This window comes from Pseudoliparis swirei, chromosome 9 (genome assembly GCF_029220125.1).
Source record: "Pseudoliparis swirei isolate HS2019 ecotype Mariana Trench chromosome 9, NWPU_hadal_v1, whole genome shotgun sequence".
Classification (NCBI taxonomy): domain Eukaryota; kingdom Metazoa; phylum Chordata; class Actinopteri; order Perciformes; family Liparidae; genus Pseudoliparis; species Pseudoliparis swirei.
The window spans coordinates 4,730,194-4,791,141 of NC_079396.1; the positions used below are offsets into that span (position 1 = coordinate 4,730,194).

Genomic DNA, 60,948 nt, shown 5'->3' on the forward strand with positions numbered 1-60,948 from the left:
GTACCTTCTCTCCCGGTGTGAATTGTCTCAGCCTGGCACCTCTGTTGTACAGCCGCTGCTGACGCTCCTGGGCCTGGAGCAAATTCTCACGTGACAGCTGACCCAGGGTGTGGAGTTTTGCTCGCAGGTCCAGGACGTGTTGGATCTCGTTTTTACTGGTGCTCGGCCCTCCTCCCAGTTTTCTTTAATGAGGTCGAGCACCCCATGAGTCCTGCCGAACAACAGTTCAAAGGGAGAAAATCCCGTGGAGGCCTGGGGAACCTCCCGTACTGCAAACAACAGAGCGTCAAGCCATTTATCCCAATTACGTTCATCGTCATTAATAAATTTACGGATCATGGACTTCAAAGTTTTATTCAGACGCTCCACCAGACCGTCGGTCTGTGGGTGGTACACAGTGGTCCGAATAGACTTGATGCCCAGTAACCCGTAAAGTTCTCTCAGTGTTCTTGACATGAACTGGGTGCCCTGGTCCGTCAGAATCTCTTTCGGGATTCCGACTCGGGAGATGACCTGAAACAGCGCCGCGCGACACTCTTTGCAGAAATGTTGCGCAGGGCACCGCCTCCGGTATCGTGTTGCGTAATCCACGAAGACTAACACAAAGCGATATCCGCGTGCACTCCGGTGAAATGGCCCGATGAGGTCCATAGCGATTCGCTCAAATGGAACCTCCATTAATGGCAGAGGGCGCAAAGGTGCCCTCGGAATGGCCGGAGGGTTTACCAATTGACAGTCCGGGCAGGACGCACACCAACGGCGCACATCCGCCCGGATGCCCGGCCAATAGAATCGGGTCATTATCCGTCCAGAGTTTTATCATATCCCATGTGACCAGCCATCGGGTTATAGTGAGCCGCCTGGAAAACCATTTCCGGCGGCTCTTGCACCAGCAACTGGGTGCTTTCCTGCCCTGTGTGAGTGTCACGGCTCACTCTGTACAGTCTGTCCCTGATCAATGTGAAGTGCGGATAGGTCTGCGCTGCGTCAGGCGCACCAGCTGACCATCAATTCGTATCACTTGGTCAAAGGCTGAGCGTGAGTATCATCCCGAGACTGTTCGGTGGAAAATCTTCCATGGAGTGAAACTCGGGAGCCGGAGGAGTCGCCTAGGAGGCTCCCCGGTTCCCCTCCCGCCTGCAGTGTCGGACAACCTCGCGTCACCGCTGAGCACGGCGCACACCCGCATGACCCTGTCTGCCGTGAACGCACCCGCAGCCTTCCCCATTAATTTGTCAAAGCCCGCCAATCGATTCCCAAGATTAAGTGCGTAAGGCGGAGCTAACCGCAACCTTCACGTTATGCTTTTTCCCCCCGTATCTAATCTCCGCTGACACTATGGGATACTCGTGAATGTCCCCATGCACACACCTTATCTTCACCCACAATGCCTCCACCAATGCCCCTGGTCGAACCAGGCTCTGGTGGATCATAGACTGTGTACAGCCGGAATCCACCATTGCCTGATGTATACCCCCCTGGATTCTTACCGGTATGCGGTATGTCGCTCCCGGACCTGGGGAGGGTGTTGGAGAGCCGGCAACCCGGATCACCTGGCCCACCTCCATCAGCGGACACTCCCGCCGGATGTGTCCGGGCTGTCTGCACCTCCAACACACCTGCCCTGGTGTTTGAGGGACTACCTGTGGGTTGGGAAGGGTGCCGGTGTTCGCTGGGGCCTGTATGGGTCGCGTCGGTCTGTCCGGAGCCAGTGAGCTGTCGCTGTCCACCTGCCCGCCGGGTGCACCGCCAGGTGATCCTCCGCCGTGCAATGGCGGCCTCCAGCGGCGTGGGGCCGTGACAGCGGACCCACTCTGCTGTTCCGTCGGCAGCCCTCCACGAACTGCTCCATAACGACCTTCTCCACCACCGCCTGCGCCTCCGGAGTTCCCGGGCTGTAGCCATCTGGTGGCGGCGTCCTTCAGCTGGTGGCGAGGCAAACGGCGGTCCTTGGGTCCCAGCGTTGCCTCCCGGAACCTCCGCTGGTGGTCCTGGAGTCAGCCCCAGCCGATCGATGACAGCTTTACGCACGGCTGCGTAATCGCTGGCGCTGTCGGGGCCAGCGACAGCGCCGCTGTCTGCGCCTCCCGGTGAGAAGAGGCAGTACGGACCGCCCACTCCCCGCGGCCAGCCACACGCCTCCGCCGTCACCTCAAATGTCTCCAGAAATGATTGGACGTCGTCTGCCGTTGTCATCTTTGCGACCTCCACCCCCGCCAAGGGTGGAGGGTTTGGTGGAGCCGCAGCTGTCCGGGCGGCGAGCCGCTCCAGGGCTCCCGTCTGCCTCTCTGCCTGGGTCAGGAGTGCCCCCAATAATTGCCGGTTCCCCTCTGCCTGGTCCCGCTGTATAGCTGCCATCCCCTCCAGCATCTGACCCAGCGCCATCAACAGCTGGGTCGGCAGATCGGAGTGTTGCTGGCTGCTCTCCATGTGCTTTCAAAAAAAAAAATCTTTTTTTTTTTTTTCCAAGAAAGGGCTTCACGTTTGGCTCCAGTGTGACAAGTTGCTAGCCGTCACCAGTAGGTTCTCCCTATACGCATCATGAAAGGAGTCGTCGGGGGGGATATTTGGCAATATCTTTTATTTGGCAAGACCACAGACCGCGTCTCTGCTCAGCACTCTCTCTCGTCTTCCGTCCATCCAGCTCCTTTAAAGACCAAGCCTCACAGATACACAAAACACAGATTGTCATCAGCTGGACTAATTACCCATCAGACCAGCTGATGACAATCAGACACCGTTCCCTGAACCACACCCCCGCTCCACCCACTCTGCAGCCGAGCCTACACACCCCCCACGGCCACATTCCGTTACCTCCATCTCCACTCCACACGGGCAGCAGGCGGAACGTCAGCGCCCCGCAGGCGGCGGAGAAGAAACACGGGCAGTAGTGCTCCAGGGCAAAGTGAGAACTCATCACTTCCACGCTGAACAACACTCCTGCAGGAGAGGGAGAGAAGTCACTTTAGACCACAGGTTGTCAAACCCAAGGCCCACGGGCCGAATCCGGCCCGCCACGTCGTTTTATGTGGCCCCTGACGGCTTGAAAGGCATGTCATCACCTTTTCTTTCAGAAATTTAAGAAAACATTCCCCTGCTTTTATTTTGAAGGTTTCAAATGAAATGGATTAATGTTGTAATATAAGAGACATTTTCTAATGTACAATATTTCTACACTCAAATAAATAATAATCAAATGCAAAGAGAGGAGTTTATAAAGTGTTTCCGGCCCTTTAAGAGGGCAGCCATGATGCTGACGTGGCCCACGGTGAAAATGGGTTTGACACCCTTGCTTTAGTTGTTATTCAGCTGATCTGGAGCCATTGATGTAGCCAACTGAATGCATGGGAAAAAGGCATCAAAAATAATCTGCATTTTAATCTTACATTTTAGTTTAAGATTTCAAACTAAAATTCATAGTGTCGGCGGTACTGTGCTGCAGGTATACTGAGCATCACACTAATGTGCAGGATGTGCAGGGTATGCAAGGTCTTTTAATTAAGGATAACGATGCAGAATCACTTCAGCTCTCTCCAAGGGAACATAACAAGTATCAATTTCCAGGCTACTGCATTACAGTACAATATGATACGCTAAAATCATGCTGTACTAGTGTGTTCTTTCAAAGGGAGCAGCATACCAAAATGCAAAGGCCGAAGACTGGCTCAGAAATACATTTAAAATACATAGCTTCTCTCTGAATTACTGCAGCTAGTCGGTACTTTAACCATAAAAGTGTGAGAAGAATAGATTTATAGCCGATACATAACGACTGCTCACCACTGAAGGGCGCTCCGAAGCAGCTGGCGACTCCGACTGCAGAGGCGACAACGTGCATTTCTCCAGCAGCTTTTTCCTAAAGCGAGAAAGAGAGAAAAAGAGAAAGAGAGAAAGATTCCCTAAATTCCCTATATTCAACTTGCATTCTTGAAAATGCTTTTTTTTTGCCAGCGGTAAGTAAATAGAAACAAAATAGTTGCTTAAATCCAACAAACACGAAACAACATTAGCATTTTGAAGACAAAAAAAGACAGTAGTGGTGGGCAACTGTGGCTCAGTGGTTATAGCAGGTCCGTCTTTCAATCAGGGGGTTGGCGGTTCAATCCCCGCCCTAGTCCATGTGTCCTAGAGCAAGACACTTGACCCTGAATTGCTCCCCTTTAGCCCTGTCTACAGATTAGCATCAGCTGAATGACATGTTATGAAATGTATTCATAGTAAATGATCTGCACATTGCACATGTGAAATGTTATACCATGATCATTTGTGTTTGGTTCAGTACCCCTCAGGTCATGCTCTTCCTCAGCTGATGGAGTGTTCAGTGAGGGAAATGACCTTGAGCCAAGAGGATTTGGTCCAGGTTAACTTTCACACTCGTCGCTCTCCTTTTATCTCTGTTTTGGTTTCTACCAGGTAAAGTTGAAAAAAAAAAAATTCTGAATGACTCTCTTAAATTGCGTTCACACCAAAAGCGTTGCAAATTTTTTCCGCGCGAGTAGATCCCATAAGCAAAGTCAACGTAGAGACACGAGTGGTTGCGATAGACGCATCAAGTTGAAATATTTGAACTTTTGGCGGAAAATTCGCCCGACGACGAGTTGCGAAAGCCAATCAGCGTCGAGCTGCTCCGCCGCTGGTTAATCTAACTGCTGCTGCTCTAATGGAGCTGAAAGAGACAGTCAATCAGATGTAGTCTGGGAAAGTCACCGAGCTGTGTGAGCCTACGGGTGATGTTATGAATAAATATATATATATGATATTGATGTTATGAAGCCTAACACGAGCGCGTTGGATGTTCCGACGTTTGTGGGACGTCCTCAACAAGTATAAAGCAGAACTAGTGGTTATTACTTTCGTGGCAGATGGAAGAAATTATAACTGTTTCCACGGAGTAAAGCCACGGAAATAAGCCCCGCCCCCTCTAAGGCGCAAGCGAAGCGAAAAGCCACAAATAGTCAACCGAGTAAACTCACCCGAGTAAAGCTCGGCTTTAGGTATACCTTCTTATCGGCTTGCATGAGAGTGCACATGTTGCTCAGGTAGGCTCCGACCATGGTGGAGAGATGCACAAACGGACCCTGATGTGAAGAGACAAAATACTGTGTTAATAACTCATCATAGACAACTTTTTAAAATGATGCTTTCCATGAGAAAACAAGGTATACTGAGACGCCTCTCACCACTTTGCCCAGGAAAATAGTGCTGCCGGCTGCCAGTGTGCAGATAAGGCCCAGGAACTTGGAAAACATGTTAGTGAGAGACAAGTAATGAGGCATCTCAATGCCGGCCAGCATGGTTCTCACCTCTGGGATCCCCGAGCCTGCAGAGACACGGAGTCACGGAGCAGCATTCCTTTGAAAGACTCAGACGTAATGAAGCAATCAAAAAAATGTTTCATTAAATATTCAAAGTGAATGTACAGGATTTATTTTAGAAAAGAAAATGTTACACACCACACATGGTATTTTTCTGGTCTTTGAGATGCAAGGATTGCTCAAAGGAATTGAGGCTTTTATTTATTTATAGCTACAAAATTTAATTAAATGTATTTGTATTCCCTTTTTTGGTTTCAGTCATTTGTTTATTAATATTATGTTCCTCCCCAGCAGCTCCATACCGTACCTATTTAATGATATCAATAAAAATGGACACATCTGTCCTGTGTCCATAGCACGTCTGCGCGCCTCATACATTTTCAAAGCGATAGTATTTCTGTTATGAAAACACACACATATTTATAATTATTGTCCTGCTTTAACATGTTTATTTTTGTGTTCCCTTATGGCCAATCTTGGCCAGATATATGGTTAACTTTTACTTTATTTTTAGGTTTTATTATTATGATGCATTCTTACTTTTGAGGGTTGTATTTCTGTAGAAATACCTAAATAAAATATAAAGTATTAAAAAAAAGAAAACACACTTTATTGTCTATTTTACTGTAAAATTGTAATGGTAATTTACTAAATCAACATATTGATGGAATAAGACTTGAAACTATGGTACATGCTGTTACAGACCTGTGGAGTAGGGACAGATGTTGTGGGAGAACGACGATCCGACGGCACAGAGGCATGCTGGGTAAAGAGTCCAGCAGAAGAACTGCAGCAGACTGTTGCCCCGCAGCTTGGTGTACAGCCACTGGTGCGCTATAGGTGTGGAGCGAGAGCACAACATTCGTTTCCAGTCACTTTGTTCACTCAGGCGGTCTCGCGGTCCAATCGGTGTCGCCGATACCTCGCAGCAGCTTCGCCACGCTGAGGTCCATCAGGAAGCTGAGGACGGCCATGGACACGCCCAGCGCGGCGTAGCCGTACCACTCCATCCCACAGCCAGCTTCCAGACAGCCCCGCAGCTTCAGCAGCCAGCCTGAGGATGCACACATGTGGGTTAGCCTTCTGACACTTTGTTTTTAGTCTTGTGAGTCTAGAAAATAAAAAAATGTAATGTTGTACATAATCCTCCTTGGGGGAGGGGGGGGGGGACATTCGACAAGTAGCCTGGATGAATTGAAAATACAATGGTGGTAAGAATGATATGAATACAATTATTATATAGTTCAATATGGAGGATGATGATTTATGATGATTTATGTTCGATTATTGTCTGTGTTTTTTTTGTCCTTGTCTGCTGTTTTGTAATCTTTATTTATTTGTTGTTGTTTTTTGTTTTCTGTGTAACTTGTAAAAACTTAAAATAAAATTATTGAAAAATAGCGATGTCATCCCGCACACTGCAGATGAATAGGGTGCACATTTCAATAAAAATTGAACATGACGTCTTGATAGACACGTAGAAGGCTTCTTCCTTTTTTTCCCTGTGAAAGGATTTCTTGGGAGTTTTTCCTGATCCGATGTGAGGTCAAAGGTCAGGGATGTCCAGGGGCGGTTTTTCCTACAGGCGGTATAGGCGGCCGCCTAGGGCGCCATTCAGAGGGGGGCGCAAAAAAATGTGCCTTTTTGCTGGGCAGTTTTTTTTTGCGCCCCCATCTATATCTCCAACCAATATTTTGACGGCAATGCCAGCCGTTAACAGAACAGAAAACAAAAAAAACATTAAAGCTGCAAACAGCGTCGAACGGGTCCTCGCTCATCTGCGCCGGCGAGACGCCGGCCGGGGATACCGGCGAGACGCGATGCCGGCGAGACGCGATGCCGGCGAGACGCGATGCCGGCGAGACGCCCCCGACAGGCGCAGATGAGCGAGGACCGAGGACGCAGGCACGCCGGTCGGACTTGACTCGGGCCACGAGTGAAGCTCGCCTTGGGCGCCAAATGTGCTAGGGCCGCCCCTGGGGATGTCTATGTGTACAGATTGTCTGAGGCAAATTTGAAATTTGTGAGAATGGGCTATACAAAATAAACTGAATTGAATTGAATTGAATACCTTTTCTTCAAGAAATGTCCGAAAAATATCCTGTGCTTTTATTTTGAAGGTTTCAAATGAAATGGATATATATTATAAAATTAGAGACATTTTTCTGATGTACAATATTTTTACACTTGAATAAACAATAATCAAACGCAAAGAGAGTTAATTAACCATATGTTAGAGTAGTTACCTTCGCATTGAAAATTATTTATTTGTATGCGTGTTATTCGCATAACAAAAAAAGTTTTAAACCGAATCGCATGAAATTTGGTGGGATGATTGGTTATTATCCGGGGACCATTTGATTAGATTTTGGGATTGATCGGGTCAAAGCTCAAGGTCATGAAAAGGTCAACATCCTCTTGAATTGCATGAAATTTGGTGGGATGATTGGTTATTATCCGGAGACCATTTGATTAGATTTTGGGATCGATCGGGTCAAAGGTCAAGGTCATGAAAAGGTCCAAATCTTCTTTTTACCATAGCGCGGTCAATTTTTATCCAATTGGCATGCGACTAATGCCAACATGTTCATAATTCAATGCCCAATCTTGTGATATGCGAAGGTATGCGCTCTACCGAGTGCCCGTTCTAGTTTATACTGTGTTACAGTTTCAACCCTTTGAGGGCGGCCATGATGCTGATGAAGATGAGTATGACACCCCCGGTTTAAAGCATCTCCATTGTGGTCGGATGCAAATAGCAATAATAGACACAAAACAACACACAGCTTGAAATGGCTGTATATAGAAATCTGGTGACGCATTATGAAAGGGAGTCTTCACCACACATCACATCCTTCACTTCTCGGATTAGGACCCCGAACTGAAATCTGCTACTCCCCGATGTATCGATCGAGTCGGTATTGATCACGTCCTAATAATTTCCCGCTTCCCGTCTGACCTTTGACCGCTGCACGGGACCGTCGGCATGGTTTCCATGGATCAGCAAGGAGCAGAGTCTCATTATAGGATGTGTCCGATTGATTTCCTCGCTGCCGGTCGTCGTCCTCTCCGACGGTTCCGCTCCCGGCAGCCTCCTGATCCTCCTCATCCTCCTCTTCCTCCTCTGGCCTCTTCATTTTGTCTTGAAGTGTCGGCGTCATTGTGTGATCGCGGTCTAAAATCGAACGCCGAGGCTCAATGATGGAAAGGGGGGTGGATATATGAATATACTTATTGCTGCCACTGCAAAACAAAGCAAAATAAAGCTGGAGACAGGGAGACGAACCTCCTATTGCACTGGAAGGTCTGGTGGTCTGACCTCTGTCAAGGTATCGGCCTTGAGGTAATGGAGCGGTCATGGTTGACAGGATAGCTAATATTAACTCTTTAGAGCAAATATGTCAAACACAAGGCCTGCGGTCCGAATTCGGCCCGCCACGTCATTTTATGTGGGCCACTGACGGCTTGAAAGACATATGATCGCCTTTTCTTAAAGAAATTGAAGAAAAATATCCTGTGCTTTTATTTTGAAGGTATCAAATTAAATGGATTTATGTTATAATATTAGACATATTTCTTGTGTACAATATTTCTACACTCGAATAAACAATAATCAAATGCAAAGAGAGTTATTTAACAATATGTTAGAGTAGTTTATATGTTTATATGTTTGAGGGCAGCCATGATGCTGATGTGACCCTCGGTGAAGATGAGTTTGACACCCCTGTATCTAGAGGAACAAGTGCCCTTTAGCCATGATTGTATATTTTTTATATCATTTCTTTTAGAAAACAAGCACACTTTGCAATCATCAGTCAAGTTACGTTTGTATGCAAGTTGGAATTTAAATCCTTTTAACTTGAGTTACAATAAAGCATAAATGTGTGTTTTTCGACTAGGTAAAAAACGGTTTCTTGAATTAATCATGTAAAATAATTCTTAGTTTTATCTCGGTGGATCAATTTTAAAATACAAGGGACAAAAAAAAAGTTCAACTCTGACAACTTCAAAAAGTATGTTTACATAACTAGATTATTGTAGTTCAATCCACTTCATTAACTTTAATTTCTTAGTTCAATCAAAGGAATTCTTCAAGTTGAGTTAACTTTTTATTCAAGGCAGCAGGTGAGCTTTCGATTGCAAGTTTAACTGAAATGTTTTACAGTGTAGAGGAGCCATTGAGAGAGACATGTTTATTCAACTTGTTAAATCAATCAGACTCCAGAAATTAATTCCATTCAATTCAGTTTATTTTGTTTAGCCCAATATCACAAATTAAAAATGTGCCTCAGAGGGCTTTACAATCTGTACACATACGACATCCCTGACCTTTGACCTCACATCAGGAAAAACTCACAATTATTAATTATTTTAAACATTTCACGGGATAAAAAAGTGAATATGTCAAGGAATATGAAAGGATGTAAGAATAGTTGGTAGATGGCATGAACCACGATCATGCTCACATCTGCTCCAGTGTAACCTCTTCAATGTGAACAAGAACAACTACTGCTGGTGGTTAAGAGTATAAACCAGTATAAACCAGTTCACCGGACATGATACTGTCCAAATTACTTTGCAGTAACATCATGTTCTATGAGCAGAGATGATGATAGGAAAGTAATAGATGAGAGGCCGAGTGCTTTGAAGGTTTATATGTGCAGACGTCTTTTCTCATGTCATGAATCCTGAACATGTCAGTCACACTTTAAGTCACGGTTCCTTTAATCCCAGCGGATTGCTCAAGGTCATGGAAACCATTATTCTAATCTTGGATCACACACAAACGCACATACAGACGCACTCTGACACACACACACACATACCGTCACAAACACTTACACACACACACACACTCACACACACCTACACATACAGATGCACTCTGACACACACACACACACATACCGTCACATACACTTACACACACACTCACACACACCTACACATGCACACACACACATACCGTCACATACACTTACACACACACACACACACACACTCACACACACCTACACTTGCACACACACTCACACATACCTACACACGCACACCCTCTGACACACACCTACACACACCCTCACACACATCTACACACGCAGACACACACTCACGCACACACTCTTACACACATCTACAGATGCACACAAACACACTGTCACACACACCGACACATACACACACTCACTCACACACAGTCTCACGCGCACACCCTCTGACACACACCTACACACACACCCTCACACACACTCACACACACCTACACACGCAGACACATACTCTCTCACACACACGCACACAAACACTATCTCACACACACCTATACGCACACACTCTCACACACACACATTCTCACACACATACTCTAACACACATATACACACACTCTCTCACACACCTACAAATCCACACGCACAGCTACACACACACTTTCGCCCACACACACACATAGTCTAACACACATATACACACACTGTCACACACCTACACACACACTCTCTCATACACACACACCTACAAACACACTCTCACACACACACCTAAACACACCCTCTCTCACACACACTCACACACACAGACTGTAAATAAGCCTTTAGTTACAGTTTATTTAGTGAGGCTTTTCTGGTGTGTTGTTAGTCACACTCTCACATAATACATAATAAATAGATCCGCTGCAGTGAGATGACCTTCCAGTTCAGCCACTGCGTCTCTGTGACTGGGACCAGTCCCTCATTACGTAACAGGCAGCAGCTGTGGCAGACACAACCCAAACACGCGTGTGTGTGTGTGTGTGTGTGTGTGTGTGTGTGTGTGTGTGTGTGTGTGTGTGTGTGTGTGTGTGTGTGTGTGTGTGTGTGTGTGTGTGTGTGTGTGGCCAGATAGGAATGCAAACACAAGCCCCAGACTCAAAGTCACTGGTGACACCATGTTGATTATTCTCGTTTGTCATTTCATAATTCCTGTGCTCCTGCCTGGCTCGCTGAAGTTATGACGAGCGATATTTGTATCTCATTTATATATTTGTGGTTCTATTTCTCGCTGAGATAATAATAAATTATTTTTATTTTTATTATTATTATTAACCCTGTTGTGTGAGGAGAGGACCCATCAGCAGCATCTCATCCAGGGGTGTTTGTAAGATTTAACGAAAGGGGGACTAAGCCCCATGGGGAGTGGAAAAGTTAGGGCACGTTTGCACGCCCAATTTCTTTTGGGGCCCCGGATATCCATCATTTCATATCCATTGTTTCATATCCATTGTTTCATATCCATTGTTTCATATCCATTGTTTCATATCCATGGTTTCATATCCATCATTTCATATCCATCATTTCATATCCATTGTTTCATATCCATTGTTTCATATCCATCGTTTCATATCCATTGTTTCATATCCAGTTTCTTATCCATTGTTTCCGACAGTTCATAAGAAAGTGATGTTGCTCTGTAGTTTTGCTTCATTCAGTCTATGATAACACAAGAGACAGAATTTCAGGGTCATATTGATATGTTATGCTCTTTTGGACTCAATCACTGAGATACATCCTAAGAATGTATATTAATGCAAAGAACAGAGAGATGTAAAAAGTTATTTCTTGTATTTCAAATTCACTCTTTTTGACTAAACCTTGAATAAAAACAGATTAGCACTTCAGTGGCTCTTGAATGGCACTTACTTATAGTATTACTTATAGTATAACATATAGTATAACTTATAGTATAACTAAAAGTATAACTTATAGTATTACTTATGGTATTACTCATGGTATTACTTATAGTATTACTTATAGTATTATGTATGGTATATATTATGCTATTACTTATGATATTTTGGTACTTTCTTGATTCTTGTTGTTCTGAGTTTGTCCACATGGTTGATGAACTTATTGTAAGTCGCTTTTGATAAAAGCGTCTGCTAAGTGCCATGTAATGTAATGTAATGTAATGTAGTGAAATGTAATATAATGTCATGTAATATAATGTCATGTAATATAATGTCATGTATGTAATGTTATGTAATGAAATGTAATATAACGTAATGTAATATAATGTAATGTATAGCTTTGCTGTAATGGTAGCAGCTCCATCAGAGGGCGGTCTCACCTTGAATAAAAAGGCCAATATGAGCCAGCGATGTTCCTGCTGTCGCTATGGAGACGAGGCAGGGAAACGGTGAGTCTCCGGTCTGGATTTAGACCTCCAGCAGAGGACTCTGATTCTCAACGCCGATAAGACTCGACGCCACGTTTCACCGCCGCGTGGCGTCACGAGCGACGCGAGGGGTTAACCTTTTCGAGCGTGGCTTAAAAACCAAAAGACCCCCCCCCCCCCCCCCCATGACATGACAAAGTTGACAGATCTTCTTGACTGAATAGATAAACGCAGAAGTCAAATGGCGTGATGTCGATGGGTTTTAATGGATTGGCTTTTCAGCATGCACCGACGAGGTGGGGGTCAAAGTGTGTGTGTGTGTGTGGGGGGGGGGGGGGGGGGGCAGTGAGTGTTTTCTAATCGTGATGGCCCGTGGTTCACGATATTAATACCCACAAAGCAATGTCACCACTAAGTCCCCCCCGCTGCCCGCCGGCGGCTTTGTTTTCACGCATTCTTTCCATCTTTGTTTTGCCGTCTCCTCTGAGGAGAGCTCGGTTCCTCTGGAGTTCACGTTGACACTCTCCCCCCCGGGCAGCGGCGGCACACTGCGTCATCTGTTGGCTCCATCGTGTGACAGATTAAATCAATAAACTGATGAGGATGAAAAAATAACATACATAGGCCTATACAAAATGCTTATATATATATATACCTTTATGAGATGTTATTGAATGAGGATCAACTTTCAGGAGAAAAGTGTATTGGAACTGAAAACGTGTGTGTGTGTCTGTGTGTCTGTGCGTCTGTGTGTGTGTGTGTGTGTGTGTGTGTGTGGGGGGGGGGGGGGACGACGACAGGAAAGCTATTTCAGAGGCGGTGCGTCTGAAATAACTATCCCCCCCCCCCCCCCCACACACCACTCTCTTTCTCTACCTCTCTTTCTCTCTCTTTCTCTCTCGCCCGCCCTTAACCTCAGAGCCTTCGACGCCCCGAACTTTTTTTTTTCTCCAACAACAGCAGCCCCTCTCTCCATCGCTCTGGTGATAAATTTAGAACACTTATCCCCCCATATGAGCTGTGACGTATGCCCCCCCCCCTCCACCCCCCCCCACGTGGTACATAAAGGGCCGTGGATGGGGTGACTGCCAGAGAGAGAGAGTGGGCCAACACAAAACCAAAATACCACAGACGAGCAAGGCATTTATACGCACGTCAAGGACGACAGAAGGGCTGCGTGGTGCATTGTTTCTGACACTGTCGCTCTCTGGAAGAAGAACCTCCTCCCTCTCTTCGCTCCCTTCACTCTCCTCCTCTCTCCTCACACAGCACTCTCAGACATCCATGAGTGGGACCAACTCCTCTGCCTATCGATCGGAGCGTAGTTTCCACCAGACCTCGTCCTCATCCTCCGGTAACCCTCACATGGAGAAGAGCCGGGGACTGTTCGCCGAGGACTTTGGCTCCTTCATGCGGCCCGTGAGCGACGCCTTGGGCTTCTCCAGTGAGTACACGGCAGGCGGCTCCAGGTCTGTGTGACCCGTGTTGTGGACACAGAAGAAAAAGGGGTATATTCAAATAATAGAACGGCAGGTTGAAGAGACACGTGTGTGTGTGTGTGTGTGTGTGTGTGTGTGTGTGTGTGTGTGTGTGCAGCTCGGAAGCAATTTGTTTAAAGGTTTAATTCTCCATAGAAGTGGTGACAAATCAATCTGTCATCGGTTAAAGTCGAGAGGAGTGTGTGTGTTTGTGTGTGTGTGTGTGTGTGTGTGTGTGAGGGGGGTAGCAAAAGGCAGGTCAAAGGGTTATCTGGTTTGGTTGGTGTGTGCAGACAAAATGTGTTTCTATAAGCAAGAGTCTGAGTGGTCTGGTTTGATGGAGTAACTTAAAAATGAGAATAAATAAACATATATTATATAATATATATATATAATATATATATAATATATATATATAATATATATATATATATTCCCCCATTTGGCCTGTTTTTATTGAAATTTAAGCCGTTTACGTCCAGTGAATAACCTGAAATGGTTCAAAGGTCAACGGCAAACTGCCAGAGGTTAAACTAAAAAGTTTAGGTTACCAAAAACTACAAAATAATGTTCATTTCAGAGTTCTACAAAAAGGCCTTTTTCAGGGAACAAGTGATGGGTTAACGACTTGCAGCTGTTCTGCAACAATGTCGGGAGAATCGTTTTGGGAGCCATTGTTGGTGGGTGCAGCGAAAGGGAGAACAGCGCACGCACACACACACACACACACACACACACACACACACACACACACATGCACGCCTGGGGGAATGCTGCTGGCTGCCCAGCGGTGTGACTTCACACACTGAGTATCTGGAGTGACGCCTGCACCAGGAATGACCGGATGGTTGCCCGGTGACCAGTGTACACACAAAATACACACACACACACACACACACACACATTTGGAATTCAATTCAATTCAATTCAGTTTATTTGTATAGCCCAATTTCACAAATTACAAATTTGTCTCGGAGTGCTTTACAATCTGTACACATAGACATCCCTGCCCCAAAACCTCACATCGGACCAGGAAAAACTCCCAAATAACCCTTCAGGGGGGAAAAAAAGGGAAGAAACCTGCAGGAGAGCAACAGAGGAGGATCCCTCTCCTAGGATGGACAGATGCAATAGATGTAATGTGTACAGAAGGACAGATTTAGAGTTAAAATACATTCAATGAATATGACAGAGTGTATGAATAGTTCATAGTAGGCATATTCCACGATGGAGACCTCCACGATCCATCAGGCAGATGGCGGTGGGGAGGAGGAGGGGCGGAGTCTCAACAGGACAGTGGCGTAGTCATGAGCAGGAATTCCACGACCCAGACGATCCATCAGGCAGATAGGATCTATGCCGTCTCATAGGGTCCGATGACCCCATGAGACGTGAAGTCAAAAGGACTTCCGGGGAGAAAGCAGAGTTAGTAACGTGTGATTGAGAGATGAAAATTCATCCTTAAGGAGAGAAAAAGAGGAGATAGGTACTCAGTGCATCCTAAAACGTCCCGCGGCAGCTATAAGCCTATAGCAGCATATCAAGGGGCTGGACCAGGGCAAACCTGATTCAGCCCTAACTATAAGCTCTGTCAAAGAGGAAGGTCTTAAGTCTACTCTTAAACGAGGTGACTGTGTCTGCCTCCCGGACTGAAATTGGAAGCTGGTTCCATAAAAGAGGAGCTTGATAACTAAAGGCTCTGGCTCCCATTCTACTTTTTAAGACTCTAGGAACTACAAGTAGTCCCGCATTTAGTGAGCGTAGCTCTCTAGTGGGGCAATATGGTACGACAAGCTCCTTAAGATATGATGGAGCATCACCAATCAAGGCTTTGTAGGTTAAGAGAAGAATTTTAAAAGTGATTCTTGATTTTACTGGGAGCCAGTGCAGAGCAGCTAGTGCAGGAGTGATGTGATCTCTTTTCTTAGTTTTAGTGAGAACACGAGCTGCAGCATTCTGGATCAACTGGAGGGACCTAAGAGATTTATTAGAGCAGCCTGCTAATAAGGAGTTGCAGTAATCCAGTCTCGAAGTAACGAACGCGTGAACCAATTTTTCTGCATCTTTTTGAGACAAGATGTGCCTGATTTTTGAAATATTACGTAGATGAAAGAATGCAGTCCTTGAGATTTGCTTTACGTGGGAGTTAAAGGACAAGTCCCGATCAAAGATAATGATGTCACCCAGGCAAACTAACCTGCATATATGAAGTTATAGAGCTGATATCTCACACCAACACACAGCAACTCATCTCCAGTCTGTGTGCGAGGTCATGATGATCATATGTGCCTCGACTCTATCCCGTTACTGCCTCATCATTACACTTTTTTTTATTAAATTACGTTCATGATCTACTTCCAAAGAATCTCAAAATCTATCCATAAACACCGGTGTCATGGAAAACATGACATCATGCATTTTACTTCTTTGGTCTCAAAACAAAGTAAACGCTAAGCAGCACACGGGAACACAACTTTATTTGAGTATTTCACTTAGGTCCACGACGTTGATATGACACTAAAGATATAATAATAAACTTATTTCAGAATTACAGAAAGGAGAGCCGAATCACACACTGTGACACATTTCAGGCCAAATAATGTTATATCGACAATAATCACATTTGGGCCTTAAGAGTATGAAGCTCTGGAATATCAAACACAGTGTATGAAATTGAGAATACACAAGAGCAATTTCACATCTCTTCTACTTTGTCGTGTATTTTTTTGAAAAAAGACTGATATTTTGTTTTTTTTAACATCATTTTTACATTTTTCAAAACACATTTTCACAAAAACATAATTAAATCCCTGATCCGCGATGTGTTTTATGTCCTCTTTAGAAAGCTAGAAATCTGAGCTGCCTTTGAGGAAGCATAGAAGTGATTATCGGTCAGTTGCTTGGGACTATTTTGTAGAAAGGGCCATTAAAGCAGAACAATAATAAACCCGAATAATGATTGATTTTAGTATGGATTGTATGCTGTAATGACAATGAATGCAAATCTTTTCAATTACACATAGTTGTGTACCAGCCCGTAACATGTCACAGTTATCAGACCAGAAAGATCAACGTGTACCCTCTTTGCATGCAGCATAAATAAGAATTGACAAAGAAAAGAAAGAAATATCTCCCTGTGTTTGCTCCTGAGGTCTGACCTCCTTTCTCTCTGCTCTCCTTGTGCGTTTAGGTGGATCTGGAAACATCAAAACTCTCGGGGATTCGTACCAGTTCACAGTTGACGTGCAAGACTTCTCCCCCGAAGATGTCATCGTCACCACATCCAACAACCAGATTGAAGTCCGTGCAGAAAAGGTGGGGCAACATAAAGTCTTTGAAACAATGTCAGTGGGCCCGTGACAGGACCCTGAGGCTCCAGGTCTCATTAAACTGGGTTATGTGGAGTATAGGCCACTCTTTGTGTGTGTGTGTGTGTATCCTCTGTCATCACGTCCTATTCTGTCGTTGGCAGTTGGCCCAGGATGGTTCGGTCATGAACAATTTCACGCACAAGTGCCAGCTACCCGACGATGTGGACCCCACCTCGGTGACATCATCGCTAGGCGCCGAGGGGACCCTAACGGTGACGGCGCGGCGACACCCGGCCAAGCACGAGCTCGCTCAGACCTTCCGCACCGAGATCAAGATCTAGAGGGGGGGGGGGGGGGGCTCTTGTTTTCCTGCTACTTCCTGTATTTCTTGCCTTCACTGAAACCATTCGACTCTAAACACCCAACACAGAGTCTCTCTGTGTAAGGACATGTTGCTGCTCACCTACACTCCGAGTTAGTCCACCACACACAGCAGCCATTGGGTCACACAAGTATATATCTCTCTCTTTCTCACTCGCTCTCTTTTTGTTTTGTTGGTCGGGCCATCCAATTATTTGCAGTACATATCCCAGCATGATTCAATGCAACTACTTTGTTGTTAAATATTTTAAAACACTGACATAATAAGGACATCTTATTCATACGATTCAGTATATTAATATATATCATACAATAGTATTCAGTATAATATGATATATAAATACCATGTAATATAAATATAGAATATAAATATAATGTGAATCACGTGTCTCATGTCGTCCTACTGACATTCACTCTGCCAAACACACACCTAACCCCCCACACACACACACACACACACACACACACACACACACACACACACCAACTAACCGATTGATTCACCACTTTACTTCTGTTCTAAAAATGTCATTGAGTCACCTCAATTGATGGTTGCCAAGTTAATAATAACTTATTGTATTATTATTTTTGTGAATTAAATGATCCTGCTTTGACAAAAAAGATAAATGGGTAATTATCTTGATTGACATATGGCATGACAAACAATATATATGTATATATTTGTAGAGGGGCTGGAGTTTGTTTTTAGCAACCAGTGGAGAGTTTACATACATATATATATACACACATATAAGTATATATATATATATGTATATATACATTCATACATACATATGCACACACATAAGTACATATATATGTATGTATATATACATATATATATTAGGGCTGTGAAACGATTAAAATTTTTAATCGGGTTAATCACAGGTTTTTGTGGATTAATCATCATTAATCACATATTACCGATATTCTCGGTATATTTTGTGAGAACATAGAGATTTATGACAAAAGACGGATATATACATTTATACATTCTTCTATACAATGGTGCTGCAACTCAGCAGTTATTTAGCAGTTTTCTTCCATATGGAACATTAATACATCTTCATCCTAAACAGAATGTTTAACCCTCCTGTTACCTTTCGGGTCAATTTGACCCCATTCAATGTTTAATGTCGATGTTCTTTGGGGTCCATTTGACCCCAGGCTGTTTTTCACTGTGTCAAACATATCAGAAATATCAACTTTTTTATTTATTTAAAGGGCTATTTAGGTAGTCAACAAACAAACATAAAGTACCTCACACTTAAACTTGGGAAACAATATTAATTCTAATAATTTTCTGGAGGTTTTAATTGCTGGGGTCAAATTGACCCCGAGGGTAAAATATGTTAGTAAATGTAAAGGTAACAGGAGGGTGAAACAGAGCATGTTTCTCTTGTTTGTCAACCATTAACTCCACCATGATACAATCTAAAGGTGGACAGATTGACAAGTGACTTTTTTTTTGCTCGGTCCCGATGCGCGCGCACGGAGCTCTGTGGCGCGCGAGACGGAGATCGATAAGTGTTAACGCGACGCGAAGAGACAGAAATGACATGCTGCTGTGGAGATACGATCAACAACAGACGTTTAGTTTAATAAAAGAACAAAGACGTGCTATAGAGAACATGTCAGGGGCGGGCCAATCTTTTTAATGTCATGCGATCTACCGACACTACGCCGCGATCGACTGGCAGGTCGCGATCGACGTGTTGAGACCCTGATCTACAGGAAGTAAAAGTCGTAACAAGGTTTCCGGAGGTGAACCTGCGGAAGGATCATTACCGATGAACAGACCGTCTGCATGAGAGCGGACAGAGTTCAGATTGAAGTGGTGTATTGGAAGCTCATTTTGCAAGTGACTTTTTTTTCGTCCCAACGACCAACAACTGACGGATTGGAAGCTCATTCTGCGCATGCGTTAAATGTGTTAAAAAAAAAAAACTAGTTAAACCTGTAATTGGATTAACTGAGTTAACGCGTTATTTTTCACAGCACTAATATATATATGTATGTATACCTATAAATGTATATGTATGTATATATACATATATGTATGTATATATATTCATATATATATACATTCATTCATACATATATATGCACACACATAAGTACAGTCATATATACATATGTTACAACCTGCTCATTTTAAGGGAAAATATTGTTGTCAGAATTGTTATTGTATTGTCGTGTGTTAATACCTTGCCCCCATCATCCTTATTTTCTTGTTATTATTATTTTAAATGCTTTATGTTCCCTTAAAACTCACCTGCTTTCACCTGAAGTAGCTGCAGGGCGATACATGTATTCGCCACTAGGTGGCAGTAGCGAGTTTTGCCATGACTGGCGCCGTAATTTTTGTCTTAAACAAACAAGTTAGACCAGCATATCACAGACGGTGACGCAGCTATTAATGTGAGTCTGTCTTGGTGTTTACAGGTGAGAAACGTACACAAGCGCCATATATATATTAATGTTATGTTCACTCGCTTTGGCGGTGATATATTTTGATAGTTATAAAGTGTGTAGTAATTAAAGAGAAGACAGTTAATTCGCTGTTTAGCTAGCAGATGCTGATAGCGCGCTAGCGTTTCCGGTTCTGCGCTGTGACGTCACAGCGCAGAAAAGTGACTAGTGACGTCACGGAGCGCCGAAACAGAGTGTATATAGAGTGATTTCCAGCAGGAATTTACTCTGTGCATCTCACACAGAGCCGCCCTGACTTCAGACAGGGTTGGCTCTGAGATTCAGAGTCGGGTGGGTGGCAGGGCTGGATAGGCCATCTGGCATACCGGGCAAATGTCCGCTGGGCCGCGTAGTTTTGGGCCGAGCCGGCTGGCCGGTCCAAAAAAAAAAAACACTTTTTTTATTTTTTTGGGCCGGCCGAAAGCTACCATCGAATGGCCCATAAATCGGGGACAGCGGCCCATTGGTCCATTTTCTATACAGACACAGGGCTGGCCCAATCAACAGAGAGAGAGGTTGGGGGGGGGGGGTTTACGCACGAGACCTCTGTCTGACTTTCGGTGCTGCTGAGCCTGGATACTTGAGAGATGGAGGGGGGAAAAAGCACACAAAAACGGAAGTGAGGCTGGGAAAAAATTATAGAGAAAAAGAAAGAGACTCGAGGCAGATGCTGCCAAATGTGTCAACATTAGGGACATGTTTGCTGCTGCTGCTCCCACAAGTTTAATGTTAACGTTACCACAGCAGCAACAGGTTGAAGACGAGGCTGGCAGAGAGGAGCAGGAGCAGCAGGGTACAGATACAGAGGAAGCAGGGCCGAGTCAGCCTCTAACTTTAGTTGATCCGGTAAGGAAAATATAGCTACAGACTATAGCTACAGCTGGCTGACGTTACTACACAGCTAGCGTAGGCGTGTGCACACTTGGCGTTTTTTTTAAATGAAAACTCCGGCCGGGCGCTTTTTCAGGTAGAAAAACGCTGGCAACATTTGTTACAAAAAGCAGCCGAGGCGTCTTTTGTTGTCATAACAATGTTACTACAACATTTTCGCGATAGTACAAAACGTTAAACAGGTGAATAAGCTAACTACCCAAGACAACAACACTGTCAACATGTTTGAATTCATGCACATATCAATAATCAGTTGATGTGTTTGTCGTAATGCACTTGATGACAATATAATTAGCTAGCTAGCCAACCTACTTGCTACGCTAGCTACCTTTTAGCTTTTCAGCCGGACAGGTCTTGCTTGTGATTGGTCAGCTGTCAAAAAAGTGCTTGACGTAGGGTAGGGCGTTTTTCTCTGAGAAGTTTAACTTTTTTCAACTGGAAAAGAGCTCTGAGCTGCAGAAAAAAACGCTACCGATGGTGGAGAAAAAAGGCTCAGCACGGTCTACTCCATAGGATTATAGTAAAACGGACGCTGGCAGCTTAAAAATACCCATAGTGTGCACACACTGTTGTTGGGTGTCACATTTTCATATATGTTGAATGTTGTTTGTTTTAATGTGCGGAACTCAGGAAGAATAGCTGTCACCAAGATGGCAAATAAGTTAATGGGGATCCAATTCAACAAATAATCATCTTAGAGGGCTTATAAAGATGTCGATGTGTGATGCATGATGACTCCAGTGATGTCATAGCAGTGAGTTTACAGTATGCTGTATTTATTACTAGTACTAAATTATTTGAATTTATTAATTAATATAATAAAACATTTGAAATTATTCTTTGACTTCTGGTGCTTTTTATTTGATAACATTTTACTTCTACTGTACTTGAGTCAAGTATGGAGATTGTGTACCCCATGGCCACCACCGCCAGTCAAGAGTGAGTGAGTACACTGGTCTATTTGCACTGGTACCATTGCTTACTTCATGTAGTCATCTTTGTAGTGGTTTGGGGGAATACTGTATATATATGACTGTACAGCACGGTATATAAGACGAGTATATAAGGCGAGTATTTTTGTGCTGGTGGGTGTGGTCCGACCAATTGGGGTGGGCCTGTCTGGACCAAAAATGCCAGGGCCTAATTGTTGTCCCAGTCCAGCCCTGGTGGGTGGGACGGCGATTCTCAGAAACTTCAGACTGAGATTCAATCGCCAGGACAAAAAAAAAAACACGAATCAAATTACTCCAAAACAAGACTATAATGCTTGTGAGTCAAGTTTATTCACACATATATTCACGCTACTTTGCATTAAAAAAATAAAATATTATATATATATGAAATCGGCCCGCGGGCCTTGTGTTTGACACCTGTGATCTAAAGTGTTGCTCCTGGTGTATCGGACGTCGGGCAACTTTATCTTCATCATTAGTGTGTCGACAAATTAGTGCATTAGCTTATTGCGCCACCGCGTGGTCGTCACGGGCACAGCGCGTGTCCACACTGCGCGTGCTCCCGCGACACATCCGGCCGGTCCCTATCAATCGATCAGAGAGAGGAAGATGGCGGTGGATGGAGTTAGCGGGGCTGGATCGATCACCGAAAAACTCGATTGGATTTGTTTTTCCTAGCTGAGCGGAACTCTCTGTATCGCCGCCCGGGCAGCGGTTTGAACCCGGAGTGACGACGCGACCACACGGAGGTAATTCAGGAGCCGTTCTTTATTAAAATGGCGCTCGAATAAAGCGAAGTTAGCGAGCTAACTGAGGAAAACAAGCAGGGACGAGGACAGGCCGCGCTCGTCGCTCCGCCATCTTGTCCCTCCGCTACATGCATGTTAAGGCACGCTAAATTAATCCCTGATAACAAAGCTACAAGGATGGAGGAATTGCAATCGATGTATTGCACTGTCAAACCAAGCTGTCAAAAACGTTGAAAGACACCGAGCTAGTTTAATAGTTACTTTAATCAAACATGCTTCCTGCAGTATTATCATGTCCCGTAATGACGGCCCTCGTGAACGGAATGGAAGACACGTTGTGATGTTATTCTGCTCCGTTTCACCACCTGCGCTTTTTATTAACTGGTGTTAACTCGCATTTTAGTGCATGTCTGTGACACATGTTGTTCTTTAGCTCACATTATTATACGGACGTTAACGTATTTTTTCTATAATGCGGGTTCGTTGTTAAAGCGCAGTTTGGGGTTGACATCGTATCTCTCTCTTTCTCTCTCTATCTCATGAGTTGTGTTTTGTTTATTTACTATTGTTTCTTGGTTTTGTGTGTTTGTATTTGCATGATTTAGCTTTGTAAGTTTTTGATGAACAGTATAACTGACATGGTTGAGAAATAAAGACCAAGACAATAAATCTCTCTCTCTCTCTCTTTCTGGTTCTGTAAATGTCCTGTAATTACACCCACAGCACAAATAAGAAAGACTTATTTTTACAAACATATATACAAGTAGTAGTTTGACTTTAGTATTAACAAGGAACAAACAACAGTTGTATTGACAACCCTAAATACAACTAACACTTTCCCCCCCCCCCCCCCAAACCGGTCGTGTGACCCAATGAGACCAAACAAACTCCCCCCCCGCAATACACAATTGGAAGGAACTGAGCTATCAGAAGTGAACAACAAGGACTGCATGTCCTGCCAGCATGAAGACGAACGGGTCGAGCCGACTACCGAGCCTTTATCAGCTTTTCCCGGTGTGTCCACAGAGCTGCCGGCCTCTTCCAAACCCCCCGGCGAGGCTTCGGAGGCGATGGAGTTCCCGTGGCACAGCGGGAAAGTTCTGGAGCAGCTGAACCGCCAGCGCAGGCAGGGCATGCTGTGTGACTGCACTTTTGTCGTGGACGGGGTGGACTTCAAGGCCCACAAAGCGGTGCTGGCGGCCTGCAGTGTGTACTTCCGCACCCTGTTCCTGGACCAGAAGGATGTCGTGCACCTGGACATCAGCAATGCAGCAGGTGGGTTCCTGTGGGCCTTTGGACACGTATCCACGGTTACCGTCTCATGTAACACTGTGTACTTGATTTATTTTGTTGGTAATATCCATCTTCCAGTGCTGTGACTTTGCATACCGTCACGGTACTTTACTTTAATGATATTTAATCAGGGTTCGTACGGTCATGGGAAAATCTGGATGAGTCGTGGAATTTGAAAATGGTTATTTATGCCAGGCCTGGAAAAATCCTGGGGGGAAAATCCCCAAAGTTATGGAAATTTGTTATTTTCATATGTCAGTTTACGCTGAGTTATAAATAATTAATATGCTTTCAAAAGAATGACGCTCAAAATATAAGCCGGCAAATGCTCTCATACTCGCACATTTTTCGCTCTGCAAGTGAACGCACCTTCACTGAAAAGACATACATGTTTATTCTTTTCATCAAACTATTGTCTCTCATTCATTTGTCTCATTTAAGGTTATATACTGGATGCTTTGGAATTCTCATTGTTTTAAATACAACATGTTCTCACTTTTTCATGTCTACACCGAGATTTCCCCAAAAATGTTTGCTCATAGAAATTTGGTTTACGTCCTGGAACTCCATTGGTCAACACGTGTAACAAGACCTGTCGTATTGTTGATTGCCGTTGCAGGTTTGGGTCAGGTCCTGGAGTTCATGTACACGGCCAAGCTGACTTTAAGTCCTCAGAATGTGGAAGACGTGATGACCGTTGCAAACTTTCTGCAGATGCAAGAGATTGTAAACGCCTGCTCTGCGTACCAGTCGATGGCAAATCCTGCTCCGTCCATCATAACACTGGATTTCGCCGTTGGTGAGTCCCACAAATAATGCATCAAACCTCTCAACTTCATGTCTGAACCTTTAAACCGGGGGGCGTCAAACTCATCTTCACCGTGGGTCACATCAGCATCATGGCCGCCCTCAAAGGGCTGTAACTGTAACACTGTAATGTTACGATAAGATAAGATAAGATAACCCTTTATTAGTCCCACAGTCGGGAAATTTCAGGATCACAGCAGCAGGGGCATCTTAGAGCATTAATTGTTGTAACTATGTTACTACTCCAGAGCATATTGTTAAATAACTGTTTGCATTTGATCATATTTCATTCGAGTGTAAACATATTCTACATGCATTTATATAAATGTAATACAATTTCTCTAATGTTATAACATAAATCCATTTAATTAAATGATATTTATTATAACCCACATTACTGTATCAAATATCAAACACACGTTATTACGTTAACTTTGTTCAACGCTTTTTTGTCGGATGAGACAAAACTCAACAAACATGTGGGACGGATGTGGTCTGGACCAGATGTTCTCAACTGGTCTGGCTGGGACCCACCATCACCCCTGAATCCAAATCGAGGAACATTTTAACATTTTAAAATTGATTTAATGAAAAGATGGTGCAGTTTGAACCCGAGATAGTAAATAATATCACAGTATGCCTTAAAAAAAACTTTGCAAGTGCTGAACCGGGTCAGTCATTAGTTGCTGGTGTCGAACGGGGCAGATGAGGTTAGCAGGATACCTTCTCTGTGTTGAATGACTTTAACATGCTCACGTGTAACATAACTGTCACTTTCCACGACATGAGGTTTCCTGTGTTTATGTTATTCGTAACGAGGTCATTCCACCATCGGTTCGTAGCAATCGAATACAAATTAGCACACTTTTTCTGCAATTAGTAGAATATCAAAATGTTGTGCGGGCATTCGTATAAGTTACCTGTTAATACATTGAGCTGATGTTATTTTGAATTGAGATCTGGTGAAGTATGATGATTCTGGTACACTTTGATGAATTCCACATGTTGTGCAATATGTTGGTCTAATCTGGTGACTTTTTGTCGTCAACTTCGACAAATTCACAGCCATATTCTTAAAAAAAGGCAAACGAAAAATGTATTTTTCTCTACAAACCAACCAGAAGTGAAACCCGGTGAAGAGGAGCAGGCGGAGGAAGTGGAGAGTGACCTGGCGGTCGTGGCGTCGCGAGCAGAGGAGAGTCCCTGCACGCCCGCGGAGGTGAAGAAGCCCGCGCAGAACCAGGAAGCCGTCCCGGAGGACGCCCCCGCCGAGACGCAGACGACCGGTTCTCGGCCCGAAGCCGTCCGAGCCCACTCGGGCCGAGAGCGAGCCGCCAAGAAAACCAACCCCGCCTGCGCTCCCAAGAGGATATCTGTGAAGGAGGAGGAGGAGGAGGAGGAGGAGGAGGACGGCGCTACGCCAGAGGCGCCTCGTGGATTTCAGGACGACGACCCCTCTGACGCCGACTACACTCCCAGTGAGAGCGCGGCGATGGAAACGCGTTGTCCGTCTGGCGTTTACGCTCCAAAGTCACATGATCGCACACACAGTTTACAACTCAGATCTATTTGTTCTATGTGTTTACAGAATCCCCGAAATCCGCCGGCAGCTCATCCTACATGAGCTCTCGCGGGAGACGGATCAGAAAACCTCCTCGAAGAAACTTCCCACCTGGTGAGCAGCCCGAGACAGGTCCCCCCCCCCCCCCCTCTCAGCTACCCCCTTCTTAGCTTTCCACTGGTTAGTGAACTTGTTTCGCGACGAAATATATTCTGGGCATACAAATTCAAGGAAATTAATACATTTAAAAGAGTTTTGAGTGGAACTAGTTTTCCGGAGTTTTAGTCTCGCATTAAAATCAGGAAAGAAAATGTACATATTTTTAAGGGACTGAGAACCAGGGGCATTTACAGATACATTTGGGGGCACTTTTTGAAACTTGAGAAATAACTGTTAAAAAGAATTTTTTATTTAGGCTTACAGTATATGAGCAATTGTCATAATAATAGCAATAATAAGACTATTAGGCAGTAGTCTACAGATTCAAAGTGTTTTCCTAGATTTTATGAACAAAAAACAAACAGAAATCAGATAATCATATTACATTTTATTCTTATTTATTCGTGGTTATTTATTGTTATTAAATGTTTAAACAACTATTAACAATTACAACCTTTTTTCTCTGTTTTTTTAATAATTCTAAATTCTATCTATTGATTTTTTTGTGTACCTACCTCGTGCAGACAATACAGATAGGACACACACAACAAAGAACAAAAACAAAACGCTATTAAATTATCTGAGTTTTGGGGGCATTTCTTGCCCCTTTCGTGATATCAGGGGCAACATTATATGTCTTAGGGGCAGTTTTGCCCTTTGCCCTCGTGTATTTCGACGCTGGTTGAAATCCAGGTACAGGAGGCGATTTCTACAGCTTGTCGTTTTCAAGATTCTCTGTTGTCGCCCTTGTAGACAACGAGTCGGAGGACGAAGGCGCCTCAAAGTCCAGAGCGCAGAAGAGGGAGGTGGAGCCGGCCGAGGGAGCCAGCGAGCCGGAGGACGACTGCGAGGAGACCGGCGACGGGGAGGCCGACGACGAAGAGGGGTCAGGAGAGGAAGACGATGACGACGACGAGGAGGAGGAGGAGGAGGAGGAAGAAGAAGAAGTCAACTCGGGCAGCGAGATGGACTGCGGGCAAACTCTGTCGGCGTCGATGAGCAGCCGGTCCGAGTCGAAGCCGTACAGCTCGGTGACGCACGAATGCGGGGTGAGGACCGCCCCGACCAGCTGAGAGGTTCTGGTGCTGCAGTTACAACGTGTTCTGACTCCATGCGGCCGGCCTGAAGGACAACAGAATCATCACATCAACGCCTCAGAGCTCAGAGAGATGAATCAAACGTGGACATGTTGCTGATGCTGGGGACTTCTTCTTCTTCTTCTTGCCTTATCTTTCTTCTTCTTCTTCTTCTTCTTCTTCTTGCCTTATCTTTCTTCTTCTTCTTCTTGCCTTATCTTTCTTCTTCTTCTTTTCCTCCTCCTCCTTCTTCTTCCCTCTTATTCGTCTTCTCACATCATCTTCTTCTTCTTCTGCCTCTTTTTCTGCCTCTGCCTCTTCTTCTTCTTCTTGCCTATTCTTCTTCTCTCTTCTTCTTCTTCTTGCCACTTCTTCTTCTTGCCTCTTCTTCTTTTTTCTTCTTGCCTTATCTTCTTCGTCTTGCCTCTTCTTTTTCCTCTTGCCTCTTCTTCTTCTTCTTTTCCTCCTCCTCCTCCTTCTTCCCTCTTATTTGTCTTCTTCTCACATCATCTTCTTCTTGTTGCCTCTTCTTCTTTTTCTTCTTGCCTCTTCTTCCTTTCCTCCTCCTCCTTCTCACATCATCATCTTCTTCTTCCTCTTTTTCTGCCTCTGCCTCTTCTTCTTGCCTATTCTTCTTGCCACTTTTCTTCTTCTTCTTCTTCTTCTTCTTGCCTCTTGTTATTTTTTCTTTCCTTATCTTCTTCTTCATCTTTCCTCTTCTTCTTCCTCTTGCCTCTTCTTCTTTTCCTCCTCCTCCTCCTTCTTCCCTCTTATTCGTCTTCTTCTCACATCTTCTTCATCTTCTTCTTCTTCTTTCTCAGGACTGTGGGAAGAAATTCACCCACACTGGCAACTTCAAGCGACACATGCGTATTCACACGGGCGAGAAGCCGTTCAGCTGTCGGGACTGCAGCAAAGCGTTCTCCGACCCCGCGGCCTGCAAAGCCCACGAGAAAACGCACAGGTGAGTCACTTTGTCCGGCCCCCCAAGACGTTTACGGCGACCGACGCCCGCCCCGTCTGGCTCGTGCCCTAACCTCCCCCTGCCCCTCCCCCCTCCCCAGCCCCTTGAAGCCATACTGCTGCTCGACGTGCGGAAAGAGCTACCGGCAGATCAGCCTGCTCAACCTGCACCGCAAGCGGCACACGGGCGAGGCGCGCTACAGCTGCGAGGTGTGCGGCAAGCTCTTCACCACGTCCGGCAACCTGAAGCGCCACCAGCTGGTGCACAGCGGCGAGAAGCCGTTCCACTGCGACTACTGCGACAAGGCGTTCTCCGACCCCACCGCCAAGATGCGGCACCTGGAGACGCACGACACGGAGAAGGGCAACAAGTGTGCGTACTGCGACAAGCGCTTCAACCAGGTGAATAACACGCAGGGGTCGTAAGGTCGTGGAACACCTGGAAAAGTCCTGGATCTTTTAAATGGTTGTTTCCAAGGCCTGGAAGAAGTCATTTGAAAAAAATTTAATCCCAATGGTTTTGGAAAAGTCATGGAAATTTGTTATATTCATATCTTAATTTAGACGGTATATATACTGTATGCTTTGGAATTGTCATTGTTAGTTTAGGGGCGGCTGTAGCTCAGTGGGGTAAGGGGGTCGTCCTGCAACCCCAAGGTTGTAGGTTCGATCCCGGCTCTCCCCATTAGTTGCAAGTCGAAGTGTCCTTGAGCAAGGCACTGAACCCCCAGTTGCTTCCCGGGCGCATCACTGCAGAGAACTAATTTCCCCTTGGGGATTAATAAAGTATATATCTTATCTTATCTTATCTTTAAATAAGACTTGTTCTCACTTTTTCATGGATGCACCCAAGATTTCACAAAATGTTTGGTCATGGAAATTTGGCTTAAAGTCCTGGAACTCCATTGGTCATCATGTATATGAACTCTGACACGTTTTGTGAAGGTTCCGTATCGGCAACTGGGCTCCGACCATTAATCCTCGGATTGCAGACCATCTTAAACCATAGAAATGTAGACTTTGGTACCCACGTGTACATAAAATGTGACTTTTTACTGCAAATATTAACGTTGAATGTGTTGACCAACTATTTACTTGATTTTGTGTTATTTATTTTTTTCCTAGTCGGGAAATCTGAAGGCTCACTTAAAAATCCACATCGCGGACGGGCCTCTCAAGTGCAAGGAGTGTGGCAAACAGTTCACTACTTCAGGTAAGAAGATAGTACGACTGTCATTGGGGATTTGCAGTTTTTATTTTTTGTTTTATGATTTCTAAGTTATATTGATTTGGTTTTGGAACTTTTATTTAACCCCACCAGCACCACCTAATCACTTCCTCATACTGACTCCCGACATGGTTTTTAAATGTTATTTTAACCATTCAAAAGACAGTGGTAGTTTATGGAACACAATTCCAGCTGCTTTCCGTCCGTCTGCACGTGACCTGAAGGAAGGCGACTTCTGTATCGTGTGTGTGTGTGTGTGTGTGTGTGTGTGTGTGTGTGTGTGTGTGTGTGTGTGTGTGTGTGTGTGTGTGTGTGTGTGTGTGTGTGTGTGTGTGTGTGTGTGTGTGTGTGTGTGTGTGTGTGTGTGTGTGTGTGTGTGTGTGTGTGTGTGTGTGTGTGTGTGTGCGCGTGCGTGCTTTTTTTAGGAAATCTGAAGAGACACCTGCGAGTCCACAGCGGGGAGAAACCGTACGTCTGCATGCACTGCCAGAGAGCTTTCAGTGACCCCGGAGCTCTGCAGCGGCATGAACGCATCCACACGGGTACGTCCATCACATTCGGAGAGACTATGGAATGATAAAGCACTCCGGCCCACACACACACATGATTTACACCCTACTGACTGGCTGTAATTCATGTCCGACAGGAGAGAAGCCCTGCGTCTGCCTTATCTGTGGCAAAGCCTTCACGCAGGCCAGCTCGCTCATCGCCCACGTCCGCCAGCACACGGGAGAGAAGCCCTACGTGTGCGACCGCTGTGGCAAAAGGTCAGCGAGCAGATACATCGGTGCTGTCACTAAGGCTGCTCTTTGTTTTTTTGTTGTTTTTTTCACCTGTACTTTGGGAATGCAAGTTTATCTTAACAACCGGGCTTTGGAAATGTGTAATGGGAGAGTGCAGAGAATTTGTCCAGGGTTATCTTAAGGTTACGTGATTGTCTACCATGGGAGCGATTTGACCCGCATCCCAGTAAAATTGAGGACACGAGCTGAAGGATGCATTTCATGCGGGTTTGTTCCCTCCGGACAGGTTTGTTCAATCCAGTCAACTGGCCAATCACATCCGGCATCACGACAACGTCCGGCCGCACAAGTGTCAGATGTGCAACAAGGCCTTCGTTAACGTGGGAGACCTGTCGAAGCACATCATCATTCACACAGGTACGGACACAAATGAGTGTTGAATAAGTACAGGACTCACAGTGCAGGGTAGGAAAGTTACATATTTTTTAGGTTGGGGGCAATTGTTGCCCCACTGACTGAAATCCAGGGGCATTTAAAAATAAATTCGGGGCACTTTTTGAAACTTGTGAAATAACATTTAACCTTTGTTAAAAAATAATAAATATACTTAAGGCTTAAAAATGCCGATAATAACACTATTAGGCAGTAATAAAACTATTAAGCAGTAGTCTACAGATTCAAACAACAAAAAACAAACAGATACAAAACGATCATATTCAAGTGTGGACTTATTTCTTTGTGGTTATTTATTATTAAAAAAATTTAAACAACTATTAACAATTATAACTTCTTTTTTTGTTTTTCATTATTCAAAATTATATTTATTGATTTTTTTGTGTGTACCTACCTAGTGCAGGCAAACCAGATAGGACACACAATAAAGAAATAAAACAAAACGCTATTAAATTATCATAATTCTGGGGCATTTCTTGCCCCTCTCGTGATATCAGGGGCTACATTATATTTCTTAAGGGGCAGTTTTGCCCTTTGCCCTGGTGTATTTCCGACGCTGTCACGGAGTGATGGTGGAAAGGGGGAGACATCCGGCGGGTGATTATTTCTCTCCCTCCTGCCCTCAAGGGGAGAAGCCTTTCCTGTGCGATAAGTGCGGCAGAGGCTTCAACCGGGTGGACAACCTGCGCTCCCACGTGAAGACGGTCCACCAAGGCAAAGCCGGCATGAAGCGGCTGGTGATGGCCGGCGGCAGCGCGGACGAGGGGGCCGACGGCTGCGCGGGGGCGTCTACCTCCGACAGCGAGATCAACATCGTCACCGTCACCACAGAGGACATCGTCACCATGGCAACCGAGGCTCTGGCTGCCAGCGCGGTCGCACAGCTGACGGGTCAGAGAAAACATCAATGTGTGACAGTTGCTGCAGCCATCCAACGGGCCTGCTGTGGACAATAACAGAAACATGAGGATTAAAGGGACTCGTGTTTGTTGACTTTGTGTTGACAGTGGTTCCAGCGGCTGCTTCGGTGTCTGCGGATGAGACGGAGGCTTTGAAAGCGGAAATAACCAAGGCGGTGGAGAAAGTGCATGAAGCAGGTAGGTCCAGTACGTACGGTACTCACACGGCTGTATTTGAATCATAATAATAAGCTTTAGAAAACCATCCTTGTGGATCCTATTTCATGCAGTGGTGCAGCAGCATTATTCTAGTCTGGACCCTGGATTTGGGCAGAACTGGTACGCACGGTTCGTGCGGTCATGGAAAATCTGGAAAAGTCATGGAATTTTAAAATGGTTATTTCCAGGCCTGGAAAAGTCCTGGAAAGAAATTAAATCCCAAAAGTTTTGGAAAAGTCATGTAATTGTGTTCTATTTACATGTTCATTTTTATCTGAGTTTGAAATAATTCAGATGTTTTTAAAAGAAAGATGCTCAAAATATAAGCAGGCATACGCTCTTATACTGGCGGTGTGCTTTTTTTTTCTTCCCGTGCTGCGAGTGAACGCACCTCAAGAGGGTTGAGTTACCGCGGTATGATTCAGCATCAACCATCAACACATTTATTAACACAATAACTACTGTCTCAGGTCCTCTGCATAGAACATTCATATTCGGCGTGTGTGCTGGTAGCCGGCAAGGTGCCGGGGTGCTCTTGAGCAAGGCACTGGGCCCTCACTTTGACTGATATTTTCATTGAACAACATATTGAAATGATAATGTTGTGTTTTTTGCTTGGAATCTGGATGAAACAAAGATGTTTCCTTGAGTCTGCAGGATGTGATGTGTCGGCTCAGACATCGCCGCAGCATGACGATATTTAAATTTAAATGGTATTCAGCAACTATTGAACTATACACACTGAAATGGAATTAACGCCAGTTCCAAATTCATTCATTAAGTTGTAACTTAAGTGTTTTATTTTTTCCGTGTGAATTATTGTTACTGCATGAGAACAAGTTTGACTACAAATCGATAAACGTGACATCACAACCTCATTACAGGCTCTGTTTAAGAGCTGTTGTGGAGCTTTTCAATGGTGCCGCGTGGTTTTCATCAGCTGATGGAGAGAGTTTGTTCAGTTGTCAGTTTATCTGAGTTCATTTTAAATATTTGCCTTGGGAACAGCAGCTGAGAACATATTTCTTTCAGTCTGTCAGTTCAAGTTTAAAGCCTCTTTCACACTGAAGTGAACACAAGGATATATGTTGAGATGTTGATGCAGTAAATAGGCTAACATATTCAAAAACACAACTGGGATATTCAAGGTATTTCATGGGTTTAAATCTTTAAAAATAATGTCTAATGTGAGTAACTCTTCCTCTGTTCCCAGACCCCAACACCCGGATCTTGTACGCTTGCGATTCGTGTGGTGATAAATTCTTGGACGCCAGCTCCCTGGCGCAGCACGTACGCATCCACACGGCTCAGGCCTTGGTCATGTTTCAGGCCGATTCCGACTTCTACCAATACGCCACGGCCACCACCGCCGAGGGGGACTCCGCCACAACATGGCAACCCACCGCTGAGCAAGTCATCCAGGAAGGAGAGCTGCTCTTCCGCACCCAGGACGGAGAGGGAGAGATAGTGGGGGAGACGCAAGGAGAAGAGACTGAAGGGGCGATTCAGGTGGAGGAGAGGGGGGATGAAGAGATGGAAGCTCACGCTGAGATCCACGCGGAGGAAAACGACGAAGCTGCAGCGGAGGTAGAAGAGGAGAAACAAGAAGAAATGGAATGTGAGAGTCAGGCGTCGGAAATATGAAGACATTAATTGAGTTGATGAGGCGTCAGAGTTTCAAAAACGCCATGATGTTAACATATATCTAAACTGGATTTATAATGTACAACACTTTATACACAATGTTAGCTCTGATTGTGTATTCGAAAATCATATGTTTTGCGGTCCTAATTCCAGAAATGAGGCGAGATTAGGTAAATATTGTTGATAATTCTTCCAGAGATGTTTATACTGCGTTGTATAGTCTGTTTATTTTTCGAATGAAATCCGGGACTTTGCAGTGACCTTTGTATTTACAATCACAATTTACTTCGAGAAAGTGATGTGTGTTTTATTTTTCCATTTCACTTCGAAGAGATGTGTACATTTCCCTTAAAGAGTCTAAATATTTTTATTGTTCTTGGTTGTAAGTATTTTCATGAAAATTACATTATACAGAGATTATTGACATGAACATGTCGGGGTACTGCAGATTGAAATGTAGAAAGGGGGGAGGGGTATGTCATGGATCTGTATGCTGTAAATGCTGCGCATGTATATTTGTTGTGTCCTCTAAAAAAAGTTGACAGTCAACAATTCTCAGTTTCACATTGATACCAAGACAGTTGTCCTTTATGGTTTTGCAGTAAACTTGTCATAATCGTGTGAAGATGGTTGCCTGTAACCAAGTCATCATCTCATTAATAATTATTAATCTGACAATAAAAGATTTGTAATAAAGAATCTGCACTGTCTGTCATGTTTCCTTTCGGTTTACATTGCTCACGGAATATCGAGAATATTATGGAAATATATGTTAAGTAATTAAATATATGAATTCAATGAGGAAAATAAGTCCACTTTCAAAAATAAAGCACTTGTTTGACATGTCTCCAGACTTCACTTCTTCCGTGATTGTCGGTCTTATAATAAAGCTGTCACCCTATTGGCGGAGCCCAGAAGGACGCGTTCCTCTCGGTGATTGGCTGGCTCTCGCGGGGTCAAAGTTGGGTCGACTCCTAAAGCTGACGTCGACTTTCTGCAGCAAAATGGCGTCGTTGACAGCAGTCGTGCAGACGAGCCAGTCCGGCCCTTCATTATCGTCCAAGAAACGGAACGGAACCATGACCCAAAGGAGGTCCAGACTTTGGGACAACAATGTCCTCTTGTTCCTCTCGCTAGCGTCCATGTTGCATTGCGCTGGGGCTGACGGCAAAATGTTGGTTCTCCTGGACAACTTCAACATCCGAGACACCCATTCAATCTTCTTCCGCAGTCTGGCGGGTCAGTAAAAAAACACATTACATCCCTAAATACTCTCCTCTATATTGTTATCGACCCCGCTCGTATTGATAACTGGTCTCTTCCAGTGTAAAGTAAAGCTAGAGCCTTTTGCACACGAGCTTCACGCAGCTCAACCGGCATGCTAACGTTAGTTTAGCTGTATTGTGTACGCTGCTTACTATTTCATGGCGCTGGTAGTTTATTTAGTATTTCTATGTATTTGTGACGTTAATCGATGTTGGTGTTGCTACTTTCTTAGTAGCGTTAGCGTACACTGCATTTCATCGAAACGTGGCCCCTTTTTGTTTCAGGTATACTTCGAGGACACCAAACGATGAATAATTTGAGACCATTTATATACCTATTTTTATTTTAGTCAACAAGCAAATAATGATACCACATGCAGTTGATCGAAGTTACATTACTGCATGTCAATACATTCTTATATACAGTCTACATGGCTAATTCATTGTAAATGAGCATGTCGATTTAGCTACAGCTAATTTTCTTAAAGAGACAGTGCCCCCCGAAATGAAAATGTTCCCCCTCTCACCTGTTATGATATTTATCAATCTAAATGATTTTGGTGTGGTTTGCTTAATTTGAGATGTCTGCATCTCTTCAACATTATACGACAATATGGCACATGACAGTTGTGTTCTCTCTCAATAGTCAGCGCTGCTTGTGTTTCTTTTGGAAATACAATCCACTGCTGCTTTGTTTAAGTTGTTGTTGCTCAACATGTGTCAATGTTTCAGTGGTGATGTGACTCTCTGCTCTTCAGACCGTGGCTTCGACATCTCATTCAAGACGGCTGACGATCCCTCCCTGTCTCTGATCAAATATGGCCAGTTCCTGTATGACCATTTAATCATCTTTGCACCATCAGTTGAAGGTACATTTCACACTTTTATCATACTTGATTGAAAATGAACAGCAGATGTATTTTTGCCTTTTTAAAACCTTACCAATTGTGAAAATGTGACTCCTCTTTGGTAATTTGCAGACTTTGGAGGAAATATAAACGTGGAGACGATTACATCCTTTATTGATGGCGGAGGCAACGTCCTGGTTGCTGCCAATTCAGATATTGGTCGGTGGACTTCCAACAGCTTTTCTGTAATATTATAATCATATATGTAATAGAAAATCCAAATATTAACGCTCTTCTCCTGGCACACAGGTGACCCTCTGAGGGAGCTGGGTAGCGAGTGCGGCATTGAGTTTGATGAGGAGAAGACTGCCGTCATTGACCATCACAACTACGACGTGTCTGACTCCGGAGAGGTAAGCAGGAGTCGGTTCAGTTCAGCACCTTCAGTGTCCGGTCTGCAGACTAACAAGTGATCCTTCCCGCCTCCAGCACACGCTGATTGTTGCCGACCCAGAGATCCTGATGAAAGCCCCGACTATCGTCGGCGAACCCACCAACAGACCCATTTTATTCAAGGGAGTTGGGTAAGCACCACTCTACAAATTTTTTAAATGTCGACAACCGAGTACTCAAGGGATATCGGTGTGTTGACACTCGCTTGTTTTTCAATTATTACTTCTTTAAATCGAGTGAACGCCTTCTTAATTACTTCGACCCGCACCCCTGGCTAAACGTTTCAGAGAATCTTTACCGTATTTGGCTATAGAGGTTTTGGAGAAAGACGTTGGCTTTTGATGTTAGGAAAGGAAGCCATATGAAGTCAGATTAACAAGACATCCCCTCCTTCCACCCTCCTTTGCAGCATGGTGGCAGACCCAGAGAACCCTCTTGTCTTGGACATCCTCACTGGCTCGTCCACTACTTACTCATTTTTCCCCGACAGACCCATCTCACAGGTAAGCTCACCAAAGACGACACTTATGTCTGTGGTTTGGCTCCAGGAGGCTTGAATGGCAATGCGTTTGTGTTTTCCCTCATCTATGAACATCCAGGATGGCTTTGGAGAATCAAGTGTTTCTGTGGAGAGCCAGAAGCCATAGATAGCCTTCAGAATCTCTGGATTAGAAATTAACTAGACAAAGCATTCACATTTTCTTTCTGTTTCAGAATAATAATATTTTCTTTATTACCTCTCCAGTACCCCCACGCCGTTGGCAAGAACACCCTCATGATCGCCGGCCTCCAGGCCAGAAACAATGCCAGAGTGGTGTTCAGCGGCTCCCTGGACTTCTTCAGTGACGCCTTCTTCAACTCCGCGGTGCAGAAGGCCACGCCCGGCTCCCAGAGGTAGCTATTGGCTCCTTTTCTTTCTTTTTGCCCCTGTCCCGTCGATGTATTTACAGCTTCTGGTTACAAAAAATTGTCATCAGTGGCGTTCTCTCTTCTCAGGTATTTTTAGTTGTTTGGCCGTGTGAACAAATGTTAATTTACGACTCGACCATGTTTTGGTGAGGACGTTTGTAAGTCCTTACAGAGTCTTGAGATGCAAACAGTTCATTGTCTTAAACCCGGTTTACCTCGGTGCGGCCTATATTTGAGATGTACGAGAGCTTTGTTAGTTTTTACTATGACCACTGATTGGACATCCACAGAAAAGGTGCCATGTTTTCCCTTTTTTATTAGGGCTGTGAAACGATTAACATTTTTAATCGGATTAATCACAGGTTTCTGTGGATTAATCATGATTAATCACATATTTCCGATATTCTCAGTATATTTTGTGAGAACATAGAGATTTATGACAAAAGACGGATATATACATTTATACATTCTTCTATACAATGGTGCTGCAACTCAGCAGTTATTTAGCAGTTTTCTTCCATATGGAACATTAATACATCTTCATCCTAAACAGAATGTTTAACCCTCCTGTTACCTTTCGGGTCAATTTGACCCCATTCAATGTTTAATGTCGGTGTTCTTTGGGGTCAATTTGACCCCAGGCTGTTTTTCACTGTGTCAAACATATAAGAAATATCAACTTTTTTATTTATTTAAAGGGCTATTTAGGTAGTCAACAAACAAACATAAAGTACCTCACACTTAAACTTGGGAAGCAATATTAATTATAATAATTTTCTGGAGGTTTTAATTGCTGGGGTCAAATTGACCCCGAGGGTAAAATATGTGAGTAAATGTAAAGGTAACGAGGTTAAACAGAGCATTTTTCTCTTGTTTGTCAACCATTAACTCCACCATGATACAATCTAAAGGCCTCTAGTCTTCCTCTAGCAGCTGCTGAGGCAAACTGACTGTGGGTTTTCTTCATGAACTGGGCCGTGATGAAAGGGACGGCGGGGACACCGCTGCAAAGCTGAAACCTCACCGGCCGACACGGACAGGTGGACAGATTGACAAGTGACTTTTTTTGCTCGGTCCCGATGCGCGCGCACGGAGCTCTGTGGCGAGCGTGACGGAGATCGATAAGTGTTAACGCAACGCGTAATAAAAGAACAAAGACGTGCTATAGAGAACATGTCAGGGGGCGGGCCAATCTCTTTAATGTCATGCGATCTACCGACACTACGCCGCGATCGACTGGCAGGTCGCGATCGACGTGTTGAGACCCTGATCTACAGGAAGTAAAAGTCGTAACAAGGTTTCCGGAGGTGAACCTGCGGAAGGATCATTACCGAACAGACCGTCTGCATGAGAGCGGACAGAGTTCAGATTGAAGTGGTGTATTGGAAGCTCATTTTGCAAGTGACTTTTTTTTCGTCCCGATGTGCGCGCACACGCCGGCATCCGAGCTCTGGGGCGCGCGAGACGGAGATCGGAGTCGTGTTAACGCGACACTAGAGACAGAATGACATGCTGCTGGAGAGACGACCAACAACAGACGGATTGGAAGCTCATTCTGCGCATGCGTTAAATGCGTTTTAAAAAATAACGAAGTTAAACCTGAAATTGAATTAACTGAGTTAACGCGTTATTTTTCACAGCACTATTTTTTATATATATATATTTTTTTTAAACTCCTCAAGCCTGTTTGAGTAGTCGTCTTGCATCGTCTTTAAGTGAGTATTCGGGTGTTAAATGTAAGACCTGTGTAGTTAACGTAACCACTGTTGAGCATGTATTGGTGCAGGAAGAGTTTGTTTTGTTAAAGGCCCACTCGATAATATCCGAGTGTGCCTCGGGAACACAAGCTGTTATTTTTATACTAATACTAGAACCAGCCCTAAAAAAATAAGAAAATTCCCCAAGTGTGTGCTGTGTGAACATACCGTCATCCTCCGACCAACTCATGAGAATTCCTCTTCTCGTCGTGGCCTTCTTTGTTGTCAGGTACGAGCAGACGGGGAACATGGAGCTGGCCGTGGCGCTGTCCCGCTGGGTGTTCAAGGAGGCCGGAGTCCTCCGGGTCGGAGCCGTGACCCATCATCCTGTTGGACAGAGGAATCCCCCAGCGGCGTACACCATCACTGACCTTGTGGTGAGTGTGGAATATCAAGAGGTTTTATGTCAACAATTCCTCCCCGCTGAAGATGTTTTGTCTCTGCACGAATGAAGGGGCTGTGCACTATTCTTTCATTTTTGGGCGCATCTCAATCGGTGTAACCCCTTCCCCACGCAGGAGTACAGCATCGTCATTGAGATGTTGTCCGAGGGCCGCTGGGTTCCCTTCAACGGAGATGATATCCAGCTGGAGTTCGTGAGGATCGATCCCTTCGTCAGGACGTATCTCAAGAGGACCGGTATGCCTTATGACACACACACACACACACACTCTCTAATTCACGCTTGCACTCTAAATGTGCTGCACCCTTGTGGCTCGTGTGTGTTTTTGAGCCGTGTGTGCACCTTCGCCGTCGCAAACTGTAACCACTGCGCCGTTGTCTGTCTTCTAGGAGAGATATACAGCGTCCAGTTCACGCTGCCCGACGTGTACGGAGTCTTCCAGTTCAAGGTGGACTACAACCGACTGGGCTACACGCATCTCTACTCCACCACTCAGGCAAGTAGCTTCGGGCGTATCCAAATCCCAAATACTGGTATGGTTGCGGTACGGAGATCTACACGCAAGGGACATTTAGCAAATGCAAATTTAAAATCCTAAATAACCAATAATTGTGACCTTTTTTGTGAATTTATGGAAATGAATGTAAATACAACAACACCATATATTGTCCGCAATATCAAATGAGGTATCCCAGAGAGTACCAGTATGGCAATCTCCCAAAACCTTGGTCTGATATTTATAAGTACACTGTGACTTGGAAGAGGTTCTTCCTACCTTATAATGTATTTTTTTTAAACACCGTCTTAATGTATGGTGGCCTAACCGTCGCTATTTCGTTTGTTCATCACAGGTATCCGTGCGCCCCCTGCAGCATACTCAGTACGAGCGCTTCATCCCCTCGGCCTTCCCGTACTACGCCAGCGTCTTCTCCATGATGGCGGGACTCTTTGTCTTCAGCATCGTCTTCCTGCACATGAAAGAGAAGGAGAAGTCAGACTAATGCGGAGCAAGGGAAAACAAGATTCGAGAATTAAACTAGTGGTTTGAAGAGTTTAAATTTAACGCTCTTCACGCAAGACTTGGACTGCAATCCTACCGTAAAAAAATAAAGTTATACAGTTTCTGTTCGGTTTTTAAGTCTCAACAAATACGGGGCTGGAGGTCCAATTGTGACCGTAATGCAGTGGTTGGGGTCATTTTTTTTTTTTTTTTGGGGTACTGAAAATCATTCAAAGGCTTAGAAGTGTCCCGCAGTTATTCGACATTTGTAGGAAGTTGCTTTACATTTGAGAAATGATCTCCTAAGTAGAGCACATGCCTTGAAACCTGAGGAATCTGAAATTGCATCCACATGCTCTCAACCAGGACAGTTTATTGGGGGGTAACTATATGCACTGAATATGCCAACTGCTAATTTGTTTTTGATAAAGTGTTTCCAAAAAAAGTTGACGTTGTCTTAACAATAAAATATTGACATTCCACCCAGAACTTCCTGTCTTTTCTGTGACATGACTTACTTGTGCTTTAACTGTCTTGTTGGTTGTAATATCCTCGAAACGAAAATGTGCAGTGTCAATAAAAGGGACCTGACCGGTGCTTTCGCTTCTTCCACGTGATTCGCTGCGGTGCACGCAGTCAGGATGAAGCACATTCAAAACTAAGACTAATATATGAATAGTTTTTTTTTTTAAAGTTAGTTCTATTGATCTAAAATTAATTCAATTTTCCACGTTTTGTCATGTTTGCACAAAGTGGATTAATTTAAAATGTAACTGGTCATGATTTTGAAGGCGGTTCAGTCGCTCTTGTCCTCCCACGCGCTATTGAGTCGTATTTGGGGCTAGTGGTGACGTAATCCACCGACCGAGACTTCTCATTCAAACGGCGTTAGGTCAGGAGCAGCGATGAAAGTAACCCTGACATCCGGGACTTTAGGATGATTAATAAACTTATACAGACAAACGTGCGACAACAGGTAACGTAAAGTAGTTTACAATAGCTAACCACGTGAATGGTGAAACTAGGAGTATGATAACTACCACAATTGCTACTAAAAGTTATCCATGGCTGGATCCAGGATTTGCTAGCCGCCCCCACCTTGAGGTCTAGCGCTGAGAAGGAAAAAAAAGAAAAGTCCCGTGGCTAAAGCTAACCGGGATAACCGGATCCGGTTGACAGTCGTTTGATCTCTTGCGCCACTTTCTCCGCTTTAACGTGGGTGGTTACGGACTGGCGGCGCCGTCGACGTGAACCCGGACCAACTGACAACAACCGACGCCGTGTCGGTGGTTTGACAGCCCGCTAACGCGATAATGTCCGCTAGCTTGCTAGCTAGCTAGCTTAGCTTAGCCGGGCGTTAGCTTTAAGCAAAACAAGCGCTCCCTCTCCGGAGTCAGCTGACCGGCTGCTCGCGAGCTGCCAGCGGACCAGTGATGGATCAACTGAAAGTGAAGGACCGCATATTAGAAAACATCTCCCTGTCGGTCAAGAAGGTAAGCGCTGTCCGTCTCCGTCGGCACTCTTAAACACGTTGTCGCCAAAGTGGAAGTATTTCCACGTGAATTCCTGCTCACCTTTTGTGAGCCAAAGAGGGGCAACTTTCAAGTCGGTGGGACGTGACCAGCTCGCTGTCACGAGGAGGCCTTTTCTCTAACTGATGTAACGCGAATCCAAGAGCACACGGACTGGTTCTCTACCATTTCTGAATCCCCCCCCCCCCCCCCACACTGCGGTATGTGTCGTAAACACACCTGCAACTATATCGGGACGCGCATACTTTGCGGCACTGTATTCAGAGTTATGGGATGGTTTCTTGGGGATTTTCTTTTCGTCCCAACTGTGCCTGATGTGATAGTGAAACTACCTTCTCTCCTAACTTGACGGACAGCATTGCATCTTCTTCCTGGACTTCCTGCTGCCTCGTGCATTCACTTTCCCAAAGCACTGCACCTCACTTCCTTAATCCACCTTTTTCTAATACATTTTACTCCAAGACCTTATTAATCTTTTCTATTGTAGAGCCTGCATAATGACCGTGCACTTGCTTCTGAAAGGCTCTGCCTCAAGCTTCAAAGAAAGAGTTCAGTGTTTACCTCAAAACAAACATCGCTTCGTCAAATCCCTTTTTCTTTGGGTCACAATCCTCAAAGCTAATCTCCCACCTACACTTGACTTGAGTTGGTTATTCGTAGCATGCTGCAGGATGATGATGATGGATGATGATGATGATGGATGATAATGAAACGCCACTCATCATCTGCAAGAGCCACTTACCTCTCAACAAACATGCGTGCATCGAGCGTTATGCGCTTTGTATGCCAGTCGAAATGCAGATGTTTATGTAAATTATTCCGCTTTCCTTCAGTCTGAGACACAGCAGTGAAATCATAGCAGTAAATCCCAACAGTGACACACATACTTAGTTGGATTTATCTGAATTCCTTAATTGCTTTGACTACAGGATCATTGTCAAAAACAATCGCTCCATTTCCTTCAGCATTCCTCCCCATATTGATGCGTACACCGTTTAGCACCCTTAATGCCTCGCATGTGCTCACAATGTAATTCCTGTTCTATTTAAAATCAAGTATGCCAGAGCCAACAATTATGAGACGACTTGATCATCAGGTTAGACATTCATCACAGCCAAAACTAAATATTTAACAGTGGGGCTTGTTTTCACTAACTCCATTTCCTTATTTAATAATCGCTTGGTGTGTTTTTGAAAGCTCTTTCACAAACTTCCTTAGAGAACGATTCAACGTGCTGAAGAGTTACTGATAAGGACGGAGTTCAGGTAATGGCGTTACACTGCATGGTGACCCAGCCCCCCGGCACATGTAAAGAAAGCCAACCTACCCGTTAAAAAATTCAATGTATTTATCGGTGAAACTTTAACGGTATGTCCCTTTTGTTGTCGTTTTTGAGAGATAATTGCAATATTTTTGTAACTGGAATGTGAGCTTTCGAAGCGCCACCCGAACCCTAAACTAACCGCAGAGGAAACCACGTCTCTCCGTAGTTGCAGAGCTACTTTGCCGCCTGCGAAGATGAGACTCCAGCCATCCGAAATCACGACCGGGTCCTTCAGCGCCTCTGTGAACACCTCGACCACGCCCTGCTGTACGGGTAAGAGGCTCGACGTGCATCAGGACTTCTTCTCGACCAGGGGCGTTTGTAGGATTTAAAGAAAGGGGGGGCGAAGAACCAAGGCGAGTGGCATGTTTGGGTATGTCTGCGGGCGCAATGTTTTTGGGGGGGCCCCGGAAATCCATTGTTTCTGACAGTTCATAGATTGATTCAATCATAAAGTGATGTTGCTCTGTAGTTTTGCTTCATTCAGTCTATGATAACACAAGAGACAGCATTTCAGGGTCATAGTGATATGTTATGCTCTTTTGGACACAATCACTGAGATAAAGATGAACTAGTTCAGTATCAAATATATCATTCAATGCAAAAAATGTATTCATAACAATATAAACAAGAATGGGCACTCGGTAGAGTGCATACCTTCGCATATCACAAGATTGGGCATTGAATTATGAACATTTTGGCATTAGTTGCATGCCAATTGGATATAAATTGACCGCGTTATGGTAAAAAGAAGATGTTGACCTTTTCATGACCTTTGACCCGATCGATCCCAAAATCTAATCAAATGGTCCCCGGATAATAACCAATCATCCCACCAAATATCATGCGATTCGTTTTAATACTTTTTTACTTATGCGAATAACACGCATACAAATAAATAAATACACGGCGATCAAAACATTACCTTCCGCATTTTCAATGCGAAGGTAATGAATGCTAAGAATAGAGAGATGGTGACAGTTTCTAACTCTTCCCTTTTAATGTGCTGAAGCCCCCCTAAGATAGGCCTAACCACCCCCCCTGTTTTAGACCGACGCTACAAGTAATTGCTCCAGGCTGCTTCCCCGTGTACACTACTCTTCCTTTTCTGTGAAAATGCATCTCTTGTGTCATCACTCTACTGCTCCCTTTTCCCGTTTGACGCCTGTGACACTTATTGACTGTCTGCATTACAGCCTGCAGGACATCTCCTCGGGCTACTGGGTCCTGGTCCTTCACTTCACTCGGAAAGAGGCCGTCCGGCAGATCGATGAGCTCCAGCACATCGCGACCAACCTCGGTCGAAGTGAGATGTCTCTCTCACTCAAACACACTCGCATGACTCGTGATTCAATGGGTTTCATTTATAGAACGCAACGTGTCTCTTTCCTGTGTAGGCCGAGCATGGCTGTACCTGGCGTTGAGTGAGAGCTCTTTGGAGAGCTATCTACGCCTTTTCCAGGAGAACCAGGGGTTACTGCAGAAGTACTATTTTAAGTAAGTGATCCAGGTAGCCTGAACTTGATTACCTCAGGGTAAAGGAATTCTGAATTTACCAAATGTTGTGGTGGATGTACTCCAGGCATTTTGTGGTGAGTGGATGTCTGTCTTTCTGCTCTGCTAGGAATGCACTGGTCTGCAGTCACGACCACCTCGCGCTCTTCCTCACGCTGATGTCCGGCCTGGAGTTCATTCGCTTTGACCTGGAGCTGGTGAGCATGCATCTAACCGTCATTTTCTCGAAAACGTTTTTTCCTTCTTCCGATACCGGTGCTAAACCGGTGCTTTTAAAACGATACCGGTGCCTGAACCGATACTTAAAAAAAGAAGAAGCACAAAACGACGATTGATAATTACAACATTAAAAACCTCTTCGGCCAAATTCCCTGTAAAAGCTGTTCTCATGGCCGCACTGTCAAACAAACGGATATCAGACTGTCGCGCTCGTAGCTTAGACATGTTTATAATGGCGAATTTATTATTTGTTGGCCTATTTTATGAATGCAAGACTTGCAATCAACTCGACGGTACTAATCTGAGTTCAGGCTGCTCTTGTCATCACCGTCTCCCGAAAAACCGTTGCCGACTCTACCGAAAACGCGAGCGGCGTGTTTGTAACGTTTCTCTCCCGCCGGTACAGGACGTGCCCTACCTGGACATGGCCCCCTACATGCCGGATTACTACAAACCCCAGAACCTGCTGGACTTTGAGGAAAGGCTGCCCAGCTCCGACAGCTTGTCTCTGCACTCCTTCACCTCGCTCACCTCCACCAACCTGGAGTGGGACGACAGCGCCATCGCCCCCTCCAGTGAAGGTCGGCAGCCCCGTGTGTCTCGATTTTAACTCTTTGTCGGCTCCGATGCCAATGGAAGTTTTAACGGCAGTCACAGTCAGAGATGAACACAGCTTAAAACCTTTTATTTTTGCCGATAGTGATCGAATAAAATATTTCTCGATAGCGATTCATCGTATCGTCTCGGGAGAAGCTTCTTCTTTTTTTGGCACCATTGCTTCACTTGCTCAGCAGTGGTTGAATACTTTAAGAGGAGACGCACACAGTTAGATCAACTGGTTTAATAATCATTTGGACCCATACTTGCTTTTAATTTGTAATCACTGTTGACCAGCCAGTACTGCTCTCCTTTGAATTAGCCTCACCCTGAAGCGAGTGTCAGTTCCCATGCGTCTCTGTGGACCTCTGCTCTGGACCTCGCAGCGCTAATCACGATGTAACTCTGAACGCAGATTGGCAGCATTTATTTTGGATTACGCCGTGAGTTCAGAGAGTGATGTCAAGCTGATGGCATGTTGAAAGCAGAAGTCAGATTGATCCTTGTGACTCACGAATACCAGAGTGCATTTCCTCAAATGGGTCACTTGGCGGCCAGAGGCTCGGATGTTCCAGAAAGTTCTCACCGGGGTGATCTGCAACGCTCACTGAATGCATTCCGACATCACTCTGCACAAAGCACGGAGTCAGTTTTAAAGTAGTTAACTTTAGTTCCCACTTTTGTCAATTAGACTTCATCAATTCCGCCGTTTCATACACCATATGTCATGTTATTTTTCTCCTCCATTGTAATCTCCTCTCTCCTGTCTCCACTACATCTCTCTCTCTCTCTCTCTCTAATTTTGAATGTCATCCTTCCTCTTTTTTTTTTTTTTAGATTATGATTTCGGTGACATCTTCCCCGTGTTGCAGTCATTGCCAAGTGCAGACTGGGAAGGTGGGACATTGGTCAACCCACCCCCCTCCCTCCCCTCCCTCCCTCCCTCCCTCCTTTCTGGCGTGGCCATCCCTCAGTTTGTGCGTAGCTTTACGCATGCTGTGTACGCCAGTCCGTAATTCGACATGTCGATATGAAAAGTACGTCCAGCTGATCTCAGGACACGCTCAAAGGGGCCCGGGGTGAAAGTGCTTCTAATTTTGGGGAATGGATGCAGTTGGAGGGGATGTGTGTGTGTTTGGATCTAAGCTTGTGTGCCACATTCTCAGCTATTAATATAACGTATGTGGCGGACATATTACTTTGATCAGCGTGCAACTGGATTTGCCAGACATTAAATCACACGACGGTAGATTAATTCTTATGCACAAACCTTTATGTTAACCTCCATGAAACGTGAGGCATTAACCAACTGACAGCCAAGTATTTTAGTGTCTGGTAAAAATGTCACAGCCCACATTAATTTCCAGTGGAGCTTTTCTTAATGATCGTGTTATACGAGTTGAATTATGGAACGAAAACACAAGGCATCGTCAAAGTTATTCATAAGTTGACGGGTAAGTTTTTCGGGATGAAGAGCAGCGCTTCGGTTGGCTGGGCTTCAGTGTTGGGTGTCGACACGGAACCGGCGTCCGGCATGCATCTTGAGAATGATCCGAATGTTCGCTCTGCCTATAAAAAAAAAAAAATTTGCCGCAACAAGATAACCCGCCTGGTGTCCTGCCTGGTACTCACCTCGTCCAGTCTGTCTCCGTGACAACCTGTCTGTCTGTTTTTGTCTGGTGCGTTGTTCTCTTCCTGTGTGACACTGGCCTCGGATCAGCTCGACTGCAGCGTGAGTTAGCGATCAAGAACAGTGGCTTAAGTACACGACCGGTCAAACGTTTGAGGTCACCCAGACAATTTCATGTTTCCCATGAAAACTCACACTTTTATTTATCAAATGAATAGAAAAAAGAAAAGAGAAAAAAAAGACATTTACAAGGTTAGAAATAATGATTTTTATTGTAAATATTAATTTTGTTCTTCAAACTTGTCGCTCAAAGGAAGGACAGTTGTATAGCTTCTCTCACCAGCATAACTGTTTTCAGCTGCGCTCACATAAAAAGGGTTTTCTACCCCTCCGTTAGTCTTCTAAGGCGATAACTCAATGTAACATTAGAACACTGGAGATGGGCCTCTAGACACCTATGTAGAGACTTCATTAAATGAACAGTTATTTACCACATTAACTATGTATAGAGTGTATTTATGATTAATTTAATGTTGTCTTCATGGGAAATTTCTAAGTGACCCCAAACTTTTGAACGGTAGTGTATATAGAACGCAAAATCTATTAAAAATGATGATGTCGGCTTGCAGGGAGCCTGACGGTGTTTTGTAGTTTGGATGACCACGTAGCTGTGAAGAAAAGTAGTTAATCTAATGAAAGCAGGAGGGGGGTAATTGCCGTTTAGTGTGACCCATCTCCAACTGCAGACGAATGCTTGACCCCGGGGCCTGTGTCGCGAAGAAAGCTGCTGTCCGTGTGCCTCCTTGATGTGTGCTGCATTGCAGGGTTTTTTCTGCCTCTCTGACCCTGCCAAAGAACTACAAAAGGATGCCACAGCCACTAACATTTGTTCCTGCGCGATGCCGATAAAGAAACGCGCGGAGCTTTTGTGAAAACGTCTCGTTGGTCGACGAAAACATGAAAAGCGACACATTCGTAATACGGAATATATTGATTTCAAAGTCATTCGTTTAACTTACCAACGAGACGGTGGCAGCAAAAGCTCCGTGTAATTCTTATGTACAATTTCTAACAAAAGGTGGGTGACTCTCGGTGTGATTTATCCCCGTTAGAGGGTGACCTGACCGACCAGGCCAGCTGCCCGCGGTCCAGCGGCTCCGATCCCCAGACGGTCATCAGCGACACGGTGGTCCTTTCTACCGGCACCCTCAGGATGAAGGCGGCGGCTCAGCCGGCGCCGCACAGCCCGACGTACAGACACAACCCCTTCAACGAGGACTTGGACACCAACACCTCCGCCGACGTCACCCCGGTCCACCTGGCCAGCTGCCTCCACGCCGTGACCGCCGGAGACGACACGGAGAGCACCGGCAACGAGCTGGAGGTCATCAGGTACGGGAGCAACCGGTTCAGTCTGCTCACATTCTGTGGAGAAGCCGCGGCTTAACCCCTCCGGTCCTCCCCAGGATGGCCAGACGAAAGAAACCGGCCAAGAAGCGGCGGGGGAGGGGCTCCACGGATTCCATGAGCAGCCGCCACAACTCCGTCTCCTCGGAGCACGCGGAGATGTCGTCGGAGGACGTGGACTCCCTGAACGGCGCCGCGGCGGAGCCGAGGAGGAGCCGGGTGGGCTCGCAGGTCGTGGAGGAAGGGGACGAGGACGGAGCGGAGGGCCTCCTGCGGCTCCCGGTGATGACGGACACCTCCATGGACGCCGTGGGCCAGCCGCTGCGCGACGTCATGGACCGGCTCAACGGGCCTCTGGACGGGGAGGACGTCTGGGCGCGACGGGGGGAGAAAAGCAACGACGCGGGCCGCGACCGGGGTCCCGAGCCCCCGGCGCGGTCGCCCTTTCGAGAGAACTCCGGCGGCGAGCCACCCGCCCCCGCCCCCCGAGAGGCGTCTCTCTCCCTGCGGGCCCCTCCCGCGCCTTCAGACGTACGCTGCTTTGCCGCCGACAGTTCGGGCTCTCCTCCCACGGGTGGTGGCCACGATGACGCTCCGGAGCTTAGCCAATCGGAAGCTCTTCCAGGTGGCCTCGAAGATGATGGAGATGCAAAAGCGCCGGCGGGACGGGAGGCCGCGATGAAGACCGGGGAGGAAGACGCGGAGGAAGGAGAGGACGCTGGTAAAAAAGCATTTGCTGAGGAAGCAGAGGATTCTCATCCGGCAGAGTTTACGTAAGAGAGCTTCTTAAAAAAAAAAAAAAGCACGCATTGTTTGTTGTTGCAATGTTCGAAGTGTGTTTTTAATGTTCTTAATTATTTATGTTTCAGTGTGGACAACAATCACTTGCTTCTTCTCATGATTCATGTGTTCAGAGAGAACGAGGAGCAGCTCTTCAAGGTGAAGACGGGAGACTTTTTATTATTATTATTTAGTATTTACATTGAAAGAAGTTAAATCCTTTGCAGAAAATGTCAATGTTTCAATCAAATAGTGGCGTTTATAGAAATGAAGCAGCACGGCGATGTCACGCTCTTTTACCAGGCCTGGTTTCAAACCTCGAGAACAAATGGTCTATTCCACGTCTCGAAGCCACTTCTTTTTGGTGTTGTTTAACGGACATGGAAGAAGTGGTTTTGGAGACTGTTGCTCAGTTTGCCAGTTGCCTTTTTAACTGCTTTTACCTCGGCTGTAGCAATGGACCCAGGGTAGGAAATGTACATGTTTTTTAGGGGGCACTTTTTTTCACCCACTGACTGAAATCCAGAGGCATTTAAAAAGAAATTGGGGGCACTTTTTGAAACGTGAAGTAACAAAATAATAAATATACTTATTTAGGCTTACAGGATATGAGCAATCGTCATAAAAATATTAATAATACGACTATTAGGCAGTAGTCTCCAGATTCAAAGTGTTTTCTTAGATTTTTTGAACAAAAAACAAACAGAAATCAGACAATCCTATTCAATTGTATTCTTATTTCTTTGTGGTTATTTATTAATATTACATTTTTTAAACTACTATTAACAATTATACTTATTTCTTTGTTTTTTTATAATTACAAATTATATTTAGTGATTAAAAAAAACACGATATTAAATGATAGAAATTATGGGGGCATTTGTTGCCCCTTTCTTTGTGACATCAGTGGAAACATTACATTCCTTAGGGTCAGTTTTGCCCTTTGCCCTCGTGCATTTCCGACGCTGAATGTACCCGTCTGGCTTGTTAAACATCCGCACGGACAAACACAAAAGCTGATTTATTATTAGCTTAATTAGGAGACATAATTTAAGAAGCAAGTGAATAAAAAGTGCACCTGGTTTGTGATGAATGATGAAGACTTACAGCTGCACTACATCCGGTTGGCGGACGCCATCACTCGTGAACACAACAGTGTTGACGCAGATGAATGTGAAGTTTTTGCAGACGTTTAACATAATTTGGTCTTTTGGTTATTTTCAGATGGTGAGAATGAGCACAGGCCACATGGAGGGCGACCTGCAGCCCCTTTACCTGCTGCTGACTGACTGTTACGTCTACCTGCTTCGGAGGGGTAAGTGCCGAAAAAACCCAGCATGTATTGGATTTTTTTACCAGTACTGATTCTTCGTCGGGACATACTGATATTCAGGGTTCATACGGCCATGGAAAACCTGAAAAAGTCCTGGAATTTGTAAATGGTTATTTCCAGGCCTGGAAAAGTCCTGTAAATGTGTTATATTCATATGTGCATTTACGCTGAGTTTTAAATCATTAATATGCTTTTTAAAAGAATGACGCTCAAAATATAAACCGGCATACGCTCTCATACTCGCAAATTTTTCGCGCTGCAAGTGAACGCACCTTAACTGAAAAGACATGATTTTTTATTCTTTTAATCAATCTATTGTCTCTCATTAATTTGTGTCATTTTAAGGTTATATACTGTATGCGTTCATTTTCTCACTTTTTTATGTATATAGCGAGATTTTAAAAAAAATGGAAATTTGTTGAGAAGTCCTGGAAATCCATTGGATATTGATATTGGGAAATCGCAAAAATAATGTTTTTGACATTTAAGGAATGCAATTTTTTACCGTGACTTAGTAAAGCGATGTGGTCCGCCTGTACTAGCAATGCTATGAGAGTTTCTTTGACATGACATTTAAATGAGGTCATTCTTTAGGCAGGAAGCACTTTAACATCAACACGTGGCCACTGCACGCACTTAGTTGTGCTTTTGATTTCCTCCACAGGTGCAGCAGAGAAGCCCTACACAGTGGAAGAGGCCGTCTCCTACAACGAGCTGGACTATCTTTCAGTAAGTGTTATTTCACGCACGCACACACACACACACACACACACACGCACGCCTCCACAAACCCTGTCATGTTGTCTTTTTAAAGTCGACTCGAGGTGTGTTGAGAGCGAACGCCAAGCCGTTTTTCTGTGGGTTTTTGCAACCTCGGAATATCCGCACCATAGCAACCAATGGGAGCACTAGTAGTGTAGCAGCCAGTCAGTGTAGCAGCCAGTCAGTGGAGCAGCCAGTCAGTGTAGTAGTGTAGCAGCCAAGAAGTAGCCAGCGGTCAAACACTGATTCTTCTAACCCAATCACATTCATATCTGGCTTGTGGGGGCGGGACTTGATACAGACCGATGGGCACATTCATTTTAACGTCATGCTCGCGTAGTTTTAAAGCGGGAATTTTTGTAGTCGTCAAAGGCAACAAATAGCGAATTGCTCCGATTATTATATTATAAAACTATTTATATTTTGGGTAGACTCAAGTAGCCGTTTGGCCAGACAGCCGGTGCACGCTCCGAAATGTGATCCATGCCGAGGTAATTGCAAGACGTTCATGAACTACTTTGACTCCGGCAGGAAGTGGCGGCACAACGTCACTTCAGTGTCTGATGCTATTTTTGCTTTTCAGGTGGGCCTTGACCAACAGACCGTGACGGTGGTTTGCACCAACAGACGGAGAAAGTTCCTGTTGGACACGGCTGACGCCTCTCTGACTCAGTGAGTGTGTGTCTCTGCCTTCGTGGTTCTTGGTTCTCCTTGACTCCGTATTGTTTTGCGATCGACGTGCAGCTCCTCGTGGATTGTTGAACGCTCCGGCCTCCTTCACTTCCAGGTGGTTCCTGTCTGTTCTCAAGTCGGCCATGGTGAAGGGTTGTCGTGAGCCTCCTTACCCCTCTGTGCTGACGGACGCTACCATGGAAAAATTGGCTCTCACAAAGTTTGTCTCCCAGGAGTCCCAGTGTGAGGTACGGCCGCGTTGAGCTCCTCATGGACTGTATCGGCTCTTTCTTACACGTCGGAGGGAATGATACAAACGTGTTACTAACCAACCGTTAATCATGAGGGAAGTTTTTCTTTCCAGGGTTTCTTTAAAAGTCATGGAATTTAAAATGGTTATTTCCAGGCCGGAAAAGTCCTTTAAATTTTTTTTGGAAAAGTCATGGAAAATGTGTTATATTCACATGTTTGATTACACAGTTTGATTAAAAGAATAAACTTTTATATCAATATTTATTCTTTTAATCAAACATTTGTCTCTCTTTCATTTGTGTCATTTATACACCGAGATTTCAACAAATGTTTGGTCATGGACATTTGGTTTAAAGTCCTGGAAAGGTCCTGGAAATCCATGTGTGTGTGTGTGTGTGTGTGTCATCATTGAAACACTATGATCACTGGGATAAATACTTCACCTCAGTCAATTTCCATATTGTATATAAATTTGGAGAAAAAGGATGTCTGCCTCGAAGGTTGAAAAGCAGCATTTATAAATGAATTTACTTTTAAAAAGCAGCAGTCACATCTTTCTATATTTCTATATATTTCTGTAATTCTATAAAGTTCGGGGGTCCCCTATGATAAGAGCATATTTTTTCCACTTTCTTGTTCTTTGCCGGGTCTTTTAAAGCGGTGGCAGACTAACACTTGTTCTCTTGTCTCCAGGTGTGTGAAGTGTCCATCCGACTGTATTCACTGGTCCACTGGGACGATCCTATGGACATGACTCTGTCACCCCAGGGTGGCCCGCCAATCGCCGGCCGACCTTCCAGCACCAAGGAGGGCGCTCTGCAGTACCGGGTGGGGAGCACCTACCTGGGCAAAGAGCTGTGGAAGAGCTGCTACCTCGTCCTCAGGTACGGCCTGAGGCCGGTCAGCTTGAGATATGTTCGATACGCATGTCACTTCCTCTTGGAATATGTATCGTCTTTAGAACTGACGGCTAACGAACTGTAATCCTGAAAAAACGAGCGTGTGTCGAGTGCTGGGTAGGAAATGTACTGAATAGAATATAAAGCGTTCAGGCTGTCGGCTTTAGGCCCCGCTGGTCCAGGACCTCGCAGCTCGTTGCCCTCCATCCCCGTGTGGTGTGTCTCTGGTGTGTAGTCACCATGTGTGCCTTCCATTATACAGCCATTGTGTTAATGATTAAATATTCGAATGTCATATGGAAACGGGTGATATTATTTGCAATGTGACGTCCGATTAGGTGAAAATACAACTATCTGTCCTCTTCTCTTGCAGCAAGGGGATTCTGTACCTGTACGCCGAGAGGGCCGATGTGACGCCCGTGCTGTCGGTCACCATGAGGTAAGCGGCAACCGGCTGGACGTTTTATTTTGCCGCAGACATTTTGACCCGTCATCGCGGGTCGGTGTTACTGATGGCGCCGCGACGCCTCTCCGCCGGTCGAGCGTCCCAGAGAGTCACGACAGAGTCGAGACGATGAAACCGGAGCAAATGGAATTCAGTAGTCTTCCATTTTCGTATTTAGTCTCGTATTTTTACCTTCAAGGACGTGACAAAAGGCCCGTTAGGCTACACAGGGTCCGCACGGTCATGGAAAAACCTGGAAAAGTCATGGAATTTTTAAATGGTTATTTCCAGGCCAGGAAAAGTCCTGAAAAAAAGCAAATCCCCACATTTTTGGAAAAGTCCTGTAAATGTGTTGTATTCATATGTGCATTTACGCTGAGTTTTAAATCATGAATATGCTTTTTAAAAGAATGACGCTCAAAATATAAGCCGGCATACGCTCTTTCATACGAGTGAATGCACCTTAACTGAAAAGACATGAATATTTATTCTTTTAATCAAACTATTGTCTCATTCATTTGTGTCATTTGAGGTTATTTACTGTAGGTTTGGAATTGTCATTGTTAGCTTAAATACGAAATTTTCTTACTTTTTCATGTGTACACCGCGATTTCAAAAAAAGTTTTGGTCTTGGGAATTTGGTTTAAAGTCCTGGAAATCCGTTTGTGTGTATGCACTGGAGCATCGTCTTCCATCGTATTTACTCCTTTGCTTTTGTCCTCCTTCAAGGACGTAACAAAAGGCCCGTTAGACGAGAGCTGACTGAAATGCCTTTTCTTAATCTTCAAAAGCAGAAAAACAACGAAAATGGGATTTTGTGATTTTTCTATTTTGACGCCGCGTGTTCCCACAGAGGCGAGCACTGTGGAGGATGCCGGCGCTCCAACAGCACCGAGCGGCCCCACGCCTTCCAGGTCGTCCTGACGGAGCGGCCGGCGCTGGAGCTCAGCGCCAACAACGAGCAGGACATGGCCGACTGGATGCTGCTGCTCTGCCAGTCCGTCTCCAAAGGGGTAAACGAGTTGTCCACCACGCGTTTACACTTCTAATGTCGCATCATGCATCTCACACTTTTTAATGGACGCTAGACGCAGTCGGAAATGTACATATTTTTTCGGGGGTACTTTTTGCCCCCACTGAGTGAAAACCACAGGCATTTAAAAATAACTGAGGGCCACTTTTTGAAATTTGTGAAAAAACATTTAACCTATGTTCAAAAATAATAGATATACTTATTAAGGCTTACAGTACATGAGCAATTTTCATATGAATGGCAATAATAAGACTATTAGGCAGTAGTTTACAGATTCAAAGTGTTTTCATAAATCAGACATTCATATTCAATATTATTCTTATTTATTTGTGGTTATTTATTGTTATTACATTTTTGAAACACCTATTAACAAGTATAACTTATTGTTCTTTGTTTTTTTATAATCTAAAATTATTTTTTTATTGATTTTGTGTATGTGTACCTACCTAGTACAGGCTACACAGATAGGACACACAACAAAGAACAAAAACAAAACGCTATTAAATTATCATAATTATTAGAGGAAATTATGGGGGTATTTTTTGCCCCTCTAGTGATATCAGGGGCAACATTATATTTCTTAGGGGCAGTTTTGCCCTTTGCCCTCGTGTATTTCCGACCCTGGCTCGACGGCGACGACAGCTGTTGGTGTTCACAGTGGTGCACAATCACGGTGTCGTTCAATGAAAAGCCACTGTGCCTGCAGGTCATCCCTCAGGGTTTGGCCCCCACTCCATGTATCCCGTGTTGCCTGGTGATGACGGACAGGAAGCTGCTCACCTGCCATCAGGACTGTCAGACCAGCTTCTTCCGCTCGCTCGGCAGCGCCGATATCTGTGATGTCACTTCCGTCAGCCTGGAGGCTGACAAGGAGTACTGCGTCATTGTGAGTGGGCCACTTGTCAGTAGATGGGTTTATATTAGACTTCATTAGTACCAGCTTCTCCGTACTATCCTAATGACTTTCATAAGCACACGAGACGCACGCCATACGTCACGCTGCACTCGGTGTGTTCCAAACAAACTCTGGTATGAAAAGCACTCGGCTAACGGGGTCGGGCGTCTCCTGGTTTTTCCCCGTGTTTTCCATGAAAACTCATACTTTTATTTATCAAATAATTTGCAAAATGAATAGAAAATATAGTCAAGACATTGACATGGTTATAAATAATGATTTTTATTTGAAATATTAATTTTGTTCTTCAAACTTGTCACTCAAAGGAAGGCCAGTTTTATAGCTTCTCTCACCAGCATAACTGTTTTCAGCTGCGCTCACATAAAAAGGGTTTACGGGTTTTCTACCCCTCCGTTAGTCTTCTAAGGCGATAACACAACGTACCATTAGAACACTGGAGATGGGACTCTACACACCTCTGTAGAGACTTCATTAAACACCAGAGAATAGTCATTTACCACACTAACAATGTATAGTGTGTATTTATGATTAATTTAATGTTATCTTCATTGAAGAAACAGTGCTTTACTTTTAAAAAAATAAGGACATTTCTAAGTGACCCCAAACTTTTTGTGTAAAGAATTGTGTAAATGTCCTCGTATGTAGTCCTGGTGTTTAGGACCTTTTTTCTGAAAGCCGTCCCAACGTTCCCACTCTGTAGGAGTTTGCGGCGGATCGCTCCCACTTCCTCCCTCCGTGGGTTTTGTACTTCAGCGGCTGTGAGGAGAGAGACCGACTGCTGGAGGCGCTCGACCGCACCTGGAGGGATGTTTACCAGGTGGGCGGATGAGACCGAAAATAATCGGTAATCTTGCACGACCACTGCCGATGGCCGAGCCTCATCGATGTCCTCCCCCCGTACGCAGGTCGATCTTCCTCACAGACAAGTCTTGGATCCGCCCGTGCAGAAGCGTTGCGGCGAGGCCCTCGTCCTGATGAACAGCGCCTGGCAGAGGGCGGACAGTCTGGCCCGAGGCCGAGCCCAGCGCGAACCCTGGTGCTGACAGACACACACACGCGCGCACGCTTACCCTTTTGTACCTGTCGGGCGGCCGCTGAGACGGACTTGATGGGTCAGAGGTCTGGTATCGATCCAGGATAGAAGGAGCTAACGCCGGGATTCAATCTAAACTGATGCTGTGGTTCCCTGGCGACGCCCTGCAGGACTTTTCTCACTTGGAAGTGAAATGAATCGATATTAACGGAACAATACAAACAGACGTGTGTTTGATTCTAGTGACGCATTGCTCCATTATTCCTGTTTTATGAGAGCTTCGTAAGAAATAGCGGCAACCGTGAACCAATACGCGGAAACGATTGGTTCAAACGATACGACTCTCGCCGATAATCCATTATTATTATTATAAAGAAAACACGCCCCTTCAAGAAATGGCCGACGGATTTAAGAATTCTGCCTCGACTTTGGGATGTGAACGGGGGCCGATGAGGAAACGCACATTGAGGAAGCTGAGCGGGGAGGAAGACGAGGAGCCGCTACCGGCAGCTTCCCTGCACAGTAAAGAAAATACTTATTAAAAAGTGATTTACGGTTTACGGAAAAAAAATATAAAATATATAAAAAGCCATAAATGAAGGGGGCAGTTGATGCTTGTTTTGCTACCTGGAAGAAGTTCACCCTCCTTTGCCTTGGGCACACAGAAGTGATGATCTCTGACCGGCACAAGTCACACACACACACATCTGTGTGAAGATGCCAAGTCAACCGGTACCACAAAGCAGATGTACAGCGCCGTACAGTACCGAGGCATCAATCACCGGCGGTTGCGTAATGTCTGACATTCAGATTTAAGGTCGTCGAAGGTCACACGCCTCTACACTGAATCCTCGCCACATCGGACGTGAGCGTGAGAGAATGAAGGTCTGGATACGAAGAACATCTGGATGCTTAACAGACTTTGTTCATGCTCCCCGTTTGAGAACTCTCTTTCCCAATTTAAATGTTGTCACACGTTGATTAAAAACAAAAGAAGACACCAAAAAAAACGTATCAGGAAATGCAACAGACTTGCCTTTTCTTTTTTTTATACCTCCACTGAAGACTCGAGTGGAGGCTTTCCACGCAGACTTGCACATTTGTTTTTTGCCGTTAGTCTTTTTTTGTAATGGCACCAGTTATGGTTTTGTTTTAATATCATAACGTGCTTTTTGTATGACCTTTTTGCAGAGACAGTGGGAACAATTGTTCCCGAGTTATTGAATCGAGTGACTGTCACGGCGTCTGACGTACACTTATTCGCCTTTTCGCGTGGGGAAAGAAAAAATGGAGGAAGACTCCCGGTCCAGTGTGAAGAATCTGTTCCCGACCCGAGAGCGACAAGTTGTGTCTCGGGTCACCTCGGGCTGCACAGCGTCATCGGGCCGCTCCACTACATCAGAAACCCCCGTTCCACACGAGTCTTTGTGGTGTAATGGTCGTAGAATCCTGACCATCTCTAAGACCTGCGGTTCAAGTCTTTAGCGACACCTTGTGGCTGTGAGCAGCCATTGCAGGCGTCTTTTTCTGGAGGGATGGAGAACTGCGTCACCAAACAGCAGGTGATCTCTCCCAATAGATGGCAGGGTTCATACGGTCATGAAAAAACTGGAAGTCATTGAATAAAAAAAAAAATTCCAGGCCTGAAAAAGTCCTTCGAAAAAAAATGTAATTTCCAAAAGTCATGGAAAAGTTGTTATATTCACATGTTCATTTACGCAGTTTGATTAAAAGAATCAACATTTATATCAATATTTATTCTTTTAATCAAACTATTGTCTCTCATTCCTTTGTATCATTTAAGGTTGTGTATACACTGAGATTTCACAACATTTTTGGTCATAGAAATTTGGTTTAAAGTCCTTGACCTCCATTACTGAGATTTCACAACATTTTTGGTCATAGAAATTTGGTTTAAAGTCCTTGACCTCCATTGGTCAACATGTGTATGAACCCTGAGATGGTGACTTTGCAGACATTAATTTAACAGGAACATGCTTACTTCTTGAGAGTGTTGCTGCTGTTCTTCGCAGATGTAATGTTTGTATGTAGCCTGTAAGTAACATCAACGCTTAACTTTGGGGAAAAGACCCTAAACCAAACCCTCTATTGTCTCCCTCCAACTTCTCGGCGGATGGCGTGTGTTTCGATCTGTCCTCAACATTAACACTGATCTGAGTCTAACTGCTCTCACGACAAGGCTGTGATTTTTATTTTTTTGCAATGACAATGTTAGTTTTTTTTATCAACCGTGCCTGAACTGGACAAAAAAAACAACCTTTCCACTAAATGGCGCACATTTTTTTCCTTTTTTTCCCCGCGATGACCTCGTCCTGTGCGACTTAGCCAACCTCGTCGTAAACACTCGAACAATCTGCTCCGGTTTACGGTTTACGTTTTGGTTTCTTTCCTTTATCAAAATGAGTCAAATATGAATCTAAAGTATTTAGGGGCTGGATATCGACCATGATGCTCTCAAAATACGCCGTCTTTAAAGTCTGAATTGAGCATCGACTGTTTGCACAGAGTGCTTTCTCGTTGTTATTGAATCAGGATTTTGTCTGTAAAAAAGCAAGAACCCTATTATAAAAAAACTAAAACAAATGTTGTTGTATTCAGCAAAGTCTGATACTGAAGAAATACAATTTGGGTTTATTTATTTTTCCGAAACCTTGAAGTGACACTCGTATGCCACTTATTTATTGTACGTACGACATGTTTCTCTCAGTCCCACTGTTACCGTCACGTCAGCATTACTCCGTGCTTGAAGCCTTTCTAAGTGCCACTTTGTCGCATTTGTCTTTTTTCCTTCTTTTTTACAAAGAAATCTAATCTCAGGTGAAAAAAGGTACGTCGCACCCAGAACCGTAACTCTCACCGTGTGTTTTTTTAAATTTTAGACGCTTTGTTTTGTTTTCTTATTTCTTCTCATTTTTAATATATTTTTTTGTATTTTGGTTTGATGCAGCACGATTTTTAAGTTATTTTGCGCACACACACACACACACACACACACACACAAGGCTGAAAAGTCATGTTGGAAAAAGGTTTTATGTAAAAAGTCCTTTTTTAAAATAATTAAGTGGGTTTTCCGAAATAGCGTTGGTAAGTTGTGTCGTTCGTCGAATGTGGGACATTGCTGGCCAATGGTGGGACGACATCTTCTGAGTGATGCATTGTGGGGGGGAAAGAGCCTTTTTGATGATTTTGTTTGCATCGATATCACTGCATGTAATATGTGTGTATATATATATATATATAAGATGTTTAGCGGTTTAATTGAATTGTAAAAAAAAGAGTGCTAATCAAATATAACATACTGTACACACACAGACACACACACACACACACGAGTACGTGCATGTCCAGAAGGTTTTTACACTGTTCATAATGGTAACGAATGTACAAAGATGCCTTTTTTGTGGTTGGACGGCGTGACTGAATAAATGTAAAAGTAAGCCCCGCCTCCTGTGGTGACGCGTGCGCTCTGTGAACCGACGGACCCGCCTTTTTAACATTGACTTGCGTACGTCGTATGTTGCCGTGAGGGCCGCCATCTTGGATTCCTGACTTTAAAAAAAAAAGGAAATCAAAACACCTCAAATGTTGAACCACCATTGCTGGAAGACAATGAAGCTCGGAGGACTGAAAAACCGTGCGTTCCAGACAAACAATAAAAAAGGAAATTACATACACTACCGTTCAAAAGTTTGGGGTCACGCAGAAGATTTTGTGTTTTCCATGAAAACTCACTTTTATTTATCAAATGAATTTCAAAATGAATAGAATATAGTCAACACATTAACATAGTTAGAAATATTAATGTTGTTCTTCAAACTTGTGGCTCAAAAGAAAGGCCAGTTTTATAGCTTCTCTCACCAGCATAACTGTTTTCAGCTGCGCTCACATAAAAAGGGTTTTCTAACCCTCCATTAGTCTTCTAAGGAGATAACACAATGTAACATTAGAACACTGGAGATGGGCCTCTACACACCTATGTAGAGATTTAATTAACAACCAGAGAATAGTAATTTACCACATTAACTATGTATATAGTGTATTTATGATTAATTTAATGTTATCTTCATTGAAAGAAAACAGTGGTTTTCTCTGGAAAATAAGGACATTTCTAAGTGACCCCAAACTTTTGAACAAACTTATTTTTTCATATTTCGACTGAAATCCTTATTGATTGAGTTTAAAGGCATTCATTCACA

General features: G+C 44.5%; 5 protein-coding genes across 7 annotated transcripts in view; 4 read left to right on the plus strand and 1 right to left on the minus strand.

Moving 5' to 3' along the window:
* The window catches only part of clcnk (chloride channel K), a 27,607-nt gene extending 19,021 nt beyond the window's left edge, over window positions 1–8,586 (minus strand). Inside the window, exons 1-7 of the mRNA XM_056424002.1 lie at window positions 8,275–8,586; window positions 6,238–6,369; window positions 6,021–6,149; window positions 5,181–5,320; window positions 5,001–5,078; window positions 3,781–3,856; window positions 2,815–2,940 (exon numbers count right to left, since the gene is read on the minus strand). Of these exons, the coding sequence (XP_056279977.1) occupies window positions 2,815–2,940; window positions 3,781–3,856; window positions 5,001–5,078; window positions 5,181–5,320; window positions 6,021–6,149; window positions 6,238–6,369; window positions 8,275–8,476 (883 nt within the window). The 5' untranslated portion in view covers window positions 8,477–8,586. The remainder of the gene's footprint in view (window positions 1–2,814; window positions 2,941–3,780; window positions 3,857–5,000; window positions 5,079–5,180; window positions 5,321–6,020; window positions 6,150–6,237; window positions 6,370–8,274) is intronic.
* A 4,978-nt stretch (window positions 8,587–13,564) lies between these two features.
* hspb7 (heat shock protein family, member 7 (cardiovascular)) lies at window positions 13,565–18,264 on the plus strand. Its single transcript, XM_056423078.1, has 3 exons — window positions 13,565–13,911; window positions 17,136–17,260; window positions 17,418–18,264. Exons 1-3 carry the CDS (start codon window positions 13,752–13,754, stop codon window positions 17,595–17,597), a joined length of 465 nt encoding a protein of 154 aa, XP_056279053.1. The 5' UTR covers window positions 13,565–13,751; the 3' UTR covers window positions 17,598–18,264.
* A 4,324-nt stretch (window positions 18,265–22,588) lies between these two features.
* Window positions 22,589–34,457, plus strand: zbtb17 (zinc finger and BTB domain containing 17). Of its 2 annotated transcripts, XM_056423680.1 has the most exons (15): window positions 22,589–22,702; window positions 23,729–23,977; window positions 24,615–24,794; window positions 25,924–26,280; window positions 26,391–26,477; window positions 27,276–27,571; window positions 28,420–28,562; window positions 28,663–28,963; window positions 29,687–29,774; window positions 30,215–30,331; window positions 30,436–30,556; window positions 30,819–30,949; window positions 31,613–31,876; window positions 31,993–32,082; window positions 33,317–34,457. In XM_056423680.1, exons 2-15 carry the CDS (start codon window positions 23,773–23,775, stop codon window positions 33,745–33,747), a joined length of 2,811 nt encoding a protein of 936 aa, XP_056279655.1. In that variant the 5' UTR covers window positions 22,589–22,702; window positions 23,729–23,772; the 3' UTR covers window positions 33,748–34,457. The 2 variants fall into 2 exon arrangements, with proteins under 2 accessions (XP_056279655.1, XP_056279657.1); XM_056423682.1 differs by lacking the exon at window positions 22,589–22,702 and having other exon boundaries at window positions 23,902–23,977; window positions 24,710–24,794.
* Window positions 34,458–34,733: 276 nt separating this feature from the next.
* ddost (dolichyl-diphosphooligosaccharide--protein glycosyltransferase subunit (non-catalytic)) lies at window positions 34,734–40,864 on the plus strand. The gene is made up of 11 exons (XM_056423863.1): window positions 34,734–34,986; window positions 35,771–35,881; window positions 35,993–36,079; window positions 36,170–36,273; window positions 36,350–36,444; window positions 36,723–36,816; window positions 37,059–37,207; window positions 39,209–39,356; window positions 39,498–39,618; window positions 39,772–39,878; window positions 40,234–40,864. Exons 1-11 carry the CDS (start codon window positions 34,752–34,754, stop codon window positions 40,381–40,383), a joined length of 1,401 nt encoding a protein of 466 aa, XP_056279838.1. The 5' UTR covers window positions 34,734–34,751; the 3' UTR covers window positions 40,384–40,864.
* A 318-nt stretch (window positions 40,865–41,182) lies between these two features.
* On the plus strand, window positions 41,183–60,197 carry plekhm2 (pleckstrin homology domain containing, family M (with RUN domain) member 2). 2 transcript variants are annotated; one of them, XM_056423312.1, is made up of 20 exons: window positions 41,183–41,875; window positions 43,405–43,511; window positions 44,435–44,544; window positions 44,636–44,735; window positions 44,863–44,950; window positions 45,379–45,553; window positions 46,407–46,466; window positions 48,312–48,591; window positions 48,666–49,379; window positions 49,476–49,545; window positions 50,611–50,701; window positions 51,384–51,448; window positions 52,065–52,153; window positions 52,269–52,401; window positions 53,099–53,289; window positions 53,678–53,743; window positions 54,603–54,762; window positions 55,489–55,668; window positions 56,399–56,515; window positions 56,604–60,197. In XM_056423312.1, the coding sequence occupies exons 1-20, from the start codon at window positions 41,816–41,818 to the stop codon at window positions 56,739–56,741; spliced, it is 2,994 nt and encodes a 997-aa protein (XP_056279287.1). In that variant the 5' UTR covers window positions 41,183–41,815; the 3' UTR covers window positions 56,742–60,197. The 2 variants fall into 2 exon arrangements, with proteins under 2 accessions (XP_056279287.1, XP_056279288.1); XM_056423313.1 differs by lacking the exon at window positions 46,407–46,466.
* The last annotated feature ends 751 nt before the right edge of the window (window positions 60,198–60,948 follow it).

Excerpts from the sequence above, each read along its gene's own strand:
- hspb7 (XM_056423078.1), top strand. The coding sequence starts at position 13,752 with ATGAGTGGGACCAACTCCTCTGCCTATCGATCGGAGCGTAGTTTCCAC. Across the intron at positions 13,912-17,135 it reads CGACGCCTTGGGCTTCTCCA|GTGGATCTGGAAACATCAAA; the intron begins GTGAGTACACGG and ends TTGTGCGTTTAG. Across the intron at positions 17,261-17,417 it reads TTGAAGTCCGTGCAGAAAAG|TTGGCCCAGGATGGTTCGGT; the intron begins GTGGGGCAACAT and ends TGTCGTTGGCAG.
- plekhm2 (XM_056423312.1), top strand. The coding sequence starts at position 41,816 with ATGGATCAACTGAAAGTGAAGGACCGCATATTAGAAAACATCTCCCTG. Across the intron at positions 53,290-53,677 it reads AGCTGCTACCTCGTCCTCAG|CAAGGGGATTCTGTACCTGT; the intron begins GTACGGCCTGAG and ends CTTCTCTTGCAG. Across the intron at positions 56,516-56,603 it reads CCTGGAGGGATGTTTACCAG|GTCGATCTTCCTCACAGACA; the intron begins GTGGGCGGATGA and ends CCCCGTACGCAG.
- ddost (XM_056423863.1), top strand. The coding sequence starts at position 34,752 with ATGGCGTCGTTGACAGCAGTCGTGCAGACGAGCCAGTCCGGCCCTTCA. Across the intron at positions 36,274-36,349 it reads ACGTGTCTGACTCCGGAGAG|CACACGCTGATTGTTGCCGA; the intron begins GTAAGCAGGAGT and ends TCCCGCCTCCAG. Across the intron at positions 39,879-40,233 it reads ATCTCTACTCCACCACTCAG|GTATCCGTGCGCCCCCTGCA; the intron begins GCAAGTAGCTTC and ends TGTTCATCACAG.
- zbtb17 (XM_056423680.1), top strand. The coding sequence starts at position 23,773 with ATGGAGTTCCCGTGGCACAGCGGGAAAGTTCTGGAGCAGCTGAACCGC. Across the intron at positions 24,795-25,923 it reads AACACTGGATTTCGCCGTTG|AAGTGAAACCCGGTGAAGAG; the intron begins GTGAGTCCCACA and ends CAAACCAACCAG. Across the intron at positions 30,950-31,612 it reads GCACATCATCATTCACACAG|GGGAGAAGCCTTTCCTGTGC; the intron begins GTACGGACACAA and ends CCTGCCCTCAAG.